We start from the raw sequence: 72,089 nt of genomic DNA, 5'->3' as shown, positions 1-72,089 counted from the left end.
ATACAGATGCGAAGCCAGGTCCGATGCAAGTATAGAGGGGCTATTTATACAGAAAGCCAAGAGTGTTCTAGAAGAGCACGTGTCGCAAGTGGAGGCTTCCAGAGGAATCTGGGAAGATTCATATGTTACATACAAAAAGGCATGGTGTAACAAACAGCAGGTACAAACAGCAATTGACAAGTACAGCGGAACCCAAGTGCATGATGGTACATCCTAATGGTTAATAGTGGAAACTGATCTATCCCAACAGAGCACATGATGTTTGGAGGTGCAAACTAGATGGAACTTGTATAGCAACACAACAAGACGTTCAATGGTTCAGGGAGGGAGGAGTCCTGGAGCTTTTGAAACGGAATGATGCCACAATAGTAGGAAAGTCATGAGGCCAGCGGGTAATACCCACTGAGGATAAGGCACAAGATTGAGTTGTGACATTGGCACATTTTGCTACAGACTGAAGAAAGCTATTGGGTCGTGGTGATTCTTCTTAGGCCCTATTGAGAGAGACTGTATATTGTTTTGCCAACTGTCAATACCTTTGCAAGGATGACACCCAATGACACCTTAACTTTTGTTATTGCAAATATATGCCTTCCAAGTTTAGAAGGCAGCATGTTTTGTTATTTCTACTTATTTTACATTTATCTTTAATAATTATTATTTATTTATCTTACATAAGTTGTTGAGTTTGCCTGTGTTTTTTGCAATTGTGTCAGAGGGTGAATTGAAGGTTGAGGCAGTGGATTGATGAATGGATGCAAGTGTGCACAAATGAGTGACAGAGTCCATGTCTGATGACATATTGAATGTCTATACCCATCAGTAACACACAAGGAACTTTTTTCACATGCCAGACTTATTGGTCCTGCCAGTGCTTGATTCTTTTTTGTGTCACATTTTCCTCTGGTTAAACCTGTAGAGATGAGAATTGAAAAAAAAAAATATATATTAAATTATTTTTTATGGTGCAAGGAGGTGTAGTTGAGTTTGAGGGGTGCTTTTACCATGAGGCATATTTTTCGTTGACTTGTTGGATGCCATTCTTTTTCTATCTGTCTAGTGTTTATTTTCCTATTTCAATGCTATCTAGAAGGCTTGATTTATGTGAAAGATGCTGTATTTTGTTCCTTTCTTTTAGTGTTTTCAGAAAACAATATATATTTGTAATTGTATCCATATTTTTTCAAAAATCTGTTTATTGGTTTTGAAGAGGTAACATAAATAGACCACTTGTGTCTGCAATAAACAGTATAATGCATTGTTTCATTTTATCCATATGCTTATACTCTAATGCTAATGCACTGATAAAAGTGCCTTACCTGTGAGATGTAGATTGTGCCAATGTGCTCCTCACAGGAGCTGTGTCAGTTGCCGGGTCCTATTTGCTACTTACTCACAGGAGTGAGCTTCATGACAACGAATAATGTTTTTTTATATTGATGTCTTAAATGTGTAAGCTTTTTGGTTTTGAAAATATAGTTGTTCATGTTTTCAAGGCGGGATTCTTTTTTTAAATAATCGTTTTGTTGTAACTTGGTGGTTTACACAGTTAACTTCAGTGTCACATCCATTTGTTATAGATCGTTATTGATTCAAGTTCAATGCTTTTAAACGATCCCGGCAAACTATGTTGATTTTAGTGTTTGCACATGAACTGCCCCATCCAACCTATATATATGCATAGAGGCATTATACACACTACTTAAGGTGAATGAGGTATCCACCACTTGTTGATGGATATCTTGTATCAGCCAAACTCTAAATACGTCTTTAAGGGCCAGATGTAGCAAGAAACCAAATTGTGCCTTGCAATTTGCGAGTCCGTGAGAATCGCAAATTACAAGTCGCAATTTGGTATGCAGAAAGGTGTCTCAGACACCTTCTGCAACTCGCAATGGTGTCGCAAAGACCCATCTCATTAATATTAATGAGGTGGGTCGCAGTTTGCGACCCCATTGCGAGTATGGGCACTCACGGGGATGGTGGCCTGCTGGAGGCAGCAGACCACCATGTCCGTGACTGCTTTTTAATAAAGCTGTTTTTTTTGTTTTCCATCTGCAGCCCGTTTTCCTTAAAGGAAAACGAGCTGCACTTGGAAAAAAAACCAAAACCTTTAGTTTCGGTTTTTTTCAGGGCAGGCAGTGGTCCATTGGACCACTGCCTGCCCTGAAAAAATATATATTTTTTCCAATCACAAAGGGGAAGGGGTCCCATGGGGACCCCTTCCCGTTTGCGCCTGGGTTACCATCCACTTCAAGTGTATGGTAACTGCGATTTCATTTGCGACCGCGAAATTGCATTGCATTGTGAGTCGCAAATAGGAAGGGAACACCCCTTCCTATTTGCAAGTCGGAAATGCCTTATGCGAATCGGACCCGACTCGAAAAATGCATTTCTGCATAGCAAAGAGGCTTTTGCGCCTCTCAAACGGCGTTTTTCGCTGTTTGCGAGGCGCAAACACTTTGCTACATCTGACCCTAAGTGACTAAAAAAGAGAAGATGATGTAAAACTGTGGAAGTATTAGCAAATTAAACTGCAAGCATGCAATTATGATATAGTGATAGTCCATGGAGTGTCAACATTGTAGTGCCAATCGAAGCACCAGTTGACAATGCGGTAACATACAGTCCTCCTAATGCAGGACCCCTGCCCCATCAGTGAGTGAGACATGCATTTACATATGCAAGGTTCAGCCTTTTTCAGTTTGGAAATCGAGCTGACAACCAGGACAAGGGCGTAGCTTCAGGGAAGTGTTTGGGGTGATACACTTCTCTAATAAACTTATTTTCTGTTAAATAATTGGGTGTAGCTGCTCTCAGTCGGGTCTGGTGAGGTGTTGCCAGATTTCGCAAGACATTTTTCCATACACACGGAAAAAACACATATACAGCCACTCCCTTTCTGTTTTGAAAGACTTAAAAAATGTTGGCTATTTTACCAAATACTGTATTTTCTCTCACTTAGTACCCCCACCAGTCCGTGTTCTTCTCACTTTCCACTTTCCCTAATGCCTCTCTCATGGGCCCTGCTTGTCTATATTGTATGTTAACAAAATAGCCCAAATCGATTGTTGGGAAATCTAATGCTCACCACCTCATCCCCAATCTGAGTGAACAAGCTACGGACCCTGAATCTGAATGTTAGGCTGCCAGTTCCCACAGAAATGCTGACCACACTACACCACACGTAGTCTGGCCCTCTGTCAACAGGTGGAGTCAGGCCCAGATATTTGGCTCCACTGAAGACTTTTGAGGCAGGCACATGAAGGTTATTAAGGAGTAGAAGTTGATGTTTGATGACCGAGGAACAGGAATTGAAGAGGAAAGAGCAATTAATGAGGAGCATAAGAGGAGGAGAAAGACCTGCGGTGTAACAAAGGCCCCCGCAGCCCCCTTGGTGCATGGGGCCACACGCTCGAAGGGCCCCTCAACACAGTACACTGTGTACAGGTGGGAGACCCCTGACTGGGACAAGGGTGGATTGGGCTCCCTCAAGATATTTTGCAGTGGGGGGCTCAAGTTTCATTACTCCACTGCGAGAGGCACAAAGTAGACTATCAGGGCACAGAGGTGAGGAGTAAAACGGTGTCAGAAAAAGACGAGAGGAGAAGAGCAGGTTTTGGGGTGGGAGCTGCAGAGAGGCAAGCAGAGAAGAGCAAGGCAGGAGGAAGAGAAGACGAGTTTGGAAGTGTGTGCAGCCTGTGGTAAAGGAAAGGAGAGTAGATGGGAGGGAATATCTAAGAGGCAAACATTAAGAATGCAATAGGTCTTGCATATTTCGAACAAGATAACTGTCATCTTTTGATGACAGCACCCACGAGCACAATCAAAAGAAAACAGGCAACGAAACTGAGAAAAGACAACTTGGCAAAATAAACAAGTTAGCTTTAAAAAGTAAAATTTTGCAATTTTGTTTGTCCTGCTAGGCACGTTTTTGCCAGTCACAAGCCTGTTTGCAGGGCACTAGAAGTTAAAAAGAACAAATAGTACCACGATCACATCGGGAGCAGTGGACGGGCACTAATTACATTGAATCAATTAGTGCTTGATCCCTGCTCCACAGAGAGAAAGGCAAATGATGCCAGGCATGCCTTAATGAATTTCAAGGCTGTAAAGAAGAGTGCCACACAAACCATCAAATGATGAGCGACTGGCGGGCTCCAAGCCCTTTACTGAACACAACAGAGTCTTGCAAGCGAGAGGCATGTGCTGACGCATGCACTCCCAGGCTCGACCCTAAAGCCTCACCTGAGAAGCCCAACATCCATCTTAGTTTTATTTATTTCGTTTTTTTAATAAAACCCACTGTCACTCATTTACAGAGGCTCCATGTGCTGTAATGCCACCGAAAGAATAAAAGTGCTGCCAGCTTTCAGTGTATAAGGTACAAACCCAAGTTTTAATGAATTTGCAATCAGGAGACAGTGGCATAACAAAACTGGAGGGGACCCTGTGCAGTGGTTGCTGGGGCCTTTGTTACGCCACTGGCTGAGTCCCTAGTTGGAATGACTGTGGGAGAGGTTTTGGTTCAAGGTGAATATTCTCTAAGGGACGAGGAAACATAAAAGAAAGAATAAGAATGCGAGAAAATACAGAAGCAGTCGAGCACACGAGACACTGAGGCCTATATTTATACTTTTTTTTGCGCCGCATTTCCGTCGTTTTTTGACGCAAAATCGGTGCAAACTTACAAAATACAATTGTATTTTGTAAGTTTGCGCTGCTTTTGCGTCAAAAAATGACACAACTGCGGCGCTAAAAAAGTATAAATATGGGCCTGAGTGTTTTTGGATGGTGATATCTCTGTGTTGAAGATATTTGGTGCACTAATGTTCCCCTTCTTTTTTCTTTTAAATATTTTTTACTACATTTTACATAGTAATTAGTCTGAATCTTAACGGTGACTACATGATTTGTGCAAATCATTATTTCACGAAGGTATATAACAAAAGGTCTTTACAATTCATCCGTAAACAAATTGATTATGTCCTTTACTGTATCAGTGTCCTTTGACTGCAATATGTTTTGTGGAGTGGTGAGTTGGTCATATCAGATTCTCATTTTTTTTTTACAAAACGGGTCTTTAATTATTAACGAATACAATACACGTGTTGGCTAATAAATATATCATTCTTCTTACCTGGTCTCCATTGCTTTTTCCCCTAGCTTATATCACGACCATAGTTTCTGCACTTAAAATTCGTCCTTGAGAATGTACTCAATAAATATGAGTATGTTCTGTGTTTTGTTTCGAGTGTTCAAATGCCGTTCGTTAGCAGTTCATTCCAGATTTCTGCTATCGTATGCTTTCAAATGCTATGCATTCCTTCTTTTTCAGTATTAGATTTTCACTTTTGTCTCATTTACATACCTTAATGCCAGTGCTGTTTACACCTTCCAATTCATGGTGATGCACCACTTAGCCAAAGTGAAAGCTAGATCAATACATCTGTTACTGTCTCTATTTGCTTTAGGTTTGGGAAATAGTCCTAGAAGGCATGCCTCGGGAAGGCACAGAACATCTGTACTCAGCACTACTGTATATTCAGGGGCATATTTACAAGAAACTGGTGCATCTGTGCTGATGTGCCAGTTTTCTTGTGTTACCCCTACCCCACCTAACGACACCATGGTTCACCGTATTTGCAATACCGTGTACAATGGCAGTTGTTAGGATAATAGCGTCAGAATTTATTATGCCATTGTGGTGCTTTGCTGCACTAGTATAACAAATTTGAGCAGGTGTTAAAAATGATTTCACTGTGCCATTTTTGCGGGCCTCCTAGCGCCCGAATGCCCCTTTTGCATACATTAGGCCTGGTGCATGCATAATGTGACGCAACAGGGTGCAAAGTGGCGCAATGGAAGCATTGCACCACTTTGTAAATGCGGTGTAGCAAAAACGTCTTCCTAACGCCACATTGGCGTAAAAAAAATGACACTAATGTGACACAGGAAGACGTTTGTAAAAATTCCCCATAGTGTGAAGATAATTAAGTTTGGTGTATTTTAATCTTGTGTTCCTAGAAACCCTCTGAGTATATTGCTTTACTGTCCCATTGCCTGTTTGTAAGCTCTCTATCAAGTCAGTTTCCCAGTGGCCACATGTTAATAGTAGTCAGGGGAATAAGTGACTTATAAAACCAAGAAACTAATATACCCATGTTGAAAAGGAGTTGCAATAGTTTGGGTCTTTGAGTTTCTTCTTTACCAGTTTCCCCCAGTATATTTTAGTATACTTTTAAATTGACCATATGTGATGAACTGCCTGAGGGGATGGTACCAGTTCTTCTACTGTTTCCTCCATTGTAAGTATTATTCCCCCTCTATATGACTCGCCTATAATCAGTAGACCAGCCTTGTCACAATTACATAGACAATTCACATGTACCAGGCTATATCATCTCATTTATTGGGATAGCGGGGACGTAGGTGGGACTAGTCTTGGTTCTGAAAACATTTATATCAACACCTTATAGCTACTCTTGTGAATCTGGGCACTTGGATTTCCTTCACTTTGCAGCTTTGCGCCTCTGATAAGAAGGACAGAAGGTCACTAATGTGACTGATACCTGCCAAAGTATCTGTGGCAAGGAGATTGCTCACTACCAAACATTGTGACAGCTACAGCAGTTTAGAGGCTAAATATTAAGCTTTATAATTAGGTGTCCTCAGTCCTTCCTCCGCAGTGGACACCTTCAAGATAGCTATGTTAACTATGTGTTTCTCTGCACCCCATAAAAAGTCACATAAAATTATTTCCAAATTTCTGAGCCAACAGGTGCAAACCCAGAAAAGTAAATTAATGTAGTAAAATAGAAGCCTTGGCAGCATTATCATTTTTGACAAAGCTTTCTGGCCACTTGCTATCATCAACTTTTGCTGTAGTATACAGTCTTGCAAGGTGGGGAGCAAGTAAGTTCAAGGATGTGAGCTAAAACACCAATGTTTCCATCCCATAGTGTATGGCTGTCACAGGGTTTATGTGCTTTGTTATCCATCACTTATCAGTTCACTCTCAACATCATGCACTCCATCCACTCTCGCTCTCTCTCCGACCCCTTCCCCCACCACATCTTCAACAAAGCAAGCACCACCATCGCACCCAAACTCCGACATATCATCAACCGCTTCTTCAAAACCGCCACCTTCCCAGAAATCTGGAAACACAATGAAATCAAGCCCTTACTGAAGAAACCCACCACAGACCTAGACGACCTCAAGAACTTCCGGCCCATCTCTCTACTTCCCTTCCCAGCTAAAGTCATTGAAAAAGCTGTCAACAGACAACTCACCAAACACATCGAACTCAACAACATCCCGGACCTCTTACAGTCAGACTTCTGGAGAAACCACAGCCTCCTTGCCACCACAGACATTCGCATCTTCCTAGACAGCAGTGAGACCACGGCTCTCATCCTCCTCGACTTGTCCACTGCCTTCAACACCATCTCCCACCGCACTCTACGTACTCATACCCATGACGCCGGCATCCACGACAAGGCACTAGAATGGATCACCCCCTTCCTCTCTGACAGGACCCAAAAAGTCAGACTCCCCCCTTCTACTCAGAGGCCACCAAGATCATCTGCGGCATCCCGCAAGGCTCCTCTCTGAGCCAGACACCACACACTCAACATCATCTCATACTCCAATGACACTCAGCTAATCATCTCCCTCACCAATGACCCGCACACAGCCAAAGCCAGCTTCCACAACGGAATGAAGTTGGTCGCCGCCTGGATGAAGGAGAGCTGCCTCAAGCTAAATACTGAAAAGACAGAAGACCTCATCATCGGCAACAACCCCTCAGCCTGGGACATTTCCTGGTGGCCTACTGCCCTCAGAAGCTTTCCGGCCCTAACCGACCACACACGCAATCTCGGCTTCATCCTGGACTCAGCACTCTCGATGAACCGTCAAGTCAGCGCAGTCTCCTTCTCCTGTTTCAACACCATGTGCATGTTCCGGAAGATCTTCAAATGGATCCCAACCGAATCCAAAAGAATAGTCACCCAGGTCCTCTTCAGCAGCTGCCTGGACTATGGCAACGCACTCTACGCTGGAACCACCACCAAGGTACCGAAATGACTGCAACGCATCCAGAACGCCTCTGCCCGTCTCATTAAGAATGCCCCCAAACACAGCTACACCTCCGCCCTACTGAGGGACCTGCACTGGCTCAAGAGAATTACATTCAAACTTCTCAAGCACGTCTACAAAGCCTTTCACAACAACGGACCAGAATACCTCAACCGCAGACTCCACTTCTACACGCCCACCAGACAGCTCCGCTCCACTGACCTCGCCGCTGTCCCACGTGTCCGGAAGGCCACAGCTGGAGAAAGATCCTTCTCCCACTACGCCGCCAAAACTAGGAACTCCCTTCCCATCCACCTCAGATCTCCCACTCTATTGCATTTGAGAAAAGACCTCAAAACTTGGCTCTTCGTCTGATCCCCTCTGTTCATTGACGACTACTCACTTACTGCCCCCCTCCCCGCAGGGCTTTGAGACACTAGCGGGTGACTAGCCGTACTTTACGAGTACAGTGATTGATTTATTGATGGACTTATGAAACCCAAACCCTAATACTCACCTTCCCTTTTCAGTGTTTCCAAATTATGACTTACCTAGGGTGTTGATGCAGTCCCATGCGAAGCAGAACGTATGACCATGATCCGAACCGTACCCATTCAGCTTTTGGCTACGTTCAGTGTCAACCTGTTTCTGAATACCCTTGCGAATATAATAAGAATAAGAAATTGTGTTCTGCTCCCTTCATTACACCTTTGTACCCCTATTTATGGTTTTACTGAGCACTTGATTTTGCCAAGTAAACAGAGATTAGCTATGGATAAATGTGTGCATTAAGTTAACAGGGATTTTTTTTTATGTGTCAACGCACTTATGAGGGATATTTGTGGACATATCAGCCAGTGCTGCAAATGCTCTCAAGTAACCATTGCTGGACTAGTTTCTGTGTTCCATTAGACATTAGCTACTTTCCGAGCTTGGCACCACTTATTCAGTCAATGGTGATGGAAATTCCAAAGCACTTTTTTATCTAGCTGTATAGTAATCTTGATTAGGTAGCCAACACCTTTGATGTTCTTAGAATCATAAACCACGAGTGTCAGAGCAGGTTTCAAGGAACATCGGCCCTGAAAAGACACCAGTTGTTACACCTCCGCTTTTGCTTTGAGTTCACACTCGCCATTCGGATGCACATTTTTGTTTATTTTCGCTCCATTTCTGCCTAGATACAGATTTGGCTGTCTCATCAGTCTTAGGCAATCTAAAAAACATACATACAGTGATTAATGCATAGAGCTTATTTGGTTTAGTCCTTTTATCCTTTGGTATGTTCAAGTGTTGTTTACATTTTGCTTCCACCTACCACAGTATACAGCATGGGGCTATGAGTCTGCCCACTTCAGCTATTGCCTCTCTTGCACTGCATTTTTCCTCATCACATGTGCACTTTCACTTAAAAAGAAATTCACTTTATTGCTAGGGTTGATGGGCCAGCACATTATTTTGTCAATGTTTTTACTTATTTGCCATTATTTACTCCTTTTTAGTTATTTTTGTCTTCTTAAACTATGAACTCAAGGTATATTAATTCCAGACCCGTTAGAACCTTTTTTGCTTTATCAGTAAGATTCATTGACCCAAATTTACAATAATCTGGTGCATCAGTATTGATGCGCCATATTTCTTGTGCCCCCCCACACAACCTACCGACACCGTGGGCGCGCCGTATTTGCAATATGGTGCATGTTGCGTCAACATTGTTGCTGCTATTGTGACGTTTAACTTTTTCGCTAGTGCAGCAAAGAGCAAGGAGGACAACGGGTGTGTCTGTTTAAGGCCTGCTTTGAGCAGGCGTTAGAAATGGCGCCAAAAATAGCACAATGAAATCTTGCAGATTTAATTGAACCATTTTTTGTGGGCCTCCTAACGCCGGAACGCCCCCTCCGTACATTATGCCTGATGCAAGTGGTGCAATGCATGCATTGCATCACTCTGTAAATGTGCGCGGTGATTTTTGCCTCGTTGAACCACGGAAAAATAATGACGCTAATGTGACGCAAGGAGGTACTAGGGCCTTGTAAACCTGGCCCACATTTTCCTGTGATGTGTATTTAAAGTAAATAAAAGTAAATGAAGAGATGTACCCAGGAGGTTGAGCTTTCTGGAGGTAATCCCTCAAAGTTTCAGTTGGCGGAGTTTATCCAGTATGTGATTCATTAGACCTGGCTCATTCAGTTTGGAGCTGGAAGGCAGAGTAGCATGATTTCACATGATCTTTAGGGGCATATTTACATAAATGATGCACCACTTTTCTTTCGTCCCATTGCGCCCCCCCTAATGACACCTTGGTTGCGCCATATTTACAATACGGTGCACCATGGCGCACATTAGGCCAATAGTGTCAAAAATGTTGACGGTGTTATGGTGCTTTGGTAGATTAGTGACAAAAATGCCAATTCAAGGGAGGCCCATTGCATACAATGGGAGCATCACTTTTAAGCTTGCCTAAGGCAGGCTTTAAAAATGATGCTAAAAATGGTTCAGTGAAATCTTGTAGATTTCACTGCAACATTTTTCTGGGCCTTCTAAAGGGGGAACGCCCCCTTGCATACATTATGCCTGGCGCAGGCATAATGTGGCGCAAGGGATTACAAAGTGGCGCAGTGCTTGCATTGCACCACTTTGTAAATATGGCGCAACAGAAATGTCTCCTTAACGCCACATTAGCATAACAAAATGATGCTCAGTGTCCCCAATTTCATCTTCTCTCCCCAGCAACTGGTATGTCGGTTAATCTGCCTGACCTTTCCAAATTGCTGTGGGTCCTTTATACACATTTTGTGTATTACGGTCTATGGAGTAAATAGGGACCTTTCACATTCCGATGCTTTAATCGTTACACAGAAAAAGTGAGAAAATGCCCCTTTTTGTTTTGTCGCCCCTTTTTTGCTGAACTTTGTAGCTGGTTTTTAGACTGCACAGAGGGACACTTCTGCCCAGAGCCCAATGCATGTGTTCTCACACTAAAAACGTGTAGAAATGGACTAATCCTGATTCTCATATTTAGCGCTCCTGTAAGGACATAGTATGTGGTGTAGAAACCACACAAATAGCATAGAAAGTTACATTTCACCCGTGGACTGCAGCACGTATTGTGCCCTCCACTAGCGCCAGAAAGAAAACATGGCTTCAGGCCTTAAAGTGTAGCCTTATTGCTGCAGGTTAAATCTCGGCCTGACCTGTCAAAGTAATCCTTTTGACAGGGGAAAAATCTTCCTTTTAAATAATAATAAGTCATTCTTATGTAGGTCGTGTTTTCCACAAGGTAAGGTGCAGGGTAATTAAAAATGGGACATGTCGAAAATTGATGTTTTTTATGTTACAGTATTATGAAATTGACAAAGCCTCAAAAGCTATTTGCACAGTGGTAGCCCTTGGTTGCCTTAATGAGAAAACAGAATACAGATTCAAGTATTAATTCTGCTATCTTGAGTCTGAGACCATCTTGGCAAATAACTCAACCACTCTATTTAATATTTATTAACAGCTCAATTCAACTGTAAAGGTACATCTGTAATAAATAATTAGAAAATGTAAAACTTTATAAAGTTACCTTCTCCCGGTTGGAATCTCTTGCAGGCTAATCTCCATTAGCTTTCCATCAGCTGTCAAATGTTTTACCCTAATTCCTCCTAGAAGCTACATTATAGACTACTTTGATTTACAGTTTGACCTGAATGGTCAGGGATGACTACTCTGGGTTTTGCTGGACCTTCATTGTGGAGGTTACTGCTTTCCTGTTGGCACACCAGTGTCAGATTCTGCCTGACAGGTTTGTTTGAGGCACATGCAAAACGTTCTCACCCTTCAATTGGATAAAAGAAAACCATCACACAATTCACATGTTTTCCATATCTGGTTGCTTAACAATTCTGCTTTTGTCCAACCACACTTGTGTCTCTGGTTTTGTTGTGGGTCCAGAGCCTGCATCAAACTGGTTTTTAGTGTTAGATATGGGAGGTTACTGGTAATTTTCATAGTCCCCTCCCATTCACAGCTCTCAGAGCTAAAGTTCAGTGTGGCTGAAGACCTTGGCCATCTGGACATTACCCTGGCATTTTTGGCATCTTCACATTAACCGGCAGTTCCACACTGTCAGATTTCAACTTTGTTCTGCTCAAAGGTACCCGCACTTGCAAAAAATGACTAGGTCCCATTTTCAGTTGGGACTTTTTTTAACATCTTTAATTTTCAATTTACAAATAAATAACATGCATAGGCTCAGCTGGCATAAGTGTGATCTTGTTAGGTGCAGTCCAAAGGTATAAAATTCATGAACGCAGTCGTCTACACAAGAGGGTGACAGATGCAAGGTCATACACACTCCACCAGATTAAATCACCACTCCCTGTCCCACTAGGCCCCCTTTGATCTATCTGTGTTCTCCCACAGTGTTTCCTGGAGATGTATCTGAATAATGGTCTTCATCCAACTGATTCAAGCCATGCAACATCTCAACCCACATCCAGCAATCATCTACCTTTTTCATCCATCCTGACCTCTTGCATGTGCTTGTTCTCTACAAGAGCCTACTCTACTAGATCTCTAGTCCAATGTTACAATTTGGGCCATATGGGGCAAAACTATTTTATGCCATTCGCCTCTTCGGAAGAACCAACCTCAGCAGTGTCATCCTATATTCAATTTTTTGTTTTTTGGGGCATGCAAAGAGATTTAGGATACAGTGCCTTCGGCTGTGTTCAAGTTGCATTTGGGTGACTCCCTGAAGACTATTCACTACCGCTTTCCAGTACGATTCCAGCATGATTCCATATGTGTGCAGCACCATATCATGATTATGAAATCCATCCCCTTATGCTGCATCTGGGACAGTTGTCTGATCTGTCTGCATATATACCCCTTAATCTCACAAGTGAGAGGTATGCGCAGTGCCATACATAAAAGTGTGCTGGTTTGAAGTGGGCATTGCTGGATACTCCCTGAACCACTGAATAAGTCGTACACCACCTCTTGTCTTTTAACAGCCCCACTATGCCATACTTCCATGATTGGTGCGCAGGGAGCTCTGTACTCTGTTTATTTTGCTTAAGGGCCATTAACAGGCAGGATACCAAGAATCTGGGAGATCCCATATCCAATAGTACATCTAGTGTGTGCAAGGTATTTGGTATGTTGGGGACGTCTGTCCACATTTCATGGGCTGTCTTTGTTAGTTTAGCAAACTGCAAAACCTGGCTCAAGCCTACTGAAAAACACTCATGAGTTTCCTGAAATGTAATGCAATCATCTCACAGATATAAGTCTCTGAGTATGCAAAACCCTCTCATCATGTTCATGTTCTTGTCAATAACCATAAAAGGTCTCAGCCACCATAGCAACAGCTATCCAGAAAAGTGAGGTCCACACATCACTACTGTTATCACCTTCTCCCATGCCCGCACCTCAGTCCGGACCACATGTAAGCTACATGTGTCCAGCTCTAAGTATGCCAGCAGACATTTTGGCAAATGCTTCATTTCTGGAGTACTTACCAGTAAGCGCCTCTCCTAGTTATCACCCTCTAGGCACCAACTGGATCTACGTTGTAGATGTGCTGCCGGATAGTAGAGCTACAGGTCAGGAAGTTCCAGTCCCCTGCCTGCCATATCCCTCTTAAGTCCTACCCTACTTCTCTTACCAGCCCATATGAAAGTGATTAGCAGGCTGTCTAGCTGCTTAAATGTACTCCTTAGTTTTTCAAATTGCATGATTTGTAGTGCATGCAGGCACCTAGGTCTGACCACCATTGTTGCAATTGTGATTCCACCAACAATGGCAGTTTATGCTAAAGGTTCACCAAATTCTGCAGACCTTTTAGCAACCGCCCCATGTTATATGTATAGTGTTTCTCTGCTGTACATGCAATTTGTATCCCCAGATAGCGTAACCTGTTCATTTCCCATCGCAGCCCAATAGGTAGTAGTGCCTCGAGTGACTTCTTGCTCTGTCCAGCTAGGGGGAACGCTAGAGATTTCTCAGAGTTCACTGTCATGCCCAAAACCTTCTCCAACTTCCTCAGTTTGTGTAGCATCTATGACACTGCCACCTCTGGCTGCAGTAAATACAAGAGCACATTGCCCATTTATAATGAAACGGTATGCACCATGGCACCAACACAAATCCCCATTCTTGTAGTGTGGCACGCAGATGTGTTGCCAAGAGCTCCATGATGTGAGGGGGGCAATTTGAGGACTGCCCACATGTATGCCCAACTAACCATATCAAATAATTTTTCAGTGTCCAAAGCTACCAGTGCCACATCTGTTGTAGAGTCCTGAACAGAGTGAAATGCATTTGTGAGTCTGCAGATTCATAGGAATATTCCTGGAGGGGCTAAACCGACACTGATCCTCAGGTATCAGGAAGCCAATAACTCCTTGCAGACTCTTAGTACATCTAGTATGTGTGAGGTGTTTGGTGTGTTCGGGAAGTCTGTAAAGATTTCCCTTGCTGTCTTTGTTATTTTAGCAAACTGCAAAGCCTGTCCCAGGCCTACTGAAAAAACACCCTTGAGCTCCCTGGAACATACTGCAGTGATCTCCCGGATGTAGCTCTCCGAGTGTGTCACACCCTCCCTATTACCATGCTGCCATGTTAATTTTCTTGTCAATATCCAGAAAAGATCTCAGCCACCACAGCGATAGCTTTGAAAAAAAGTGGGGTCCACGCATCACTACTTTTATCGTCCTCTCCCATGCATATGCTTCCAACCAGACCACGTGTATGCTTCACTTGTCTAGCTGTTAGCGTGCCATCAGATATTTTGGCAAATGTTCTATTCTCAGAGTATCTTCCAGTAAGAGCTTCTCCCAGTTAATACCTTTTGTACAACAACTGGACGTATATTGTAGATGTGATCTGTGTTGTAACAAAGACCCCCACAGCACCTGTTGTGATGGGGGGCTGAGCTCCGGGGGGGGAGGGCCCTCCACACAATACCCTGGCAAGAGAGCTCCTGAGTGAGTCTGGAGGAGGGGTCCCTCCATGCACTTTGCAAGAGGCCCCCCTCAAGGTTCATTACGCCACTGGATGGGCTGCCAGATAGTAGAGCTTCAGGTCAGGAAGTCCCAGTACTCCTTCTGCCATATCCCTTTTAAGAACATGAAGTCCTACCCTACTTCTCTTACTGGCCCATATAACAGTGATTAGCAGGTTATCTACTCCTTGGTATCTCAAATTGTGTGTTTTGTAGTGCATTCAGGTACCTATGCATGACACCATTTTCATAATTGCGATTCTACTAACATGGCAGTTTATTCCAAAAAGTCACCAAATTCTGCAGACCCGTTAGCATCCATCCCATGTTATAGGTGTATTGTTTCTCTGCTGAACTCACATATTGTATTCCCAGATACCTGAACCTGCCCAGTTCCCATCGCAGGCCTATATTTTGTAGGATTTTAGCCAACACCTTCACGTCCATGTTTATCATAGACAGTGAACCGTATCACCCTAGTTTTATAAGTTCTCAATACAGTTTAGAGAACATCATTAAGATTGCTTCATGCATAGACTGTGAGAATTTCCCCTTGTCTTTAGCCTCTTTAAATATATCTGTAATTTATCTGCCGGTATTCCCATATATGAGTAGTAAAATTCAGATGGCAAACTATCTGAGTTTGGTGTTTTATTCTGAGACATGTCTGTCATCACTGTGAGCAGCTCCTCCCTTGTCCAATCTTTTTCTAGATCTGCTAACTGTGTGTTGGAAACTTTGGAAGCTGCAGTGTGTTTAGAAATACCCCCAAAATCACGGTGTTAATCACTGATTGAGTTTTTACTTGCTCGCCCACCTCATCTTCCAGCATCATGATCAAAAACATTGTTCACTCCTGGCACTACAACCAGGCCAATAATGACCCTGACTTGTCCCCTTCCGTATGAAGCAGCTGCCTGTATTTAGAGATAGTGAATTTGCCAAGCCTGTCAGAAATCTCTCCAACCCAGGGTCTCATCTCTATCAAGTCTCTAGCTATAGCATGATCTGCCTTGTCACATTGGAGCCACTAGCTTCACATCCTGCAAATGGAGCTCCCTGTGAAGTTACCATGCTCTACTGTATGTTTTATTCATACAATCCCCTTTTATGACTACCTTGAGAGCCTCACACATTTTTGCTCTTGTGGAAGTGGCCTCCTGTTCTGTGTGGGTCAATCACCTAAATTCCAGGTGTTCCGATGGGGCGATGACAATTCCCCAATCTTGGTGAGGACTAACATGACTGCAATTAAAGGTACATTGCCCTCTTGCAAGTCCTCAAGGGGAAGGAGAATTTGGGAAGAGAAAAAGAGAAAATACCAGCTGGACCCTGGACTGCGTGTTGTGTTGGGTGTCAGGATTTCTGATTGGGTTCTTTGTTTTTAGGATTCTGGGCTGCAAAAGAATTACTTCATTAATATATTGGATTTGCATAAACTATTGCAAAATGTCAGTTTTTCACACATTGTGGATACTTTTCTATAAGGCTGAAGAAGTCTCTTCCTCTTTTTACAATACTTTCCGAGTCTCTGAAGCAATGTCCAAACTAAAAAACAATCAACTTGATGAAAGGGCTTATTTGAGCACTGCCGTAATCTCTTGCTAATAATAATTCTGATAAATTAACTCTATTTCCAATCTCCTAATTCTCAGGGGAGAGCTTGTTACAGGAAATACGTCTTTTCTTAATGTCTGTTTAGCAGTATCTTGGATTCCCACTCAAATGATAAATCCCGCTAGTTCTTATTGTCCTAAATCATTTAAAAGACAGATTTAAGCGATTAATCTTTCTTTACCTGGAAATGAAGTTACTTGCTTGAAAATTTCAGAAGAACCCAAACTGGGCTTTTCACCTTTCTTATTTTATCTCTTTTATAAGAAATACGGGATCGTAGGCAGAAGACGGAAGAGGAGAGCCAGGACTCTGCAGGAAGCCAACCGGAGGGCAAGGATCACTGGAACTCAACTGTAGGCTGTTCGGAGGACGAGAAATGCTGGAACTTGACTGGAAGCTAGTCGAAGAACAAGGAACACTGGAACACGACTGGAGGCAGGCTGGAGGACAAAGAACTTGACTTGCCCTGGAACCCCTGGAACATATTTAGAGACCCAACCAAGAAGGGGAAAACTTCCACAGAAAAACGTTTTTTTGCTAGAAAAACCCTCACACACCATGGTTACCCATTGGTGGCATGCTTCATCATTGGGTTTCTTCCGATTCTGTTGCAGAATGAGGCGTGCTGCGACCGACAGAATACGTGGGAGCACTGCTGGTATCAGCGATGTGGATGCTAGAAAAGGATAGGAGTGGTGGGGTCTTGGTAAGTTAAAAATACCCCCTCTGGATAATATTACTAGTTTAATATGTCTCACAGGGGTGGAATGCTTAAAAAGGGGTGTTAGAAGGGTAGGTATATTATGTACCTGTCCTCCTTAGTGGTCTACATTTTTTCGGAGTTTACCCCTAAACTCCTCTTCAGGACCAAAGTGGTGTTATTCAGGCCACAGTGAGGTGATGAGTAGGTTTTTGGCGGGAGTGTCGCTTTGAGGAACGTGTGACTATAAGCACATCCCCTTCCCGGAGGACCTATGATGCAATTAGCATAAACACTGAAAATTTGCCCAGCAGAGCATTGACACTGATGGGCAGTATTTAATTCAATTTAAGTTTTAAGTGATAGATATCACCTTACCACAGTAAATAGTTAGAGTACTTCCACTAGTGGTAGGCGCTAGAGGAGTGATACTAGGGAGATCACTTTGGTGAATGATGAAGCATGCCACCAAGGTGTAACTACCATTCTTAAATAAGCAAATGTGCATGTGTGCTTTTTGACAGTTGATTGCCTGTTAAGAAAATGAGCAGTTATCCTCCTGATTATGACACATGTTCAATACAGATCACATTGTGAAGGGCACATGTTTTGGCAGTTACAGTTGGCACATGTTTAGCAGATGGAAAACAATGTGTATAATCAACAAGCATTGGTTATAATAAGTGAGACATTTAACAAGCATTGGTTATTGCAAAAGTGATATTCGAGGATGTCATGAATATTCCCAAATAAGTCTGAATGTTGCAAGCAACAGCACCTTACTGTAATCGAGCTCTTGCATGTGCTAGTGTACCCACAACAGTTCTTCCATCTAAAGGCCGGCATGTTGGGCATGGTTTCATAGGATTTAACAGATTACATTGTTGCCCAAACGAGGGGCATGAACCAAAGATGCGGGTTCCCAAGAACGCTCAGAAGGATCATATCCGTTCCAGTCTATCAGATATTGCATTGGACCATTGATTCACTCAGCGTCAAAAATGCGACGTACCTCATATTCTTGATGCCCATTGACAATGACTGGAGGGGATGGCGAGTCTGGTCTTGTGATAGGGTTTTAAAAAAATACATGAAATATTGGGTGTATTGTATATTCGGGAGGTAGTTGCAGCTTCATCATAACTGGCCCTAAGACTTGTGTGATCGTGAATGGTGCTACATAACATGGTTGCAGTTTTCTTTGACCTGCTAGGCTAATGTTACAAGAAGAGAGCCATAATAAATCTCCAATTTGGTACGTGGGTTCAGAGCTTCTGTGTTTGTTAGCTTGTAATTTCATTTGGGTCTTGTGTTTAGCTAGCTTGTTTTTTTGTTTTCCATTGGATGTCCTGTAAAATCTTTATTGTTGAGTGACCGAGAAGACTGAGGCCCTCATTACAACTTTGACGGTAACTGCGGCCTACCTCCATGGCGATGGCTGCCAAAATACCGCCGCTGTGGCTACCAGCCGCCCACCCGCATTATGACCGTAGACAGAATTCCACCAGAAGGCTGGCGGAATACCGTCGACGGTCATGGCGGCGGACGGCAGTAAGGTGGCGCTGTTGCCAGTAGCAGCGCCACATACAGCGCCACATCAGCAAAACACCGCCGACCCAATCATGAGCAATGATATGGCCTGGTGGTGTTTTGCTGCTGGACGCTGCTGCTGGCAGCAGTGCCACATCCCGTCTCCTGCCAGGGGACCCCCTGCAAGCAGGTAAGTTGGGTTTTCTGACAGGAGAGGGGGTGGTGTGTGTGTGCATGGGGGTGGTGTGTCTGTTGTTGTATGCATGCATGCGGATGTGAGTCGCATTGAATGCATGCATGAATGACTGAATGTGAGTGTACGCGTATGTTGAGTGTTGTGAATGCGTGTGTGCAACAATGTATGTTGGTGTGTGTTGTGGTGTGTGGGTATGTTTGTGTGCATGCGTGGGTTGATGTGGGTATGCGTGTGTGTATGATTGTGTATGTGTGCGCGTGTGGGTGTGTAAATGTGCGGGGGCATCAGAGGGGGGATGGAGGAGGACTCTGGTGAGGGGGAGGGGGAGACCCCTATCAGTGCCAGGGAAGGAATTCCCTGGCACTGATAGGGCCTACCGCCATGGTTTTCATGGCGGTATGCTTCCCACAAAAACCATGTCTTAATTTGGGGAAAGGTACCGCCAGCCTGTTGGCAGTCCCTTACCCCAAATTACCTCCGACTGCCAGGGTCGTAATGGGGGCCTGAAGGGGTTAAGTCTGGCAGGGTTATCAGGAGATTACTGGGATGGGTGCCGGTGAGAAAATAAACCGTGAGCACCATAACCCAGAGTGGAACGAGTTATTATAGGTGAATTCTGCCACTGGTAGGTCTTGGTTCCAAATACCTGTTAGTGAGGACAGGAGGCACCTGAGTGTTTTTCTAATGTGTGGTTAACTTTCTCCAGTTGGCTATCCGTTTGAAGGTGGTAAGCAGTGGATAGGGCTATTTCTATACCAAGTGAAGAACAAAAAGCCTTCCAGAATCTTGATGTGAGTTGACTTCCATGATCGGAGATCATTTTTGTGGTCAAGCTATGGAGTTTGACTATATGGTGTAAGAACAGAGGGCTAAGTGCAGCAGCCGTTGGTAATTTCTTGAGTGGCACGAAATGTACCATTATTGGCAAGAAGTCTACTACAACTAACATGGTAGTTTGTTCGTTAGATTCTGGTAAGTCTGTAATACAAACCAAACTGACTTTATGCCATGGTTTAGGGAGGATTGGCTAGCGGAGAAGACCAGTGGGAGCAAGGTGTTAGGATTTATTCCGAGCACAGGTTGAGCATGTATTTACATGGCCATAGACATATTGGTGCATGGTTTTCCTCCAACATTTTTGTGACCAGTTTTCTAAAGTCTTTTGTATACCTGGGTGTCCAGCCAGAGTGGAATCATGACTTCAGACTAGTACTTGATGTTGCCATTCCTGCGCTGGAATTTACCATTTCCCTGATTGTAAGTAATTGTCCTGTTTGATTGTATTATATGGTTTTCTGAGCAACTGATGAGGGGGGAGGTCATGAGATTCCTTCTTGACATTATCCATGAATGTATCTATTGTGGCTGGAGTTAGTACTTTGTCTGCAGGTATTATACTGGGAGGGTTACAAGAACTAGCATCCTCTGGGTGCCCTGTATGTGGCAAGATATCTGACTGAAGTTGTTTGGCCCCTTTGTATGTGATAATAAAATCAAAATCGCTGAAGAAGTGACTCCAGCACATTTGTCTAGGGGTCAAAGCCTTAAATGAACTAAAAAATTGCAAATTATTATGATCGGAGTAGATGGTGACAGTGTGCTTTACTCCCAGCAAATGATGCCGCCACTCAGTAAATGCTGTTTTAATAGCTAATAGTTCTCTTTTAGCAATGGTATAATTTTGCTCAGCTGGAAGGACTTTTTTTTAGAATAAAAGGCTACAGGGTGGAGATGCCCTATTTGTGGATCTTTTTGCGATAGCACTTCCCAGAGCGAATTGAGAAGCATCAGCTTCAACATAAAATGCTGCTCAGGATCTTGGTGGCGTAAAATGGGAGCAGAGGTGAAACTTCTTTTGAGAGTTGTGAAAGTCTGCTCCGTTGCTCGAGACCAGATAAATGGTTGTCCCTTCTGTAATAAGGAGATTATAGGGACCACTATTTACGAGAATTGTGGGATGAAGTGCCTATGAAAACTGTCAAAACCAAGAATCTTTTGGCCATCCTTAACAGATGTAGGGGTTGGCCATGAAAGAATAGTGTCTACTTTTTTTGGGTCCTTAGTAATGCCACTGGGTGATAAGTGATATCCAAGGAACTCCTTGAGTTAGTGTTAAAGGTACACTTTTCTAATTTGGCATACAGGGAGTGTTTTTTCATAGACGTTGCAGAATGGCCCTAATGTGCTAAGTGTGTTCCTCCTTATTTTAAGAGAATATCAAGATGTCATCTATACAGACAATAGCGCAGACATCTAGGAACCCATGTAATACATCATTGATGAAGTATTGGAATGCTGCCTAGGTGTTGCAAAGCCCAAAGCACATCATGGTGTATTAGAACAAACCAAACAGCTTGTTAAACGAATACATATTTCAATCATTTGACAGACTCCATTCTTGTATTTGTTCTAAGGGTGTTTGTTTAGGTGCTAATAAGTGGAGGGGGTTTTGCAATTGGCTGGGTTGCTGATGAAGTATAGTCGAGGGTAGAGTCCAGTCTATTGGTATCACAGGTGCATTGTCCAAGGGGGCATAGGAAATGGAGCAATGGCAGTTCAAGGTGGACAGGGTGACAGAGTGGGATACGAGGGTGACATTCCGGAGAGTCTTATTTCCTGGTGGGGGTCTTGGCAATGTTCTCTGGCTTCTGCCTGGATCGCAGGGACCGTTTGTGGGGTGGTTCTCCTTCTGCAGGGGGAGGGATGCTGGTGGCCTGTTGTTCCTGTGGCGGGGCATCGTGTCGACTAGCAGCAGCAGAGGTGGAAGGCTTTTCATCATTTTGGCTAGTGTCAGGGTCCTGTTGGTGTGCCACTGCCTCCCTCAGCGCCACATCCCATCTCCTGCCAGAGTACCCCCTGCAAGCAGGTAAGTCGGGTTCTGTGACAGGAGAGGGGGTGGTGTGTGCGTGTGTGGGGGGGTGGTGTGTCTGTTATTGTATGCGTGCATGCGGGTGTGAGTCGCGTTGAATGCGTGCACGAATGACTGAATGTGAGTGTACATGTATGCTGTGTGTTGTGAATGCGTGTGTGCAACAATGTATGTTGGTGTGTGGGTATGTTTGTGTGCATACGTGGGTGGATGTGGGTATGCGTGTGTGTATGATTGTGTATGTGTGCGCGTGTGGGTGAGTAAATGTGCGGTGGGCAGCGGGGGGGTTGGAGGAGGACTCTGAGGAGGGGGAGGGGAAGACCGCTATCCCTGCCAGGTAAAGAATTCCCTGGCACTGATAGGGCCCACCACCATGGTTTTCGTGGCGGTATGCTTGCCACAAAACCCATGGCGGTAGGCGGGGTCATAATCCCTAGGGTGGGATTGTGACGGCCGCCTGGCTGGAGATCAAAGTCTACAGCCTAGCAGCTGTTATCACCCTGGTGGCCGGAGTGGTACATTGGCGGTTTGGAAATGTCTTAATTTGGGGAAAGGTACCGCCAGCCTGTTGGCAGTACCTTACCCCAAATTACCTCAGACTGCCAGGGTCATAATGAGGGCCTGAAGGGGTTAAGTCTGGAAGGGTTATCAGGAGATTACTGGGATGGGTGCCGGTGGGAAAATAAAACGGTGAGAATCCTAACCCAGAGTGGATTGAGTTATTATATGTGAATTCTGCCACTGGTAGGGCTTGGTCCCAAGTCCCTGTTAGTGAGGACAGGAGGCACCTGAGTGTTTTTCCAATGTGTGGTTAACTTTTTCCATTTGGCCATCTGTTTGAAGGTGGTAAGCAGTGGATAGGGCTATTTCTATACCAAGTGAAGAACAAAAAGCCTTCCAGAATCTTGATGTGAGTTGACTTCCATGATCGGAGATAATTTTTGTGGTCAAGCCATGGAGTTTGACTATATGGTGTAAGAACAGAGGGCTAAGCTCAGCAGCCGTTGGTAATTTCTTGAGTGGCACAAAATGTGCCATTTTTGACATGAAGACTACTACAACTAACATGGTAGTATGTTCGTTAGATTCTGGTAAGTCTGTAATAAAATCCAAACTGACTGTGTACCATGGTTTAGGGAGGATTGGCTAGCGTTGAAGAAGACCAGTGGGAGCGAGGTGTTAGGATTTATTCCAAGCACAGGTTGGGCATGTATTTACATGGCCATAGACGTATTGGTGCATGGTTTTCCACCAACATTTTTGTGACCAGTTTATGAAAGTCTTTTGTATACCTAGGTGTCGAGCCAGAGCGGAATCATGACTCCAGACTAGTACTTGATGTTGCCATTCCTGCGTTGGAATGTACAATTTCTCTGAATGTAAGTAATTGTCCTGTTTGATTGTACTGTATGGTTTTCTGAGCAACTGTTCAGGGGGGAGGTCATGAGATTCCTTCTTGACATTATCCATGAATGTATCTATTGTGGTTGGAGCTAGTACTTTGTCTGCAGGTATTATACTGGGAGGGTTACAAGAACTAGCATCCTCTGGGTGCCCTGTATGTGGCAAGATATTTGACATTGTTTGGCCCCTTTGTATGTGATAATAAAATCAAAATCGCTGAAGAAGTGAATCCAGCGTATTTGTCTAGGGGTCAATGCCTTAACTAAACTTAAAAATTGCAATTTTTTATGATCGGTGTAGATAGTGACAGTGTGCTTTACTCCCAGCAAATGATGCCGCCACTCAGTAAATGCTGTTTTAATAGCTAATAGTTCTCTTTTAGCAATGGTATAATTTTGTTCAGCTGGAGGGGCTTTTTTTTAGAATAAAAGGCTACAGGGTGGAGATGCCCTGTTTGTGGATCTTTTTGCGTTAGCACACTTCCAAGAGCGAATTGAGAAGCATCAGCTTCAACATAAAATGGCTGCTCAGGATCTTGGTGGTGTAAAATGGGAGCAGAGGTGAAACTTCTTTTGAGATTTTCAGTTGGTGTGACACTGCCTCCCTCATGGTGTTGGCCATGTCTGCCAGCACCCCTGCAATGGTGACCAGGGTGGTGCTGCAGCCGCTGCATCTCCTGCAACTTGTCCAGTATCTGGCCCATCGTCACCTGGGAATGGTGGTATGCTCCCAGGTTTTTGGGGAATGCCTTCTGGATAGTCGGTTTCCAGGGCCCGTCCTCCCCCTGTCGCACAGCAGTCCTCCCAACTTCCCAGTTGTCCTGTGCCTCTGTCCCCTGAACTGTGTGCCCACTGCCACTGACCCTCTGTCCCTGATCATCCTGTGTTTGTGGGATGGCTTGGGGTCCCTGTAGTGGTGGATACACTGCTGATTGACGTGTCCTGGGGACACTGGTATGGGCCCGCTGGGTGGGTGCTGTGGTGGTGTTTCCTGAGGGGGAGGCTCTGTGGTGGATGGGACTGTGCCTGGGTTACCGACTGTCAGGAGGTCCCTGATGGGCCAGGTTGATCATCCAGATCCAGGCGTCCAGAGCTGCTGTCATCACTGTGGGCCTCTTCTTGGAGGGGGATTGGATGTTGCTGGCACCTCCTCTCCCTTGACGTTGGATGGGGGACCTGTGGGGATGTAAATGCAGTGTTATTGTTTCTGTGTGTGCCGTCTTGTCCATCGGTGTGTTGCCCTTTATTGTTATTATTGCCCTGGCAGCTTAGCCTTGTGTGAGTAGTGATTTGGTGGGCTAGGTGATTGTCTCTAGTGTGCATGCTTTAGTGATGTGTGTCCATGCAGGTTTGTGATGGGGGTCCGTGCATTGGTGTTACGTGCAGGGCTTGGCATTGGGATGAGTGGGTTGTGATGGTGGTGTGTATGTGAGGTGGTAGGGAGATGGGGGTGAGGGCAGGTGTGGGGGTATGTGATGGCATGCAGGTAGGGGGATGATAGTAATAGAGAGGTGACTTACCAGAGTCCAGTCCTCCTGCTACTCCTGCCAGGCCCTCAGGATGCATGATTGCCAAGACTTGCTCCTCCCATGTTGTTAGTTGTGGGGAGGAGGTTGTGGGTGTGTGGGTGTGGTGTGTGTATGTGTGTCAGGTGTGTGTAGTTTGAATTGTCCAATGTGGTGTTGTTTTGTTTGTGTGTGTATATTCTGAGCGCTGCTTTAAGTACCGTCAATGGTGGAGCACCATTGAATGTCCGCCTCGGTGATTCGTAGGTCATAATGCTGTGGGCGTAGTTCTTTTGGCGTAACGGTGTGGGTTTTGGTACCGCCAATTTATCACTGACCTTTGGGCTGGTGGGCTGGTGTGTGCGTTGGTATAGTGACGGATTGGTATGTGTGTGTCATAATGTGGGTAGCGGTAATTTGCTGCAGCACCGGTATGTTGCCGGCGGTCGGCATGGCGGTAAGTGGGACTTACCGCCAATATCATAATTGTCTATTTTGAGGGGATAGAAGGAGGGTTGGAGAGGCGATCTCAGTTCTCTCCGAAAGCAATTGATTTCCTGATGCAAGTTAGGAATACTCAAACTAGCGACAGATTTATTTCTTTGAGGTTTAACTGTGCAGTGTGTGTGAAGTGACCAAACTTATGGCACTGTTCCTTCTCTTCAATAGATAAAGGACCTCTAATTCACCCACTTTGAATCGGATCTGGGCCCTGTGCTTTTCCTTCAATTTCTTTTTCATCTGTTTTTAAAACAACTAGCCTGAGTTCACTCCGAGGACATTCAAATTTCATTTCTCCTAACTGAAGATCTAGGGGCATATTTATACTCCGTTTGCGCCGAAATTGCGTAGTTTTTTTCGACGCAATTTCGACGCAAAACTAACTCCATATTTATACTTTGGCGTTAGACGCGTCTAGCGCCAAAGTCCATGGAGTTAGCGTAATTTTTTAGCGTGGACACCTACTTTGCGTTAATTATATGCAAGGTAGGCATTCCCGTCTAAAAAATCGACTCCGAGGCATGTGCGTGGGATTTATACTCCCGGGCAAAAATCACGCCCGGGAGTGGGCGGGTCTAAAAAACCCGCTTTAGCGCCGGATTTTAACGCCTGGGTCAGGGCAGGCGTTAAGGAACCTGTGGGCTCAGAATGAGCCCAGAGGTGCCCTCCCCTACCCCCAGGGACACCCCCTGCCACCCTTGCCCACCCCCCCAGGAGGACACCCAAGGATGGAGGGACCCACCCCAGGGACATTAAGGTAAGTTCAGGTAAGTATTTTTTTTTTATTTTTTTTGTGGCATAGGGGGGCCTGATTTGTGCCCCCCTACATGCCACTATGCCCAATGACCATGCCCAGGGGACATAAGTCCCCTGGGCATGGCCATTGGGCAAGGGGGCATGACTCCTGTCTTTGCTAAGACAGGAGTCATTTCAATGGGGGTTGGGAGTGAAAGAAAAATGGCGCAAATCGGGTTGAGGCGATTTTTTTGCCTCAGCCTGACTTGCACCATTTGTGGACGCCCATACGCCATTTTCCCCCCACGCCGGCGCTGCCTGGTGTACGTGTTTTTTTTTAACGCACACCAGACAGCGCCGGCGGCTAACGCCGGCTAACGTCATTCTATAAATACGGCGCCCGCATGGTGCTTCAGAATGGCGTTAGCCGGCGCTAATTTTTTTTACGCAAAACTGCGTTGGAGCAGTTTTGCGTCAACAAGTATAAATATGGGCCCTAGTCTCACTATGAAATCAATGAGTTCAGCACAATCCTCTTGTAATTCAGTGACATGGAATGAACTATTTTCTAAATCATTCCTCAGGCCTCTGTAAAAAAGTGAGGTATGTTTTTCTTTCAGCTATCTTGTCTCAGTAATTAACTGGTTCAAAGTAGTAATGTAAGTGAGGAGGTCCTTGGACCCTTGTCGTAAATTTAATGATTTATTTTCACAAGACTGGATAATAACATGTGTCACAAACAATTGCGTTAGGGATGGCTTAAAGGCGCCAAATTTATATAGGATGAGATCATTTTTTTCAGTAATTGGAATAGACCAATTGGTGGCAACACCCCTCAAAATAGGAAACTACAAAACCTACTTAAGCAGCATCAGATATTTGAGGTTTACACAAAAAATGTAATTGACATTGGCTCATGAAAGCAGCAAAGCGAGAACTATCCCCAGTTAATTTTTCATGGTTGGCCAACGGCACAGATGTTAGAGTGGTCACTGTTACATGTAGATTCTGGTCAGATGGATTAGCAGGAGTGAAAGTGGAGGGTTGAGTACCAAATATTGGGGGATTAACAATGGGCCGTGGACCTGAGGGATCCCTCCATTGCGTGAAGGATGTGGAGCATGTTAGAGTCTCACTTAGCTCTCAAATCTCATTCATTATTTCAGGATATGTTCCTGTAAATTTTGTACGAGAACTGCCAACTGCTCAGTAGGAGGTTCAATGATCTGAATCAGTTATAGACTCTTGATCCATCATGACTTCGCTCCAAGGGAACTGTAATGTTGTTGCTTGCCTTTCTGTTCTGTGTGAGCCACTCACCTGAATTCCAGGTGTTCCGATGGGTCAATGACAATTCCTCAATCCCAGTGAGGATTAATGTGACTGTGATGAAGAGTACACTGCCCTCTTGCAAGTCCTCAAGGGGAAGGGGAGTTTGGGAAGAGAAAAAGAGAAAATACCAGCTTCTACTTTGTAGATTGCAGAACCTCACTGCTGGACCCTGGACTGTGTGTCATGTTGGGTGTCTGGACTTCTGATTTCTCAAAATACTGGTTTCTCGGTTTTTAGGATTGTGGGCTGCGAAAAATGTCATTAATACATTGAATTTGCCTACACTATTGCAAAATGTCAGTTATTGTTCACACATTGTGCATATGTTTCTATAAAGCTGAACAAGTCTCTTCCTCTTTTTCACAATACTTTCAGAGTTTCTGAAGCAATGTTCAAAATCAAAAACAATCAACTTGACTAAAGGGCTTCTTTGTGCTCTGGCGTAATCTCTTGCCAATAATAGTTTTGATAAACTTGCTCTATCTCTGAACTCCTAATTCATAGGGGACAAGTCTTTCCTTAATGTCTGTTTAGTGGTACCTTGAACACCCAAACGATAAATCCCGCTAGTTCTTATTGTCATAAATTATGTAAAAGATAGACCTTTATTTTGTTTCATATAAGTGATTAATCTTTCTTCACCATGAAATGAAGTTACGTGCTTGAAAATTTCAGAAGAACCCAAACAGTTTTTTTTCCATTTTTATTATTTTCTCTCTTTTACAGAAAATACGGGATTGTAGGCAGAAGACAGAAGAGGAGAGCTGGAACTCTGCAGGAAGCCGATCGGAGGGTGAGGATCACCACAACTCGACTGAAGGCTGTCCAGAGGATGAGACATGCTGAAACTTTACTGAAAGCTGGTTGGAGAACAAGGAACACTGGAACTCGACTGGAGGCAGGCTGGAGGACAAGGAGCTTGACTTGACTGGAAACAGGTGAGCAGAGCAATAGGTACAAAGCCAAGCAAGGCTTAAGACTCACAACCATCCTTAAGTAAGCAAATGTGCACATGTGCTTTTTGACAGTTGATTGGTGGTTAAGGAATTAACAATTATCCTCCTAATTGTGACACATGTTCAATACAAATCACATTGTGAAGAGCACATGTTTTGGCAGTTACAGTTGCCACAAGTTTAGCAGGTGGAATAGAATGTGTATAATCAACAAGCATTGGTTATAATAAATGAGACATTTAACAAGCATTGGTTATTGCAAACTTGATCTTCAAGGATATAATGAATATATCCAAATAAGTCTGAATGTTGCAAGCAATAGCACCTTACTGTAATCATGCTCTTGGATGTGCTAGTGTACCCACAACACCTCCAAATTCATCTCCAAATATTGTTCCAATGCAGTGCATATGTCAGTGAAAAAAACGGGGTTCCTTTAGAGCCTCAGATGTAAGCTGTTTTAAACGAATATGAGAGGGGCTCTAGAGAACAGGTGTACTTCATCAGAGTCAGTGAGTGGTCCAATAGATACCTGCCAAAATTCTCCACCTTTCTCAGATGCCCTCTCGCTGAGCTGGGAACTAAAGGCCAGCCCAGCTTTCTATACATGTTGTGGATGGACAAATGAAAGGTGCATTCATGGCTCGGTGGGTGGAAGGCTCTCCACGCATTCACATAACCCAGTTGTGCCATCACTTCCGTCAAGGTGCTCAGTATATATGTCTTGGTTTTGGACGATGGTGGTGACCTATCCAGTGCACCATCCTATAATATGCAATTAAATTCACCTGCCCAGAAGAAAGGATTTTCTGTCTGCGCTACAGATACCCCAGCATGGACCAGATGACATTTTTATTGTCACAATTGGGAGTATATGCACTTAGGAGATGGGACCCCATATGTACGAATTTCTGATTTCACAATTCCCAAATAGCAAATCCATAGAAATCGCTATTTGGGAATCGCAAAACATAATGTATGTAAATTGTGATTCCCTAATAGCGATTCCTATGGAGTCGCATTTGCTATTACGAAATCGCAATTTAGGAAAATGCTAAATTGCGATTTCCTGAAGGGAAGTCACAGAGTTTACACATATGGGCCAAAGTGAAGCTAAGAAAAAGTAATGAACTCCATCAAGGGGAATGAGTTTTCTTTCTTCAGAGATGCACGTGTTGTAGCGCCACTGATGATTATATTTTAGGCTGTAATTCCAGTAGGGCTCTTTCTCTTCCTAAATTATGCAAAGAACATTTTGTTTTACCATCTTTATTCCTGCTATTGCTTAATAGAAAACCTGTAGTGAAATCCACATGGTTGAGAGTGTACCTTAGACCCTTTTAGCAGCTAGCAACTAAAATGACAACAAAAAATGCATCTCGACTTGCTTCATTTGTGCTTGTTTAACATGGAATGTCCACAGTCACAATGCCAAAAACCCATCTGTCACTAAGCCAGTAAATGTCATAAATGCTTTATTCCTAGAGTATTCAATACATAACTTAGCTTTCTAATTACTATGAAATTTGAGGAGGAGTGATTAAACTGTAGAACGACTGTACGACTCTAAGCCTCAAAGACACTTAAATCCTCTAGGAGGAGAACAATAAAAACACTCATTTGTGTATGCTGCAGGCAATGCTCGTGGTAATATTGTGGAACTCAACAGTAAAAGCAAGCATTGCCAATGCCAAAAGGTCTGGATTTACAAAAATGTTGTATTGCAATGTAAAGAGTTACAAATAAATACCATGGAAACATGTATGTATTTTATTTGTGGAAGCAAATAACTTTAGAATAATATTGGTGTAGGTTAAAAGGTCAGTTGACATGTGCTGAAGGTGCACCAAAGTCAAGCCTGTCTGCACCCGTCTATACCTGGACCAAGCCCAGCACCAGGAACCCTGGCCTTCAGACCACCCACAGGTACTCTGCCGTGGACCCTAGATGCCGCCACAACTGGATCCTTGCTTCTCCTTGCTTAACGGCAAGGCTGTTCACTTGCCAGTGCTGTCTCTTCACCTGCAACTTATGACTTCTCACCTTCACAGATACCTGTGCCACTCCCACTTCACCAACCGCAACCCCACTGGAACCTCTACGATGGCTCCTGCTCAATGCCCAGTCTCTCAGCAAACATGCTACCAAAGTGTGGGACACCATCACCACCCTCGCCTCTGGCACTATTGTCTTCACAGAAACAGGGCTCAACTCCTCCTCTGCCCCCAACATTGCCACCACAATGCTGCATGGTGATAAGATCACACCCCAAAACTGTACCAGCAAACACAGTAGAGGCATTGCCATCATCCACATAGAAACAATCTGATATACCACCACTGAGAATGACATCACACTGACCATAGAAAACCTCCATATCCAATTCCAGATCAACAACAGAACGACTATCAGAGGCACCCTCACCTATAAACCCCCAAGACTACACACAAGTTCTGTGAAGCCATCACTGACTTCACCACCCGACTAGCCATGAAGTCAAAGCACTACATCTTCCTTGGAGACCTCAACTTCCACCTGGATGATCCCATGGACACTAACAACACCAACCTCCTGGAACACATAAACAATACTGGCCTGACTCAGCTGGTCACTGACCCCACACATAGAGCAGTATACACACTGTAACCGATTTTCACGGCCAGCACAGAGTCATATACAACCATGTCACAGAGCGCACCTGGACTTACCACTCCATCGTCCACTTCACAGCCCGATCATCATGCAGTGCCACCAGATGCTCAATGCTCCCTTTTGCAGCTGGAACAAAGTAACACAGACCCAATGGATGGACGCCCTCAACAACACCCAGCACGACCCCCCATTCAACCTGGAACAAGCAGTCCAAAACCTCACCACCTGGATCTCCAACAGTGTCGACCAAGTTGCCCCCAGCAAACATGCTAGGACCAGCAGAGCCACCAAACAAGCCAGCTGGTACATGCCAGAACTCAGGACAGTGAAACACAGCTGCAAACTACTGGAGAGAAGATAGTGCACTTGTGGAGACACCACAGACTGAGCCACTGTCAAGTTCCCCCTAACCAAATGCCACTGGCCACTCAAACCCTGACAAACTGCTTTGAAGAAAGTGTCAAACACACCAAGGTACTCTTCAGCAGTGTCAGATTGGATGCAAGGTACTGCTTTGCTAGACAAATGGTGTGTTTTTAAATGTATACTTTTGTACAATGGAACCATGCCTACCATTACCATGCATGTCTTTACCACGACTATGCATTTACCATGCATGCCTTTAAAATGAAAATGTAAGTTTCTTTACAGGTCAGTATATTTCCATAGAAAAGGTTTTGACGAATCTTAATGAAATTTTCCAAAAAAGTGTCTTATTGTGCATGGTAAGTTTTAGGGTGATCTATCAAGCAGGAGCCGAGAAAATGTGTGTGGGGGAGTCAAAAAGTGTGTTTTCCATAGTAATTTCAATAAGGTATTTAGACACGACTACAGCCCGAACCGCTGACTAAATTACACCACATTTGGCAGGAAGCTAGATCTTGGTGTGCAGAGTGTGCAATTTGTTATGTGGTGTACATCTGTTCAGTAGTTTTGGAGTTATTAAAGGTTAAACAATATATATCTAGCGACGCGGATCTTCTGCAGATCAAAACTGTCCCCCACTGATATCTGATTGGATTCCAACAGTTTAACCAGGAAGTGTTGGCAGCCATTTTGAGACTAGGCTTCAGAAAAGGGGGCAGGGTTGGAATACCCTAACCCCCCAGCCTTGGTCATGGAGACTTATTAAAGCCCCTGGGACCACCTCCTCCCTGGGCCTGAAGTTTATTACAAACATAATGGGGTGCCACATGGACCAACCCTCAGGGGCATCCACCTCCCCTAGTCAAATATAATAACATTGCTTTCTCTGGGCTCTCAACCCCATTGTGTGCATGCCTGCTGTCTGCCTGTCCCTCCTTCCCAATGGACATTTAGACACAACTACAGCCCAAACCGCTAGACAGAATTACATCAAATTTGGCAGAAAGCTAGCTTTCGGTATGCTGATTGTTCTTTCGCTTTTTTGGTGTAAATCCATCCATTAGTTCTGAACAAATTAAAGGGGAAATAAATTTGTATATCTCTGGCTGTAAATAAAGCGTGAATATTCACAAATTTATGCGAATGCTCACACAAATAAAAGCGCTGTAATTGGCTGGCCACAACCTGACTAGAAAGTTGCAGCCACCATTGTTATCGGAGAGGGTCCCCGGGCTGTAAATAGAAATGATAAGTGGTATAAAGGCTTAGGGCAGGGAGGAGGTACCCTGACCCTAGGAGCGTGATATAGGGGTGTTTTAGGGTCAATCTATGAGCTTAGAATGTTTTATATTCATCATGCACAATATCTTTGAAAGCCTCGAATATTTGAGGATATTCAGTATGCAAAAAAAAAAGCCCAATGAAAGAAGTGTGTAAAACACTTAGGCCCAAATTAAATACAAGGGACACACAAATTCGCTAGCGCGGATGTGCATCTAAAAAATTAAAGCTGCATAACGACATTCCTTAGCACCATCCGTGCACCATATTTTAAAAAACAGCACACCTTGGCACTAAGGAAAGGTTAGTGTAAAAAAAATGACGCTGACCATTACGACAAGTTCGTAAAGAAAAATTATGCTAATGCTGATTAGCGGCACGTTTTCTGACACTAATCATATATGCGCCAATTTTGCGTCGAAAGCAAACAAAAAAAGCCAGCGAGAATGCAAAAAAAGGCCACAATGACCCAAGATGGAGAATGCAGGACAGGAGAGACCCCAGACAGACCCCAATCAGCCATGTACAAGCCAGGATAGACAAACAACATCACAGGAGAAGGTGAAAAGGAAGAGGAAGTTTTGCTTCAGTGAGGAGGAGAATGCCATCTTAGAGAGGTGATAGAGCACCAACACCGGCTCTTTGTCACCTCAAAATCGCTGATAGGTAGGAAAGAGGCGATATGACAATCCATAGTCAATAAAGTCAAAAGAGGGCTGTCACCGATTGTAGGAAGCACTGGCATGATTGCAAGCATAGAACTAAAGAGAAATTATCAAGGAACAGAAAGGCAGCACTGCAGACTGGAGTTGGAAGTCCCGTACCCCAGGAGGACCTGGATGAGCTGGAGCAGATGGTGGCTGCGGTTATCCCAGAGGATCTGGTGACCAGAGTCTCAGGACAGGACAGTGGAGACTTCCAAGACCTACCACAAATGCAGGGTAAGTTGCAGTGGGGGTCAATCTGGAAACTAACAAATGGCAGAAGGGAGAGGCACATAGGACACACTGAATGCATGCAAGAGGCTTGCATGGGGACACAAGAATGGCCAAACACTTCTAAGGCACTCACACCTTCCCCCCTATGCACAGACCATTTATCAACCCTCACATCAATACCTTCCCTGTTGCTAATGAACAACCTGGTGATGTGTAACACTTATTGGGCAACATGTACTACGCTTGGTGCACAGGGTGGGCCAGCAAGAACTGTGATACTCATCCATGCACCATTGGGAATGGTCACAAAAGTGATCATTCACAACATATGGAGCATGTCTGTGATTATCATCTGTACTGCTGTACAAGTAGCTTCCATGTCACCATATAGCAAAGTTGCCTGTGTAGTGGGGGTGGTTGGTGTCGTGTACAACACCAGCTACAAGAGGTCTCACTAGGGGCCCATATTTACAAGCCCTTACTGCAACATTATCATCAGACCCATTGATGCCAATGTGGACTCAAGGCCTTGTGCTATATTAACAAAGTTACACAATGTATGCATAGATCCACTTTGTACATCCTTGCACCACAATATGCTTGTGCCAGATATGATGTATGCAAGGGAAAATTATTTTGCAGGGAGGGAAGAACAAATGGGGCAAACAATCCATAAAGATTCCACTGTGCCATCTGTTAACCTTATCTGTGAGGCCTGCCAAAGGTAGATGGTAAAGTGACACAAGCATTGTAAGCAATTGACCTCCCTGTGCTTTGCTGCACTTCGGCCATCAATTATGGTGCCAATGAAGCAAAGCACCACAATAGTGCCAAAACTCATGAGGCTACTGTGGAAATGCCCACCTTGGTGACCATTAAAGTAAATAAGGTGCTTCCATGGTGTCATTGGCTGGGGCAAGGGGCCTGCAATGGCAATGGTGGCTTAGAATCAATGTACCATATACATAAAAATGTGCCCTATGTGTGATGCACAATGCAACACACAATGAATCAACCGTTCCTTCAAGACTGCAACCTTCCCAGAGAGCTGGAAACATGGCAAGATCAACGCCCTCCTCAAGAAACCCAAGGCGGACCCAAAAGACCTCAAGAACGTCCCGCCCATCTCCCTGCTCTCCTTCCTGGCAAAAGTCATCTAGAAAATTGTCAGAAAACAACTGACCCATTTCCTCGAGGAGAACAACACTCTGGACCCATCCCAATCCGGATTCCGCAGCAACCGCAGCTTCGAAACCGCCCTCATCGCCGCCACCGACAATATCAGGACCATACATGACAACGGGAAAGCCATGGCCCTCATCCTCCTGGACCTCTCAGCCGTGTTCAACACCATCTGCCACCACACCCTATGCACACACCTCAATGATGCAGGAATCTGCGACAGAGCCCTGGACTGGATCACCTCTTTCCTTACCGGCAGAACTCAGAGAGTCCGCCTCCCTCCATTCCAGACTGAAGCCACCAAAATCATCTGCTGCGTACCCCAGGGATCGTCCCTCAGCCCGACCCTCTTTAACGTCCACATGGCTCCCCTCACTAACATCACCCAATCTTACAACCTCAACATCATCTCATATGCCGATGATACCCAGCTGATCCTCTCTTTCGCCAAGGACATCGCCAAGACCAACCTCCACAAAGGAATGAAGGCCAACACTGAATGGATGAAGAACAGCTGCCTGAAACTAAATTCTGACAAGACTGAGGTCCTCATCTTCAGCTCCACCCCCTCCGCATGGGATGACCCCTGGTGGCCTGCCACACTGGGACCTGCACCGACACCCACCGACCACGCACGCAGCCTGGGATTTATCCCACACTCATCACTATCAATGACCCAGCAGGTCAAAGCCATCTCTTCCTCCTGCTTCAACACCCTACGCATTCTTCGGAAGATCTACAAATGGATCCCCACTGAAACCAGAAGGATGGTCACCCAAGCCCCTGTAAGCAGCAAATTGGACTAGGGCAATGCCCTCTACGCAGGAAACATAGCCAAGCTCCAGAAAAGACTGCAAAGCACACAGAATGTCTCTGCACACCTCATCCTGGACAGCCCCCACCACTGCCATATCACAGCCCACCTGATAGACCTACACTGGCTCCCTGTCAACAAGAGAATCACGTTCAAACTCCTCACCCACGCTCACAAGGCACTGCGCAACACCCGACCGGAATACCTCAACAGGCCGCTCTCTTTCTACACCCCGACCTGACACCTTGCCCTCGCCAGTGTCCCACGCATCCACAGATGGTGGCAGATTGTTCGCCCACCTCGCCGCCAAGACGTGGAACACTCTTCCCACCCACCTCTGTCAGACACAGGACCTCCCTACCTTCAGGAGACATCTCAAGACATGGCTGTTTGAGCAGTAGCAACCCCCCCTCCCTTCAGTGCCTTGAGACCCTCACTGGTGAGTAGTGCGCTTTACAAATACTCTGATTGATTGAATAAACAACTACATTCTTTGAAATACAAACTTGTCACACATCCACTTGTCACTCCCACACCACTCTTGAGTTCTTGGACTACCCTTGACCAAAGCAAGAACAGTTTATTTTTGAAGGCAACAGAAGCTGGGTGGGTCACACATGTGTTGCATGGGAAGATCCCAACTATACACATGGAATGCAAACTTCACAGTGTCAGGGGTGAGAGGGACATATGAGAACTATGCCAGGATAAGGTATGCAAGGTACCTTACCTGGGCATGGTACGTATGAGCTACTACTTTCCACCACTTGAGTGTCAGGTTTAAAAAATATGCATTGGTCGAGCACTACGATGTCTGTGTCTGGGTACTGTGGCACATATTTACCCATTTATAATGAAAGATGCAGAGCAACAGCTCAGCTTACTGCACTGTGCATCATCATCACAGTACCATGTCACTAAGCCACCAGTAGAAAATAAATGATGACTCATTTCAACAGCCATTGCAGTCCAAGATTTACATTTTACTATCCCATTGCAGAGGATGATGCCTTACCTCCTGCGGGGCTGCCTGTCCTGGATTTCTCTGATGATTTGGATAACCAGCTGCCGAGCATCAATGCTGACACTCTCTAGGATGCCCTGGGTCCAGACACCATCTCCAGTCACAGGGAGGAAGCACAGCATTATTGATTCTCCACATAAACCACCTAACAACCAACACACAGCACCAACCAGTACAGCCACAGCCCTGGACTCTGAGGATGCAGACATTAACTTTCAGAAGACAGAGGTAAGAGTCCAGCAGGAGCTGGCACAACAGCTGCGGCTGGAGATGGAGACCATGGCGGGCAGCCTAAAGGGAGTGCAGAGATGCCTCAGTCCGAATAAGGACAACCCATCTGCCATCAGAGGCACCCACTCTACGCTACTTGAAATCCAGTAGTCCCTGGTCAACACAGCTGCTGTCCTGAGGCAAAGGCTAGAACAATTTCCCTCCCAAAGTGGCAGCAACATGACTGACCACAGACTGGGGCCTATCCAAAATGTCCTGGAGTCCATGCAGCGGAATCTGGCCTCCCTCCTTGAAAACATGGCTGCCTACCACTCTGATGTAGCTGCTGTGTTGCGAAACCAGCAGTTCCTCCTTGCTGCAGTGATGCCTTTTGCTTTCCCACAAATGGCAGCTGCTGGGACCTTTGATTCCATGTCTCTATCCCCTGATGTGTTTGTGTCCCCCTCAACTTCAACACCAGCACCATCCATGGTACAGGAGGCAGAGGATGAAGATATGGAAGGAACATCATTCACCAGAAAAACTACCCCCTAGCTACAGTTTGTGCTACATGGACAGTATCCCTTTAGTTCTGTGCTTACGATCATGTCAGTGTAGTAACATCTGGCAACATGCCCTTTTCACTCCACCACTGTTGGCTTATCATGCATGGATTGTCATAGTCTCAATTCCTAACTGTAAGAAATGGGTCTTTGGTTGGCAGTCAAGTTACCCCCTGTCTAAGCAAGGACCCTCACTCAAGTCAGGGTAAAGGAGAATCACCCTCGGTTAACCCCCGCTCACCCCCTTGGTAGCTTGGCACAAGCAGAAAGGCTTAACTTCAGAGTCTAGGTGTAAAGTATTTGTACCAACACACAGTAACAGTGATAACACTACAAAATGACACAACAAAGGTTTAGAAAAATAGGTAATATGTATCTAAACAAAACAAGACCAAAATGACAAAAATCAACCATATACAAGTCAAGTTATGAATTAAAGAGCAAAAAGAGTCTTAAATCCTTATAAAACAGTGCTGACACTGTTACCTGAAAAAGTACCTAGGTTGCATCAAAATAACACAGGCAGAGGCGATTTCTCACTCGCAAGCGAGAACGTATGTCGTTCCTCCTCTGGTAGGGTCGGTGTGTGTCATCTTTCCTCTCCGCAGCAGGGCGATGCGTCGATCTGGACAGGCACCTAGGGTCTGGGCAGGCTTTGCATTGTTTTTCCATGCCAAGCGAGGTTTGCGTCGAAAATCCGGTTGCACGGTATCATAAAACCATGTTATGTGGGGTTTCAACGTTGACAGCCCCTGTCAGCTGGTATTGCGGATCGTTTCTCTAGCCGCGTGCGTCGATCTTCCTACCGCAATGCAGATGGAGCGTAGATTCCAGCCGCAAAGCTGGCGCCGCGTTGTTTCTCAGTTGCGTCCCTAAAAAGTGCGTTGAAAATGTCCTCGCACAGCGGTCTGTGCGTGGATTTTCAGTCTTGGTCTGCCAGCTTTACCTTTCAAGGCCCCAGGAACTGGATAGGGCACCATTTGGCAGGGCAGAGACTTCAACCACAGGAGGCAAGCTCAGGTCAAGCCCTTGGAGATTTCTTCACAAGCAGGAATACAGAACAAAGTCGAGTCTTTGTCCCCTTTCACAGGCAGATGCAGCAACTGCAGTATAGCTCCACAAAGTACAGTCACGGGCAGGGCAGCACTTCTCCTCAGCTCTTCAGCTCTTCTGGCAGAGGTTCCTCTTGATTTCCAGGAGTGATCTAATTTTCAGGGGTTTGGGTGCTCTTCTTATACCCATTTTGGCCTTTGAAGTAGGCCTACTTCATAGGAAAGCAAGTCTCTCTTGTTTGTGAGATCCTGCCTTGCCCAGGTCAGGCCCCAGACACACACCAGGGGGTTGGAGACTGCATTGTTCGAGGGCAGGCACAGCCCTTTCAGGTGTAAGTGACCACTCCTCCCCACCCTCCTAGCACAGATGGCTCATCAGGATATGCAGGCTACACCCCAGCTCCCTTTGTGTCACTGTCTAGAGAAAGGTGCAAACAGCTCAACTGTCAAACTGACCCAGACAGGGAATCCACAAACAGACAGAGTCACAGAATGGTTTAAGCAGGAAAATGCCTACTTTCTAAAAGTGGCATTTTCAAACACACAATCTCAAAACCAAATTCACTAAAAAGATGTATTTCTAAATTGTGAGTTCAGAGACCCCAAACTCCACATGTTTATTTGCTCCCAAAGGGAATCTACACTTTAATAATATTTAAAGGTAGCCCCCATGTTAACCTATGAGAGAGATAGGCCTTGCAAAGTTAAAACCGAATGTGGCAGTATTTTACTGTCAGGACATATAAAACACATTAGTATATGTCCTACCTTAAACATACACTGCACCCTGCCCATGGGGCTACCTAGGGCCAATCTTAGGAGTGTTTTACATGTAAGAAAAGAGAAGGTTTAGGCCTGGCAAGTGGGTACCCTTGCCAAGGCGAATTGGCAGTTTAAAACCACACACAGACACTGGTGTGGCAGGTCTTGGCAATATTTACAGGGCTACTAATGTGAGCGGCAAAACCAGTTATGTAGGCCCACTAGTAGCATTTGATTTATAGGCCCTGGGCACCTCTAGTGCACTGTACTAGGGACTTACCAGTAAATCAAATATGCCACTCATGGAAATCCAATTACACATACATTTTAGATAGGAGCACTTGCGCTTTAGCACTGGATAGCAATGCTAAAGTGCCTAGAGTAACAAAAACAGAAAAAACAAAGTCCAGCACACATCAACAACCTGGGAAACAGAGTCAAAAAGTTAGGGGAGACCACGCCAAGGATGCCAAGTCTGACACTAACTATTGTAAATGTTGACACCTCCTTACTGATGCACACCTCTCCCACACATGTCTCATGACATGTCCCTCCCTCTTGGACTCTGACTGGACATTCAATGAATCTCTCATGGGGTCAATGTACTATACATTGTACATCATCTGAAACAAAACTTGCACATGTAGAGGAAATGCCTGCTAGACCGCACTGCTTTTACAAGTTTTTTTAGTGCCTAGCCATCCTGTGGTACCCTTGCTGATCCTCACAGATGTGCCGGTATCTCTCTGTCCTTTTCTGAAATGCACGCTTCGTTACTGGAGTCAGTGCACAATTCTGTTACATCTCCTAAGTAAACTCACCATGCACATCTCATACACACTTGATGTGACCATCCTCGCTCACACTCCTCATGATGGGTAGATCATATAGGTCCCTTTGCACACATGTTTGATTCAATCCGTAGACATGTACCACACTCTTCAGAACAAGAGCTGAAATCTCAAAGTGGACTCAACAAACTGTTGGCCTTTTCAAAATGCTCCTAGCGTGGCCGCTGCATCACTTCATTTCTGAAGAGAAGTGAAGCACAGGTAGGGCATCTTTCTCATTGAGACCTCGTCACATGGTCATTAATTGTACGATGTCCAGAGTTACATTGTGCTATGTGTGGTAGACAGTGCAGTAACATGTACTGTAAAAAATATGTTGCCAACATCCATACATTTCTGAAACCCACCTCCCCTGCCACATATCTTGACTGACATCACTGTGTTTGTGTGCATATTTTTCCTTTAGCATAGACTCACAAGTGCATCATTTTGTTGTATTCCACATCCTCAACATGACATCAGATATACTGCCAATACTCAAGGATGGATTATGGTGTCTTAATTGACACACATGCCATTTTAACATGGCATTGCACACATCAAACTACCTCACACACAACTCTTACTTTTCACATTTGACTTACAAGGTAACACTTACTGGCTGCATCAGGGTCTTCAAATCGTGTAACCTCTCCTATGGTATAGGCTGCAGGTCCACCTGCAAGACATGACAGGAAAACACAGCTTTGTGAATGTTGAACAAAGAAAAGCATGGACAACTGTCACACATTCCACTTGTTTACCTGATTGACCTAGTTAACGTAGGTGTAGGAATGACCATCTGGCATCTATTACATGTCAAATAGACAAACAATGTTAGCCCACAAATACACGTACAGATATGGGATTCACCCATACATACATGCCTCAAATACCTAAGTAACAATTTCTTGGGGACAGGACACTGTCAATTGTCTGAAGCTTAAGAATAATGAAAATCTATGTGAAAATGGAGCATCAAATCAGATGCTCCACTTTTTATGCGGCCCACTACCATCACCTAACTCCACCATATGTGTGCTGTATGTGACATATGGTGCACCATGGCACATGTTCGCTGCACACTAGCATTGTAAACAATGACATTATTGTGGCACTTTCCATGCTTTCCACAATACATGAAGGTGCCAAACCTGCTAAGTGAACTTAGGCACATTGGAAACAATGGGAGTTTCATTTTAACAACTTTTAACAACCTGTCCTAGGCACACATTCAATTTAACTCCAAAAAAGGTGCAGTGGAACCAAATAGATTGTACTGCTAGATTTTTGTGTGCCTCCTCCCGCCGGAACATACCCTTGCATACATCATGGCTGGCGCAGGCAATATCTGGCGCCAGGGTTTAAAAGTGTCACAATGCTTGCATTGCTCAACTTTTTACATATGGTGCAGCAATACTTGCCTCTATTTATGATGCTAATGTTGCAGTATGAGCCACTAAGCCCTTCTTACATTTAGGCCCACATTGTGTCACTCTGCACATTCATGACTCAAGGAACACGCACATACATGACTATCTATACTCCAGCATCATGTTTGTCATGACTTGAACATTACATTGCAAATTTTCACATTCATCATCCCCATGATGGACATGGACAGTTGTGCCTGGAAAACATGCACCATTACACATGTGTGTTTAGTATTCTGCCATTAAATTTGCGTATGCGTTACACAAGGTACAAAGAGATGAATGTGTTAATTGTCTGCACCCGATGCATTGCTGACCTCTTATGAATGCAGGTTGGCTGAGACACAGAAATTGCTGGCCTCACCTTTGTCATGACATGCTGAAGTAATCCTTATGTCCTACTGTCATACTCATGCAAATAAGGATGTAGCTACGTTTAAGGGGTACTTACCAACAGTTCCCCCGACCTGAATCACCAGGTGGTCCAGGAGATCCCATTCACCGGAGATGAGGTCTGCCCCTGGTGCTTCAACTGGTGGTTTGAGAAGATGCGCGTTAGATGAGACAGCACCTTGGCAAATCCAGTAACCCATTATCACACAGCCACCCATGGCCACCATGTTAGGGAGGTAGTGGCAGACCAACCAGATGAAGCCTCCAAGCTCATTTCCAGTCATCCACCTTGTCCTTCCCTTCCCTGACATGCTGCAGTATCCCTCCACTGCAAACTAAATACCCCCAAAAAATGATTATGGCACCCCCCAACTAACCCAAACTACCCCAACAAACTTACCTATCCCTCAGACAATCACCTGACAATACAGACACAAAAACAACACAAATATTATTAATAAATGAACAAGACACAGACAACGCACAAAAGCCTCCAAATCCACCACTCTTCTCACCAGCACAAGCACCACACAACCTCTCCAAGCACAGACTACAATACTGTAAAGAAAAAGTGAAAGTAAGTTCACATTTCCATGTATGCAGCAAGCAAGTCCTGTTACATCACGTCCTGGGCATATGCGTCATGTTTTCTGATATGCCTCATTTTCTTTTGATGCATGATTGCCAATGTGTAACATTTTGTATGAAGGTTGACAAGGCATAATGTTTCAGTTTAGACACGCAGGTGCAAGGTGTCAATTTTAGTATTTGCCATGTTTGAAACACTACCGTATGCACCATTTTTTGGGCGCATGATGGCCATGGGTGGATTTTAGAGGGAAGGCTGACAGGGCACCCATAATCACATTACAAATTACAGGTGCTATGCACCTTTATTGTTTGTATGTTAGGGCAACATATGTATGCATGCGTATTCTCTGAGTACCGGTAACATAGGAATGTGTGTTAATTCGCCACATTAGCGTCATTATTTTTTACGCTAATGTAAGCAATAGTGTGGCAGTGTGAGTTCTGTTGAGTAAGGCTGTGTCATGATCAGGTGACCCATAACAATGTAAGTGCAAGTGTATGTCACACTCTGGTATGTTCTAAGGGCCAGACTTCATGATGCAATGCAACATGTGTAAGGTATAGTTCCCCATGCGTGCTAATCCTTGAAGCTGGTGTGTCATGGTTGTTACGTATGTGACAGTTTTGTGTGTGAAAAGATATTTATCATGTGTGATAAGTAATATTTACTACAGCCATGTGTTTAGGGATATGACAAATAGCAATTCTCTATTCCAGCACGAAAACATGTAGATCAGTGGTTCCCAACCTTTTGATTTCTGTGGACCCCCACTTTAACATTAATGGAACCCAGGGACCCCCACTCAATTATCATGGGAATCCGGGGACCCCCTTCCTGAATCATTACTGGAAGCTGGGGACCTAATTTGTCAATATTTGTTATTATGGGTGAATTTTCTAGGCTCTAGATCAGTCATCAGCATGGCAATGCACAGTCACCCGCAGACATACACCTGCTCAATTGTGGTCCCATGGCCAACTATGTTTTATTGATTTTGAGGTTGTTGATGGCAGGCTTGCCCTATTAATTACTAAAGACTTACAGCTTGTTTATGTTGGGCATGTCTTATCATTTGCTAGGGTTTGACATGACTTGGCATACATAGGTGACATTATCCCTATGATGCTTGGTTAGGCCATTAATCGATTATGGAACTGGGTGATATTTGCAGACCCAGTGCACAGATACTTTCATTTGTCACTCGCTTCTGTCACACTTGTTTCTGATGACCAAGCACATAGTTTTAGTTGTTGCCAATGTGAATATGTGTCTGGTGTTAGATGGAAGCATTGTTGTGTTGTACTGTGAGTATTAGTCTATGTGTGTTCTTTCACACATATTTTGACAGGTATGCTTTGTTCCACATTGCTGACATACTTTCTGCAGATTACCCTTAGAATCCGTCTTCGTCATCAACATTGTCCCTTCATTCATGCGCAGCATAATAAGTCAGACTTGTAAACTTTGTAGATGGATATAATTTCTTCTACTGGCTCTGCAATATTTGCCCTCACATTTCCTGGCTTTGCAAGATCACATGACTGACCCCTACACATCACTGACCACCAGCCACAGCACTTGTGTAGTGTCTGAGTGACCTCCACATATTGGATCTCAAAGTAAATTAAGGGAGTGTCTCAGCTGTCGTTCCACATAATTTATTTGAGATGGGCACTCACGCTCATTGCATTCTACAACCTTTGTCACATTCACTGTGAATGTATTTAGATTGTGTGATTTATCATGACAGCTATGAGTAGAGAAGATATGACATTCAACATATCTGTGTCCTTCATCACACGTATAAATTGGAAAAGGTTTCTGACTTGTTTAAACATTGTTTGACTTACATGCACATTCCAAACGGGATTGAGTGTGACAGACCTAGACATGTAGGTGTTTCAGTCTCTGTATTTCACTCTCTCTTGCTCATACATGTGAGTGCCACTGAGGAGTAGGTTTTCAGTTGTCACCTGTGATAGTGACATTCAGACATTGCTTGGGTATATAGCAGGCACAAACCTAGCATTGTAGGCCCATACTACTCTCTTCCTACCTGGGTCAGACATAGGTACAGCAGTCTTCACGTGCATTTCCTGAATCGCTGCAGGCATGTGTCAAGCCAGCACACTTGTGTGATATGTGTGTGACAATGTAATTTGTTAGTGCTACAGACTATGCCTACATTTCAGCCACACATTTATGTAGTAATGCATTGTTTGTACTTTTTTTGTTCCTGACTTTGTTCCTAAATTATTTACATCTTCTGTGGTCCAGTCATGCTCTTTGATAAGTGGGTGAGTTAAATAGGTATGTGATGGTGAAAAGAAGTACTCCATGAGAAATCAGAGTTAAAGTGATTTATTTACACATTTGTATTTTAAAAGGTTTTGCACAATATGGTCTCTTCTGTGTGCTCCAACAGTAGAGTTTGGTTGTTCCCCATCCTCCTGTTGTGCAGCATTGTCCTCCTCATCCTCACTGGGGACATCTACCTGTTCGTCCCATGGGACATTGGTGCAAACGCAAATGTGCAAAATTGCACAGGCTAGTATTTATTTGCACAAAAGGGGGGGGGGACATATAACAGGCTTCCTCTTGTTAGACCTAGGCACCTGAACCTGGATTTCAGGCATGCCAAATGTCCTCTCCACCACATTTCTGGCTCTTCTGTGTGCTTCATTGTAAGCCCTCTCAGCATCAGTTAGTCGGTTTCCATATGGGGTCAAAACCCATGACTGGATGCCATAACTTTGGTCAACTGAAATCGAATGTGAGAAAAAGTGTGAGACGGGCATATTTGTTTTTTGCTATATGCCATGACACATTTTTGTTTTCAGTAGAGTGGTGATTCAGACTTGCAACTTGTATTGTGTATGTTCCTGTTTGAATGCATGGTTGTATTGGTGTGTGGTGGTGCACTTCCCTGTCATGGGTTGTGCTTCAGGGGCCTGGTGATTGTTGATTATTTTCTGGTCTGAAAGTTCACCCATGCAGAATATGTGTGGTGCTTTCTATATTTGTACTTGAGTGCCATTACTTTAGACCTACAGAAGAGTGATGTTTGATAAATTTGTACCTGTTTTGTGGGTTTGTGCCATGAGACAGGTACTGATCCCAGTGTGTTGCATGTGAATTGCACCCCCTTGGAATACCTCCCTTGCACAAAGTGTTGTTGTTGCCAATTGCTGGCTGCTAGCATGTGTATGTGTACGTGGTTCACATGCACAGTGTGGCACAGGTATATGGGATGTATTGAAATGTATGCAGCAAGTTTGAAGACACCTGTGGGACTGGACAGGGCATAAGGTGCTTCTCTGCATTGCTCTGCATCACTAGTCCAGCCAAAGTCCCATGACTCCTTAATATTATGTGTTTCTGGCCTCTACCGGTGCACTGGCAGTAGTTCAGCTGCCACAATCCATTGTAGGCACACTTGTATCATGGTAGAGAGAAGTGGGATTTAAGGCTATGATTGTTGGTGTGCTGTGAGGTGTCCATTCCTATGCATGACCTATCAATGAAGGCGATGTCCTATTTCAATGTGTGTTGCACTATGCACCACACATGGGAAGGGTGAACACCATAAGAATATCAGGTATTTTTGATGACATATGTGGGAAAACAGGGCTGATTTCAGAGGCCCCCTGACTTTTTTCCCCCATTCGTCACTTTTTGCTGGTGTTTTCCTGACTCTGATGGTGTCCTGGGTACTGCTAACCAGTCCCAGGGTCTGTGCTCTGTATAAAATGAGTATGCAGATCAGGCTAATTATAATTGGCTAAGTCACCCTACCTATAAGTCCCTAGTGTATGGCAGGGCATGTAGGTTTAGGGACCCCAGCATAGATGGTGCCCCCAAAGGTGTACTGCTGAGGTACCCAGTGTCATTTTAAAGGCAGGCCTGCCTTGCTGGCTGCTTTTAAATTAAATTTACATGCAGATTCAACTTTGTAATTAAAAGTAGTTTCAAAGTCTTAAACTACCTTATTTTTACATATACATCACCCCTAAGGTGTGCCCTGTGAGCCAATAGGGTTGGGTGCCATGTTGTTATAAGCAGGGACCTTATAAAATAGATTTATAAGGCCTGGTGAGGTAAAACAACCAAATTTGTTTTCCTTTATTGTAGTGAATGGCCTCCATAGGCTAGAATGGGGTGACTTTATTTTAATTTTAAAAGTCCCCTTAAGTAACAGATACCTCAGGGTGAAATCAAATTAATTGTTATAATACATCCCACAACTTCCAGTTGTGGGATTTAATATAACTTGTTCAGGTAAAGAGTTTTAAACTTTACCTGAAAAATTGCCAATTTCAGCCCTGCAGTGTTTTTGCTGCTTCGTTCCAATTGGCCAGCCTCTGGCAGCCAAGCCTGGCTGCCTTGATGAGGTGTGAAGTGACCTGGCTCAACACAAAGAGATGCGCCTCGGGGAGGAGATCTTCCCTCAGCAGATGGACAGGCAGGAAAGGGGAGGGATGCCAAACTGGTCTTCAAAGGCAGGGAAGGATATTTGGAGCAAGCCAGCACCTCCCTCACATCCTGCAAACCCAGACAATTAGGTGCCCCCTGACCAGATTAGAAGAGGGCAGGAGAAGGGTGTGTTTAAGTTTTTTTGCCACACCAGTGGGTGGGCTCAGCCAGATGTAACCTCCAAAAATCATTTTCAACCATGATGTATTTTTAAGGAATGTTGCTTCCTGCGATTGATTTTTGCCACACTTCCCAGGAAGTGGTCATCACCGGGTGAAGGACCCTGCACCTGATTGGAGAACCAGGACCCCCTGTTTTTGACCCAGGAGCAATGATACAACTGGCAGACCTGAACCCACACCTCAGACCCCTACCAGATTCCAACAAGGAAGAACTACAGAAGAAGAAGGACTGCCCTGCTGGACCCCTGACCTGCACCTGGACACTGCACTCTGGAGGACTGCACCAGCTGCACATGTGGGCTTAACCACAAGAAGGACCTGGATTCAACTGGTTCAAGGAGGGACTCCCTGTTTGCTACAGGTGTAGAATTGCAAACCAGAGTCCCCTGCACCAACTCCTGAAGAAACTGACCAGCTGACCACTGTCCAGTAGAGTTTGCACCAGGTGCATTCTGGGAGTTGTAGTCAGCTCCCTCAAGGAGCATCTCAGATCTTCTGGAACCTTGGGGTGAGCTGTGGGCCTCCAAAGAACCTCAAAGCAACATCTGGAAGAAGAACCAGAAGTTTGGAGAACTTTTGGAAAAAAAGCTCCATAAAGAGACCGACCAGCCACGGCAACTCTAGCCTTCTTGCCTCAACCACGACCCGGCCTGACTTGCAGGTTCGTCCCAGTGAAGAAAGTCTCTGAAAAAGTGACTAAGTCCGAACATAGGAAGTTGACCGGAACCTCCCAGGCAGTGTATACAAAGAGGGCTCCAGGGATGTCAGATCAAGATTCAGTTTTGCCCCGGTCGAAGAATTTTCATCTTGAAAAAACGACTAAGTCCAAAGATAAAAATCTCCACCGATGGGCTACCGCGACTCGCATCCGAGGAGGAGTTCCAGGAGGTCGGATTGGACTGGTGACTTAGTCCGCTGAAGAAAATCTTCAAGAAAACGACTAAGTCCGAAGGTAAACTTCTGACCGAGGCCTCCCATGAGCTGTAGCCGAGCAGGCTCCATCGCGGTCGGCCTCAAACTTTGACTTTGCCCTGGTCAAGGTGCGACTAGAATACCAGATTGGCCCTATTCGTTTCTAAGCGCTAAAAAGCATTCATTTTTAAAAAAATAATATCTCCAATTCCCCTTATCCGATTTTAATTGTTTTGGTTTCATTTTAAAGATAAAAGTTTAATCTATTTTTATAAATTGGTGTTGTGTTTTTATTGTGTTTTGTGTTTTACTTATTTACTGTTTTGTGATTTTAAATGCTTTACCCATATGTCTCCTAAGTTAAGCCTTGTCGCTCATTGCCAAACTACCAAGGGTTGAGCTGGGTTTAATTTATTGAGACCTAACTGGACTTAAGTGGAGGTTAGTGGCCTATTGCCAAGTGTAGGTACTTACCTTCCCTTACCAATAACCAATTTTCCAACAATATATAAATGGTGATGCCAGCACTAGTGTGGCTTTAATTGTCGGTGCAGCCTAAGGTTTCTACAGCATGGTAAATGTGGGGCAGAGCCAATATGTGAGTTGTTTGATGGTGACATGGCCAATACAATACACATAGCTGAGCTGTTCCATGTTAAGTGTTATGTGTGAAGGATCCGTATAGTGTAATAAACATGTGGACACATTTAGTGGCTTCACTCCAGCTTTTGAATACAGAGGGGCCATTGGTCCACCAGTGCATCATTAAAAGTGTCAGGTGGTTCTAAGAACTTATACATATGGGCGTATGTGAGGGTGATGTGTACTAAATGCAGTGTAGTGGAGCCTATGGCATATGTGTTGTTGTCCAAACATCTGTGCTTGCCTGTCCATGTGTGTGTAGTGTGGTATATGTATTGTTTGTCCCACATGTTTAGTGCGTTGTCTGTGTTATGAAGTATATGCTGGCTTACTTGTGAGTAGGTCATTGGCATATTGTCCATCCTGAAAACGTTGGTTAATTATTGATTGTTGGAAGATGTAGGCATCATGGACTCTGTCCAGATATTTGGTGAGGATGTTAGTGAATATCCTGTGATGGTCCACAATGCCCTGCCCATTATTATTGTGTGTTTCCTGTTCCTGAAGATGTGTTCCGTGGCAGCAGGAATGACACGTTGGACATGTGCACAGTCCATTGCACCCAGCACATGCGGGAACTCAGTAATTTGGTAGAATCCTTGTTTGATCTCCTGCTGGGGTTGCTGGGTGATGGGGAACTGGATGTGGTGGGGTGTGAGGCAGATGATGGTGTCGAGGACCATAGGGAGGAAGGCAGAGAAGGATGGTAGTGAGATATCACTCACTCATGCTGCAGTGGTCTGAAATGATCCCAAGGCCAGCACGTGGAGGATGGCCAGTAGTTTGTTCATGAGTGGTATGGTTGTAGTACTTTCCACTCTCGCTGTGATGCCAGGAGCAATGTGGTGGAGCAGCAGTACGATGGACCACCGCTTAAGGCGATACAGTCTAATGTCCTCTTTGTCCCTGAGGCCTAGGATGGATGCACGTGTGTGGAATATTCTCACCCTCCGTCTGCACTGCCTTTGTGGCTGCAGTGGTGGTGGTTGTAGTTGCTGCGGTAGTGTTGGTGGCGCTTGGCATCATCGCTGTCTTCTCCCTGTGCCAATCTGTAGCAGTAATAGGTCCATGTTGTTCAGTTGTTTGCCAGGGTTCCTTATGTATGTTCCTTATGTAGTTGTAGCTGGCCTCGTTTTAATGTCTGGTCTGACCGGGTGCTAAATTTTTGATGCTAATCAGAATTAGTGTCATGTTTTCGGCCCAATCCTAGGTGTGGTCTATTTTTCCGACAGCTTATAGATTTGGCACTTGCAGGCTACTGTCACTTTTTGGAGGGAACGTCTACCTTTCATATCATTGTCATAAAACAACACAAGCCACTTCTGAAAAATAATGCTAACTCCTGAAAAGTGTCTAAAAATGGTGCAGGGTTAGCGCACCTTTTGTGGAAAAATAAAAAAAAGGTCACAAAGCAGGTGCTAACTTTACCTAAACCTGGACCTTCAATGTTTGTTTTCTTGCTGTTTTATATAGCACAGACTTGACCCGAAAGGATTTCAGTGCTTTACATGAACATCAGTTACATTACATACATACCCTTTCATTTTGGTTTAAGGCATGTGGAGATGAAGAGCCAGATGTATCAAAGTTCCATTTTGCATTACCTAGCAAATTTTAGGTAATTGCTCTTTAGGTAATGCAAAATGGAATGTAACAAAATACCTCTTCTCCTATTGCGATTAGTTAAAATTTGCAATCGCTATTAGGGAATCATTACTGTTAGGGACAAAAAATACAAGGGTAGTGCGTGGTAAGAAAGCCGCACTTCCGTTCCGTTACAGTTCTTGTTTGAGCAACAAAGTGAGTCCGATAAGAGAAAGAAGGTGCCACTCGGTCAGGTGCCCCACTACCCTGTTGGGCACAAAGAGTTGTGTACCAGGGTACACAATGACAATGAATACAGATAGACCAAGGCACACAGAGAGGTAAAAGTTCTTCGATGTTTCTGGGACACAAGTAAAGCCCAAGTATTGTAAATCCAGAGGTGAAGAGTAAAAGCGATGAATCCAAGTTGTTGATATATTAGAGTCTTTATTCGCAGGTATAGGTTTGTGTCGTCTTACAGGAAACAGCCAACACGTGTTTCGTCACGCAAGTGACTTTATCAAGGCTGGGCCCGTCCGGCCAGGTGCAGAAGACAGCAGTGAGTTCAGAAAGGCAAAAAATACAATGGTAACATTCAGTAAGGTAGCGTCCAGTCCATCACGCGAGACTCGCGTGATGGACTGGACGCTACCTTACTGAATTTCAGGATCAATACTTCGGGCTTATCAGGGCCTCGTTAGCACCAGCCTTTTGACTACTGGGATCACCGCACACCCGCGGCAGTCCCACCCGGGACTGACCATCGTATTTTTTGCCTTTCTGAACTCACTGCTGTCTTCTGCACCTGGCCGGACGGGCCCAGCCTTGATAAAGTCACTTGCGTGACGAAACACGTGTTGGCTGTTTCCTGTAAGACGACACAAACCTATACCTGCGAATAAAGACTCTAATATATCAACAACTTGGATTCATCGCTTTTACTCTTCACCTCTGGATTTACAATACTTGGGCTTTACTTGTGTCCCAGAAACATCGAAGAACTTTTACCTCTCTGTGTGCCTTGGTCTATCTGTATTCATTACTATTAGGGAATGAGACTCCATTCATTCCTATGGCCCTTGCAAATGGTTTTACATTTTCTAATTTTCCTTTTAGGAATTCGCAAATTAGGAAATGCAAAACCAAGGGTGCTGAGATCCTAAGGCCCCCTTTGATGCACCCCCGAAACAAATTGTGCACATGTAAAAAGCACACATGCCCCGGGGCACGTGTTCGCTACATGGCACTTTAAAAAATGCATTTTGAATAGTATGGCCAGGTCCTCCATCCAACCTTTATTGCAACCCCACCCCACATTGCACAGGCCTTCAGCCGTGCACAGCAGGAGTTAGCTTCAGGGCCAACCCTTATAAATATCCAGCCCCATGGGCAGCAGGGCTTGGCAAGATCCTGCAGCCAATGCCTGATAACCACCCAAGCCAGTGCTGTACACGGCCTTTGATGTGCATTGTAGGGGTTGGTCACAGGGCCTGGTCCTGCAGCCAACTCACATAATCATCCAAATCTGCACCATGCACAGCTGGACTGTCTGTCTCGCTTTGTGTGTGAATAGGTGTGAGAAGGTGTCTCTGAGTGTGAAAGTGTCTGAGTGTGAAAGTTGGTGTGTGAGGGTTCTGTGAGTGTGTGCATGAAGCTCTGAGGGGTCTGTCAGTGGATGCACCAGTGTCTGAGTGGGTCTGTGAGTGTGCGTATGAGGGTCTGAGTGTGTCTGTGAGTGGGTGCATGAGGGTCTAAGTTTGGCTGTTAGTGGGTGCATGAAAGTTGGTGTGTGAGGGTTCTGTGAGTGTGTGCATGAAGGTCTGAGGGGGTGTGTGAGGGTCTGAGTGGGTCTGTGAGTGGGTGTGTCAGTGTCTGAGTGGGTCTGTGAGTGGGTGCATCAGTGTCTGAGCGGGTCTGTGAGTGTGTGCATGAGTGTCTGAGTGGTTCTCTGAGTGGGTGAATGAGGGTCTGAGTTGGTCTGTAAGTGAGTGCGTTAGTGCCTGAGTGGGTCTGTGAGTGGGTGCATGAGGATCTGTGTGGGTCTGTGAGTGGGTGCGTCAGTGTCTGAGTGAGTCTGTGAGTGGGTGCATGAGGATCTGAGTGGGTCTGAAAGTGGGTGTCTGAGTATGAGTGGGTGCATGAGTGTCTGAGTGGATGTGTGAGTGGGTGCATGAGTCTGTATGTGCATGTATGAGTGAATGAATTAGTGTATGAATGAGTCTGTGATTTTTTTCATTTTTTTTGCGTATTCGTGATTAATCTTGATTAATCGCGAATATCACGCATGGTGATAAAAATAATTTTAAACCCATGATTTGACCCTCTATCACCCCTAAATTACACTCCTGGGGTCAGGGTACCTCCACCCTGACCCCTTATGCTACTTTTCGTTTTGTTTTTCAGCCCCAGGGGCCCATCTCCCATAATATAAAATGCAGCCGCAACTTTCTGTTCAGGTTGACGCCAGCCAATTATAGCACTTCTATTCGCACACGCATTCACCAAAATTCACGAATATTCACTATTTATTCGCAGCCAGAGATATACAAATTTACATTTTCCTAAATTTCTTGTGAACGGCTGAACGGATTTACACCAAAAAAGTGAAAGCACAATCTGAATACCGAAACCTTGCTTTCTGCCAAAATTTTGTGTTACTATGTCCAGAAGTCAGGGCTGTAGCCTTGTTCGAAGGTCTTATGGTATTGGAAAAACTACTTTTTGACCCCCCCCCCTTTTTCTCGGTCCTGCTTGATGGATCATCCCAAAACTTTCCGTGCACAACAAGAATCACTGGGGCAATCTTTATGAAAAATTTCATGACGATTCGTTAAACTGTGCCAAAGCTATAGACAAGTCAAAAAACGCTTTTTTTATGGAAACATGGTCCTAAATGTAACTACCTAGTGGCAACTGCCACATGGTAATATATATATATATATATATATATATATATATATATATATATATATATATATATATATATATTTTATCCAAATAGTCAGTCATTTTCCTGAAGGGTCACTCAGCTGGCGGTGCCGGTAACAAAGACCACCTTTGAAAGATATTTTGTGTCTAAAAATTAATTTACTGCACTCCAAAGTTCCTGTAGGCAGATTTATTGAGAAGAATAGCAACCACCAATGCGTGGTTTGGACACAATATATATATATATATTTTAAATAGCGTTTATTCTTACTTGTAAAATACTTACATTATCATAGTTTTTCGTTGTAAAGGCATGCATGATGAAGGTATATATTAAATGTATATATTTGTATCCTCAAAAACAGACTGTGCACTCCAGACAATTTGCTCAATATTAAGTAGTATTGGCCTACAGGAAGAAAAATAGCTTTGACAAATACTTTTTAGCAACCACCTTTCTCACAGTCATAAGGCTGACTATATAGCAGTCATTAAATAATCAAAATACTATTATGGGGGTCATTCCTACATTGGCGGGTGGCGGTCGCCGCCCGCCAATCGGTAACCGACGAATGACCGCACCGCGGTCAAAAGACCGCGGCGGCCATTCTGGCTTTCCCGCTGGGCCGGCGGGCGACCGCAAAAGGCCTCCAGCCGGCCCAGCGGGAAACCCCCTTCTACGATGAAGCCGGCTCTGAATGGAGCCGGCGGAGTCGAAGGGGTGCGACGGGTGCAGTGGCACCCATCGCGATTTTCAGTGTCTGCAAAGCAGACACTGAAAATCTTTATGGGGCCCCCAGGGGCCCCACGACACCCGTTACCGCCATCCTGTTCATGGCGGTAAAAACCGCCAGGAACAGGATGGCGGTAAGGGGGTCGGAATCCCCCCTGGGCCAGGGGTAAACCGGCGGGAAACCGCTGGTTGCCCTTTTCTGACCGCGGCTTTACCGCCGCGGTCAGAATGGCCCAGGAAGCACCGCCAGCCTGTCATTTTAGCCCTGGCGGTCGCCGACCGCCAGGCTTAGAATGACCCCCTTAGTTTGCAAATTAATAATGCAGCATGATTCCAAGCATCTTAGTTTCAGTATACAAGCTCCACCTCGTTCATCTTTGGGGACTTTATCCAGACAGAAGAAATGTAACAGGTTTCTGTTACTAGCATGTGTCATCTGAAAATAATGGACAAAGGGGTATGTAAGGTCAACTCTCACTATAGCACGCTTGCGCTCCACTACTCAATTCTTCACCCGCTTAATGGTACTCACAACATATTTCAAATTGCGAGGGCAAATAAGTCAATATACCACATAGTCTGAATGACAATTCAACAATTTAGTAATGGATTTCTTCCTATTGTTCCCTGGGAGTTCAAACTCCCTCACTTTTGTACTGTACTTGCATGCCTTGCAACGCATGCAAAGAAAAAAGCCAGTTACTACAAAAATCTGAGTAGTGACTATATACTAGCATGTCACTATGCGTGTTCTTTCTATATGTCACCAGTGGGGCCTGTGATGTAGCTGCACCAATGATATTATCTGTTAATCTAATTCCCTAGTGTACCTCATAGCCACGCGCCATCAAACTTAAAGTCTGTAATCATCCTTATTGAGTCTATGCCCTGCTTTTTTCTATGTGAAGAATGTAACAGTAACTCATGTCAATTATGCATCCTAGCTGTCCCTTCAGCGTTTGTCAAAATAGATTTAGAATACCCTCATGCCAGATACCGTGATACCGTTTCCTGTGCCACCTGCACATATCCATATCATGATATGGATTATATGCGTGTGGCATACGCACAGGAGCTCCACAAATGGAATACTCCTAATCAAACTAGAGGGGAGGCTAATTTATGGCAAGTCTCACTCTGCAAAGACCCATGAATCTAAGAACAATACACCCACAGCACTTATCTCAGTAGAGAAATGCAAATTCTGGCAGTTGTTTATTTATTCTTCAGCCATTTCCCGAGATCCTATCCATATCCAAAATAGGTCATCAATATACCTGACCCACAAAACAACATTTCCCATCCTAGGGTTGTTGTCCTCTGACCAGGCCACGTGCCACGTGCAGCCAATTAATACATTTGCATATCTGGGTGTGAAGCAAGTGACCATCATAGTTTCCTGTATTTGACAATATAGTTGATCTGAAAAAGGAAAATGTTGTTATTCAGACAGAGTCTTACAAATTCCAACAGCATCATATTGTGTTCCATAAATCTCAGTGGCCTTCCCTTTAGATAATACTCTACTGCTTTCACACCCTGTTTATGGTCAATTTAAGTATATAAACTTTGTATGTCCAATGTCACAAACAAAAAGTTTTCCCACTGTACATTTTCAACAATTCACATAAAGTCAGTGGATCATCGAATGTAAAAAACTCAAATCTTTGACAAATGGAAAAAAAAACCGATCCACATAGATAGACCTATACTCCAAAAGACTGCCTTGTGATGATACTATGGGACGGTGCAGTGGTTTCAGAGCAGCTTTATGTATTTTTGGCAAGAGGTAGAATGTTGGAACTCATTTATGTCCCACTTTAAGAAATTGAAATTACTCACAATCTAAAGTTCCACGTATTTGCCATTTGTCCGATAGATCATACCACTCCTGCACACTGTTTTGTATTGCTCCCCAGTGGTAGGTTGATAACATGCGCGATCGTCCAGTTGTCTTAGTGCTTCCTTTACATATTGATCTCTGGTCTCAAGTACAATATTGCCTCCCTTGTCTGCAGGTTTGATGATTATGTTGGCATCATCCTTAAAGCTAAATATTGCTTGCCATTGTTCCCTCGTTATAATATATCTTACTTTCATGTGATCATGTTTAAAAAACGGTCCAAGCCTTTAATTACTGCTTTGGTAATTATAATATATGTATTATGTGGATATATATTATATAGTTATCTATAATATATATAAATATATATATATATATATATATATATATATATATATAGTGTTGTCTTCTTACACTTTTCTTGAATAGAAGCAATAAAACTCTCCTGGAGTGCATACGAATCAATTGTTTTGCAATTGTTGGTGTTGGAGATATATATGTATATATATACATATATATATATATATATATATATATATATACACACACACACATGTCTATATATATAGAAATAGAGATATAGATATATATCACATATATTATATATTCACTTAAAAAAACAAAGATTACAGCAACGTCGTAGATAGGCTCACGTTTTACACGTACAAATCCATGGAAACTCATTTGGTATAGTTAGAGTTCTCTTAAGTAACTATACCTCGTGCGCTAAGGTAACTGTCCCGCAGCCAGACCCTGTGGCCAACCCTCATACCACCCAACCCCATGCTGCGCATGGCCAAAGGCTGTGCGGAGCAGGGATTGGCTGCAGGGCCTGGCCTGCAGCCATACCCTTGAGTCAACCCTATAACCACCCAACCTTCTGCTGCGCATGGCCTGCTGCAAAACCCTCCAACAACCCTACCCTGCATGGACCCCCCAGGCCAATCTCAACCCCAGGGACACCATCCCCAGTGCCCAGCATAAATATTTAATTTATTGGGGGGGTGAGGGGAGCTGTGTGACCACCTCATACCGATCTTGACCCCGGGACCCCATCCCCTAGGCCTGTCCTATTTTTCAGGGGGTGGAGAAGGGGATATAGGCCCTGGGGTCCCTATTCCCTGTGGTCAGTCTAATTATTCATTTATTTTGAAGAATGGGACCATGTGGCCCCCTTCCTATGGCCAATCTTGGCCCCAGGGATCCCATCCCCTGGAGTCCCACCATGTGACCTAGGTGCCCTCCCAGGGCACCCAGTGGCAATGTTGGGGACTTTGGGGGGAGCCGGAAGGCTTGTGGCCAAGCCATGCAGCCAACCCCTATAACAACCCAACATTTATAACCACCTAACCACGTGCTGGGCACGGCCGAGGGCATGTGGCCAGCCTCTGCAGCCAACCCCCATAACAACCCAACCCTGCACAACCCCCTCCCCAGGCTGATCTTGGCCCTGGAGACCCAATCACAATGTTGGGGACCGTGGGGGGTAGCATAAAGGCCAGCACGATCCCAACTGGCTTCCCGCCTTCTGCGGGAGCAAGCATTGCTGTCACAGAGAGGGAGAAGCTAGAGCAGCACCCTCTCTGTGAGAATAATTAATTTCTCTGCCTGCCTGCGTCAGTTCCATTGGGAAACCGTGCTACCCTGTAAAACATACATTTGGTCTGTTGCAAATATTGGGGCATATTTCGTAAATGGATGTATTTGTTTACTTTGCTAACCATAATGTCCAGAAACCTGTGACAAAACCTAGAAAATGCACTTTGTGACACTCCTCCTGCCACTGATATGGCTCCTTGGTGACTGCCTGTAGCCAAAAGGTGTAGACAACACTATACCTGCACATGTGACGGGAATGCATTGCTTCTAACTGTTGGGGTCTGTAGTTGAGGCTGTGACTCAGAAATGAATTCCAAAATTCCTTCACAAATGAGTCTGTACTTCTCATATATCTCCCCCTCAGTCTGTTGAAAAAGGGGGACCCACACCCTAAATATCCTCCTCTGTCTTTGCCTCCTTCTCTGCTTACCAGCCAATATCCTCATCCTCCTCTCTAATACAAAGAAAGCTGTCGTTCCGAATGAGGCAGATTTTGTTCGCTTGCACCTGGTTACCACCAGATCCACATTGAAAGCAATTGCATTTCCTAAATGTCCATTTTGCGACTATTCACAATTAGGAATTCCTTTAAACATGGTGTTAACAATTTGCTATTTGCATATCCCAATTTGGAAATCGTAATTTGGGATTTGCCATGTTTGCATGGCACACTTGTGTCTCCAATAAATTCACAGCCTATAAAATGTGGTAACTCACAAAGAACCCTCTAAGTGAGATGCAATGTCTTGGTACCAGCAATTGAGAAGTATACTACTTGGGAAGAATATTTGCCAACATATACCATCATGCATGGAATTCCTCTATAGCAATTTTACTGGGAGTTCTGAATCAAATTCGGAATTACTTCATTCACACTAAACAACTACTCTTGACCATAAGCCAGCATCTTGCAACTGGGGCACCCAATCATTAAAAACACCCATTGTTTACAATAATATAAAAATGTATATCTCCATTGGTCATGATACCTGAGGTACTCAGCTAACAAAAATGCAATTCAAGGAGATGGTAGAAATAGAACGTCAAAAGATAAAGGACTAGACTTTAAGAAGAAAGGAGAGGACAGGCAGAAAATTACCACCTTGGCAAGAGTCTGGATAAATTTATCATTTGACAGACAATAGAACATTGAAACAGCCTGATCACTATAATGATGACTGTCCTTTATGTTTTTCCCAGGAAACTGGGGATATCAGATGCTCAGATAACTGTTGCAAAGAAGGCGGGATTGACAGACCTGATTAACGCTGCAAAGAGAGCTCCAGGGAGAAAGCTAACAAAGGGCAGTATAACAACAGAACAGAGATTATAATGGTAAGAAGAAGGACAATTCTGTTCAAAATGTTCATTTTAAAAAGAACTGGCCAGGACTAAAAAGAAACAGTATGCTCCATTTGAGACCACAATAGTTTGCCAAACTCTCCAGGAGCATTTGGTCAATATTCCTACATTCATAAGTCAGTCAAATACCAAGAGGGCTCAGGAGGTAATGTGAGGGAGATAAACCACTGGACAATTATTCAAAAACTGTGGTAAAGAGAACCATTCTGTAATGGTGTGCAAGACAAAGGAAAAAGTAAGTGTGTCATGGCGAGAAGACAACATGGCTGACCGAACGTCCCATAAGCGACTCTTGATGTACACCCACAAAGCCAAGTGACAATATCAGTTGCAACAAATCAACACCAACCAAAGTCAATCGTCATCTAAATCATCGCCGAAAAGTTTGTCAGTGTCAGTATCAAGTGAATGTGAAGAAGATGATTGCGCATTGTCGATGTTTCCCTCAGAAAAATGCAGACATTGCTGGACTGGCCACCTGTGAAGAAAAATACCAGTCAAAGAAAAGTCAGCATGAAAAAGCACATAAGTAATTCAAACATTGTCCGAAGATTACGCTCAGGATACATTTGCTGCTCATTAAATTACCAGTGGCGTGTCGATAAAAATTATGCCTGAGGAGAAATATGATGAACTATCTCCATTTTCATGATTGATGCCATTGAAAACCAAAGCCTAGACATGGGCTGCATCGACACCCTTGAAAAGTAAAGGTTAATTTGTAGTGACTATGAGACACAAGAAAACAAAAGTGCATTCATGTACTTGAAGGTACAGTGTCAAGGACCTGTTTACTCAATTTCAGCACAGCTGCTGATATGGGACTGATTGCAGCGAGCTGCATTATGAATGCTCATCACAAAAGAGTAAGTCAGTTCCCTGCATTGTTCCATGGATTAAGAAAATTTAAGACTATGAAAGTACAATTGCATTTTATTGAGGATGTCTGTTCTGTTGCTCAAAGTCACAGAATAATTGTGTTTAATTTACAAAAAGAGGTTGATAAGGAACTCAAATCATTCCTTAAGCATGATATAATTGAGCATTTTACTGGTCCGACGCCATGGATTTCTCCCATAGCGGTGGCACCCAAAAAGGACAGTGAAGGAGCTGTACACAGTTGCGTGGACATGCATCAAGCAAACAAGGCAATTAATAAAGAACGACTTCCAGATCTGCACATTGCTGACATGATAACACAATTGAATGATGCTAAAGTCTACTCTTTACTTGATTTAAATAAAGGATTTAATCAGTTACAGCTTGAGGAGAATTGCAGGTACACATATTGGTCTGTTTCAATACAAAACTCTTAGACTAAGGGCCTGATTTAGAGTTTGACAGATGGTATTACTCCATCAGAAACATGACGGATATCCCCTCCGCCCTACTACTATTCCATTATAGCCTATGGTAGTCGTAATACAGCGGACGGGATGCCCATGGACCTGGGGGCCTCATATCTGTGTCAGAAGGAAGAGGGGGCTCTCAGCACTTCAGAGAGCCCTCAGAGCACCAGATAGCACCCACAGGAGTATCAGGACACGGGAATAAAGGAGGTGCAAAATGAGGTTGGTGCAGCACTACAAAGGAAGTTCCCACGCCGCCAGAGAACAACTTTAGTGCAGAAACCCTGCACTGCCTCACAAAACTTAGGACAGCAGCCCTGCCCTAGTGTGGAGCTCATAGGACAGAATCCCTGCCCTGCTCCAACTCAAGAGAAACAGCATCCCTGTTCTCTCTTACAGCCGCATGGACAACATTTTTGCCCAGCTATGGCTTTACTGAGACAAGCATCCCTGTCTGGCATTCTCATCACTAGAAATAGGTCCAGTGGACAATTCCCACTCTTCTAAACTAAAACTTACTGATAGGAACTCTGAAAATATATCTTCACATTGTTGGTGAGCTAAAAAACTTCAAACAGGGTGGTTTACATCCCCACAGGGAAGGTACCATATAGTGGATGATAAAGGGAGTAACCAGTCTATTGCAGAGCTACTCTCCACTTATCACCACTTAGACAATAAAGTCTCAACTGGCCAAGGTTAGTCTTATTGTCCTTCATTTGGGGGGGGGTTGTGTGAGAAAGTAGCCTCTTTCTAGCCTTGTTACCCCCACTTTTGGCCTGTTTGTGAGTATATGTCAGGGTGTTTTCACTGTCTCACTGGGATCCTGCTAGCCAGGGCCCAATGCTCATAGTGAAAACCCTATGTAGTCAGTATGTTTGTTATGTGTCACTGGAACCCTGCTAGCCAGGACCCCAGTGCTTATAAGTTTGTGGCCTATATGTATGTGTTCCCTGTGTGATGCCTAACTGTCTCACTGAGGCTCTGCTAACCAGAACCTCAGTGGTTATGCTCTCTCTGCTTTCCAAATTGTCACTAACAGGCTAGTGACCAATTTCACCAATTCACATTGGCATACTGGTACACCCATATAATTCCTTAGTATATGGTACTGAGGTACCCAGGGTATTGGGGTTGCAGGAGATCCCTATGGGCTGCAGCATTTCTTTTGCCACCCATAGGGAGATCTGACAATTCTTACACAGGCCTGCCAGTGCAGCTTGAGTGAAATAACGTCCACATTATTTCACAGCCATTTACCACTGCACTTAAGTATCTTATAAGTCACCTATATGTCTAACCTTCACCTGGTGAAGGTTGGGTGCAAAGTTACTTAGTGTGTGGGCACCCTGGCACTAGCCAAGGTACCCCCACATTGTTCAGGGCAAATTCCCCGGACTTTGTGAGTGCGTGGACACCATTACACGCGTGCACTATACATAGGTCACTACCTACGTATAGCGTCACAATGGTAACTCCGAACATGGCCATGTAACATGTCTAAGATCATGGAATTGTCACCCCAATGCTATTCTGGCATTGGGGAGACAATTCCATGATCCCCCAGGTCTCTAGCACAGAACCCGGGTACTGCCAAACTGCCTTTCCGGGGTCTCCACTGCAGCTGCGGCTGCCAACCCCTCAGACAGGTTTCTGCCCTCCTGGGATCCAGGCAGCCCTGGCCCAGGAAGGCAGAACAAAGGATTTCCTCTGAGAGAGGGTGTGACACCCTCTCCCTTTGGAAATAGGTTTGATGGCTGGGGAGGAGTAGCCTCCCCCAGCCTCCGGAAATGCTTTGATGGGCACAGATGCTGCCCATCTCTGCATAAGCCAGTCTACACCAGTTCAGGGATCCCCCAGCCCTGCTCTGGCGCGAAACTGGACAAAGGAAAGGGGAGTGACCACTCCCCTGACCTGCACATCCCAGGGGAGGTGCCCAGAGCTCCTCCAGCATGCCCCAGACCTCTGCCATCTTGGATTCCGAGGTGTGCCGGCACACTGGACTGCTCTGAGTGGCCAGGGCCAGCAGGTGACGTCAGAGACTCCTTCTGATAGGCTCTTACCTTTCTTACTAGCCTATCCTCCTTCCTAGGTAGCCAAACCTGTTTTTCTGGCTATTTAGGGTCTCTGCTTTGGGGAATTCTTCAGATACCGAATGCAAGAGCTCATCAGAGTTCCTCTGCATCTCCCTCTTCACCTAATGCCAAAGGATCGACCGCTGACTGCTCAGGACGCCTGCAAAACCGCAAAAAAGTAGCAAAGACGACTACTGCAACCTTGTATCGCTTCATCCTGACGGCTTTCTCGACTGTTTCCTGGTGGTGCATGCTCTGGGGGTAGCCTACCTCCTTCTTGCACCAGGAGCTCTAAAGAAATCTCCTGTGGGTCGACGGAATCTTCCCCCTGCAACCGCAGGCAACAAAAGACTGCATCACCGGTCCTCTGGGTCCCCTCTCAGCACAACGAGCGTGGTCCCTGGAACTCAGCAACTCTGTCCAAGTGACTCCCACAGTCCAGTGACTCTTCAGTCCAAGTTTGGTGGAGGTAAGTCCTTGCCTCCCCTGGGTACCGCGTGATTTGCAGCTGCTCTGGCTTCTGTGCACTCTTCCAGGATTTCCTTTGTGCACAGCCAAGCCTGGGTCCCCGACACTCTAACTTGCAGTGCACAACCTTCTGAGTTGTCCTCCAGCATCGTGGGACCCCCTTTTGTGTCTTCGGGTGGACTCCGGTTCACTCCTCTTCCAAGTGCCTGTTCCGGTACTTCTGTGGGTGCTGCCTGCTTCTGTGAGGGCTCCCTGACTTGCTGGGTGCCCCCTCTGTCTCCTCATCCAAGTGGTGACATCCTGGTCCCTCCTGGGCCACAGCAGCAACCAAAAACCCTAACCATGACCCTTGCAGCTAGCAAGGCTTGTTTGCGGTCTTTCTGCATGGGAATACCTCTGCAAGCTTCTTCACGACGTGGGATATCCATCCTCCAAAGGGGGAGTTCCTAGTCCTCTTCTTTCTTGCAAAACACCAAGCTTCTCCCATCTGGTGGCAGCTTCCTTGCACCCTCAGCTGGCATTTCCTGGGCATCTGCCCACTCTCAACACTGTCGCGACTCTTGGACTTGGTCCCCTTCTCTTACAGGTACTCAGGTCTGGAAATCCACTGTTGTTGCTTTGCTGGTGTTGGTTTTCCTTGCAGAATTCCCCCATCACAACTTCTGTGCTCTCTGGGGGTTGTAGGTGCACTTTACACCTACCTTACAGGGTCTTGGGGTGGGCTATTTTTCTAACCCTCACTGTTTTCTTACAGCCCCAGCGACCCTCTACAAGCTCACATAGGTTTGGTGTCCATTCGTGGTTCGCATTCCACTTTTGGAGTATATGGTTTGTGTTGCCCCTATACCTATGTGCTCCTATTGCAATCTATTGTAACTTTACACTGCTTGCATTACTTCCTTTTGCTATTACTGCATATTTTTGGTATTGTGTACATATATCTTGTGTATATTTGGCATCCTCATACTGAGGGTACTCACTGAGATACTTTTGGCATATTGTCATAAAAATAAAGTACCTTTATTTTTAGTATATCTGTGTATTGTTTTTTCTTATGATATTGTGCATATGACACCAGTGGTATAGTAGGAGCTTTGCATGTCTCCTAGTTCAGCCTAAGCTGCTCTGCTATAGCTACCTTCTATCAGCCTAGAAACAGCCTAGAAACACCTCTTCTATACTAATAAGGGATAACTGGACTTGGTACAGAGTGTAAGTACCCCTTGGTACCCACTACAAGCCAGGCCAGCCTCCTACATCTGGAACTGAACGATGAATACCCCTCTCCAATGGCTAAACAAGACAACTCAAACCATCTATTTTTGGACTATAGAAACATGGACTGCGACACATGCACATCTGCATTGAACAGAGCCCACAGTATTGAACCTATGACAAATTTAGGGCCTTATTACACACTCGTGGTGGCAGTTTGGTCCACCGTCAGTGCGGCAGTCCGACTGCCACATTACAACCCTGGCAGTCGTTGCATCAGGGAACTTCCAGCTCTGCCTGGATCTTGGATCCCGGCAGTCTGGAGGATGGTGGTGGTCCTAATTCACCAGGGCAGCGCTGCATGCAGTGCTACCCTGGGGATTATGACCCCCTTCTCCGCCAGCGGTCACATGGCAGGAATGGGCAGTGCAGGGGCCCCCCTGGCCAGCACCCTCGTAATGGTCACTGTCCAATTTGCAAACAGTAAACATTGCGAGGGTGCTGGTGCCCCTGCAGGCTACAGCACTGCCGTCAGCTCGATTACGAGCCGGAAACAATTCTGTAGCCTGTTTCCCATGAGGCCAGCGGGCAGAAACTTAGGTTTCTGCCCCCCGACTTAGCAAGAAACTCATAATAGCTTGGGTGGGGAGGTCGCTGTGTAGGCAGTGTCCACCCTGTCGGGAATTTGTTGGATGGAGTTTTTCATCCGCCAAACTCATAAAAGAGCCCTTAGTGTGTGAAAAGTACAAAACAACGTTAAATATAGAGATAATATTTTCCAGTCAATATATAGCCCTGAACACAATACTTAACATCATTCACATTAGGCATTATCCAATACATTTATGCGTGTGAAAGAAACATTGTTCTGACCCCACTTGAAGTTGTTGAAATATATTTATTATGGAAAAAGGCACAATTTGGCAACATCACAGCTCAGTTATAGATATTCATGTGTTACCTAGAAATTGAGGCTCTAATACTAAACTTCTCCACATTTCTGCACCTTTTATACAGTTTCTTCCCATAGTCAGTTGAAGCAGCGTACATTGTACAGTAACTGAAATCTTATATAACAGCCCTCTAGATAACTGTACGATAATTTGCTTTGGTTTCTCATGAGAAGAACAAACAAGGACCTTTTTTTTTTCTTACGCCCATCTGCCCGAGAAGCCACCAACGACGCCAGGGAATTTTTAGTTTTTGTTCCCCTTTGTTTTTTTTTGTGCTGGGGGCGCCCCCTTTGGCAAGGGTCGCCCCCTCCAAAGGGGGCACAGAGCTGTTGGCCATTTCTGTCCCCCCTTGGGGGCAGATCGGCCTATTTTCTTTAGGCCCATCTGCCCCCAAGGGGGGCAGAATTCACTTAGGCATCAGGGATCTTGTGTGTGTGTGTACTGTGTGGGGGGGGTGGCTTCTTTTGCAAGGGTCATACCCAAAGGGAGCACATTACTGATGGCCATTTCCACCCCCCTTAGGGGCAGATCGACCTATTTTTTTTTTAGAACCATCTGGCCCCAAGGGGGGGCAGAAGCCACCAAGACGCCAGGGATTTATTTTCATTCCCCTTTGTTTTTTTTGTGCTGTGGCGCCCCCTTTGGCAAGGGTCGCCCCCTCCAAAGGGGGAACAGAGCTGTTGGCCATTTCTGCCCCGCTTGGGGGCAGATCGGCCTATTTTCTTTAGACCTATCTGCCCCCAAGGGGGGGCAGAATTCAGTTAGGCACCAGGGATCCTGTGTGTGTGTGTGTTTTGTGTGGGGGGGCTGGCTCCTTTTGCAAGGGTCATCCCCAAAGGGGGCACATTACTGTTGGCAATTTCTGCCCCCCTTGGGGGCAGTTCGGCCTAATTTTTTAGGCCCATCAGCCCCCATGGGGGGCAGAATTCACTTAGGCACCAGGGATCTTGTGTGTGTATGTTTTGTGTGGCCCCTTTGGCAAGGGTCGCCTCTTTGGCAAGAGTCGCCCCCCAAAGGGGGCACATTACTGATGGCCATTTCTGCAACCTTTGGGGGCAGATTAGCCTATTTTTTTGGGCCCATCCTCCCCCAAGGGGGCAGAATCCACTTAGGCACCCGGGAAAATCTTAAAATTCTTGGTGGCGAAGTATTTGTATTTGTGATTATAACAGTTTATTTCTTCTTTTTGTTCTAGTTCAAAACTTTTGCTTCCTTTGCTGTGGATCCTTGTGGCTTTGACAGTAGTTGACCTGCGGGTTGTGTAGATGCATGTTCTAGGTAAGTAAAGCAATTTACTCCAAAGGAGTATTGTTGACATGCTTGAATGAGATGTTTGTAGGTAGTGTACTAAATGCAAGAATGTGTGTGAAATTGTCCTTAGATTTGTGCACAATGATATTTGTGTTGTCTTATGTCTAATTCGTTTTTTTTTTCTTTTTAGTCGGATATCATTGGTGATTGCTGTGTCTGTGCAGAGTAGTTGATGGTGAGTCTAGCTTTTTCATGCAAGTGAGTGGTATAGTTTTTTAGTACATAACTCTTTGTGATGAAGAAACACTTCATTTATTACTTATTTTAGACAGTGCTGGTTGTTGTTGGTAATCCATTTGTTGTTAGAAAGGATCATAGCTAGCCACAGAGTGACCACTCAGCAGGTTGTTGGCATGCTTTTTGAATCGTCTTCTGGCCATGATTATGAGACTGACTCTGCATCTGAGGCAGAGGAGGAAGTGAGAGATTCCGGCAGTGATTTTTTTGTCCAAGAGGAATCTTCTGATGAGGAGGCCACTCTGTCTGTATTAGAGGAGGACACTGATATGCCAATAGTGCAGCAGCCTGGGGCTGAAAGGTTTCCCTTTGGAAGACCTGACACCTGGGTTGCCCCAAACATGGAGCAGCCACAGTTGCCTGCCTTTAATGGTCCCCTAGGGTGTAGAGTACATTCGGAAAACTTTTTGCCTGTCAATTTCTTTGAGATGTTTATGGACAATGTAGTTTTGGAAGAGATTTTTGAGTAGACTAACGCTGCCAGACTTTGACCTAAGTCTATAGCTACCCAGTGGGTTCCCACAAATCTGGAAGAGATGATACATTTCTTGGGTTTGACTTTTTTGATGGGGTTGATAAGGATACTGGCTTCTGGTTGGTCTACTAGTCCCTTGATGGCAACGGCTAAAGTTCCTGCAACCATGACTCATAATCACTATTTGCTTCTTCTTCGGATGCTGCATTTTGTTGACAATGCTTTAGCCTTGCCATGAGATCACCGTAATTGTGACAGTTTTTTTAAGATTAAGCCTGTCCTTGATCATTTTTTAGATCGTTTTTAAGAGGTGTATGTTCCAGGAAAAGAAATGAGTGTGGATGAGCCTTTGGTCCTGTTCAAGGGGCATTTGGTTTTTAAGCAGTACATTCCTAACAAGAGGGTATGGTATGGAATTAAATTGTATATGCTGTCAGAAAGTCGTACAGGATATGTGCATAATTTCTGGGTCTACACTGGTAGGGATTCCAGTATTGACCCCCCTGGTTGTCCACCCACTTTTGAAGTTAACGAGAAGATTGTGTTGGAATTTGGTAGATGACTGTTTCACCATTTGTATGTGGATAATTTCTACACTGGAGTGCAGTTGTTCAAGGATTTGTTCAGAGTGGACACTGTTGCTTGTGGCACAATTCGTTCTAACCGGTAAGGCTATCCAAGAGAGCTTGTCTGTAAAAAACTTGAGAGGGGACAGTGCAGTGCCTTGCGGAATGATGAGCTGCTAGCTCTGAAATTTTCGGACAGAAGGGTTGTGTACATGCTATCAATCAATCAATCAATCAAAGAAATTTATAGAGCGCGCTACTCACCCGTGAGGTCTCAAGGAGCTAGGGGAGGGTGGGGGTTGGGGGGGAAGGAGGGTGACTGTTCGGTTTTTCTGAAAAGCAGGAGGTCTTGGGTTTTGCTAAGGTTGCTGGGGAGGGAGTTCCAGGTCTTGGGGGTGAGGTAGGAGAAGGACCTGCCTCCAGTGGTGGTGCGTTGGATGCAGGGGATTGTAGCTTGTGCGAGTTCGGCAGATCGGAGGTGGCGTGTGGGAGTGTGGAAGTTCACTCTTTCGTTGAGGTTGGTTGGGCCGGTGTTGTGGAGGGATTTGTGTGCGTGGATGAGGATCTTGAAGGTGATCCTCTTGTCTATGGGGAGCCAGTAAAGGGATTTGAGCGGGGGAGGTTCAGGATGAGGCGTGCTGCTGTGTTCTGGATTCTCTGGAGTTTGCGTTTGAGTTTGAGTGTGGTGCCGGCGTAGAGGGTGTTACCGTAGTCTAGCCTGCTGCTGATGAGTGTGTGATTTTAGTGGTGTCTTTGTGCAGGATGGCAATGCCACCTCCTGGCTTGTTGAGGCGGTCTTTGCGTTGGAGTTTGTATCCCATAGGGGTGGCTGTGGCTATGTCAGGCTCTGAGGAGTGGTTCGTCCAGGTTTACATGAGGAAGACGATGTCCACTGAGTTTGATGTGATGAGATCCCAGAGGTCTATGGCATGTTTGTGTAGGGAGTGGGTGTTTAGGAGCAGGCAGTTGAGATGGTTTTGGTTGGTGTTGTTGTTGTGTCGTAGGATGGTGTTGCTGTGGGTTGTGGTGTTCAGGTTGAGAGCTGTAATGTGGTGGGGTCGGTTGGTGGGCGCGGGGGCTGTGCGGGTGTTTATTGCGTGGAGGTATTTGTGTTTGGCGGAGGGGTGCTGGGGTTGGTGTGGGGTGTAGGGCAGGAGAAATGGCAGGTGTAGCAGGTGAAGGGGCCCTGTGTGTGTGTGGGGCTGGATTGGGTGCAGTTGGGGCGAGGTCCTGGGTTGAGGGAGTGGAGGGTGAGAGGGGAGTAGAGTTGTCTGGGGGGTCTTGGCTGGGGGGGCCAGGTGGACTGGCGCTGGGTGCGGGCCAGGCCCGGACGGGCGCAGATGGGCTTGCCTCTAACACGCCTCTGGCGCACCAGTGGCACGCAGCGGCCGACATTAAGAGGGTGAGGTGGGAGGGTGGAGCAGCTGGGAGGAGGGAGGGTGCAAATGGGTGTGCGTGGGGGGCAGGGCCACAGGGGAGGCAGCGGCAGGGGAGAAGGAGATCGTCCGTAGGGCAGAAAAACAGGCGAGAGAGAGAGAGAGAGAGAGGCGAGAGGTGAGCACAGGGGGCAGGGGGCAGAAAGCGCGGAGAGCGGAGCGCTCAGAGGAGAACGCAAACACACAGCAAACGAAAGAGTACAACTAAAGAGTCAAATATGGCATTTATAAACACATATGAAAAAGAATAGACAGGGTACTATGGAGCATAAAAGGCAAAAATGGAATGCAAGGAATTTCAGTAAAAAACACACAAGGATGACTTGCACGGTCGTCGGAGATCGGAGAAGCCTACCACTAGGCACCAGGGATGAGGCGCAGGTGGGAGCCTGCGGGTGGAGGAGGGCCTCGAACTGCTGTCGAGGCGGCAGTCAGATGGATCAGGGGCTCGGGGGCAGGCTGGTGGAGCCAAGTGAACTCCTGGCCAGAACCAGGTCATGGAGTCACACGGGGCTCTGTGCAGTGACTGCCATTAAGAGGGTGGGATGGGAGGGTTGTGCAGCTGGGAAGAGGGAGGGGGCCAGTGGGTGTGCCCAGGGGCGGGGCCGCTGGGGAGGCAGCGACAGGGGAGAAGGAGATCGTCCGGAGCCAGAGGGCAGAAAAACAGGCGAGAGAGAGAGAGAGCGAGGCGAGAAGTGAGCACAGGGGCAGGGGGGCAGAAAGCGCGGAGAGCGGAGCGCTGAGAGGAGAAGGCAAAAACGGGCAAAAACACAGCAAACTAAAGAGTAAAACTAAAGAGTAAAAAATTGCATTTATAAACACAAATGAAAAAGCATAGACAGGGTACTATGGAGCATAAAAGGCAAAAACGGAATGCAAGGAATTTCAGTAAAAAACACACAAGGATGATGGATCAGGGGCACGGGCAGGTTGTGGAGCCAAGTGGACTCCTGGCCAGAACCAGGTCACAGAGTCACACCCTGCTAACTACCATCCATGATGAGAGTACTTCCCCTGTTACTGTTTGGTGTCAGGTTGTCAAAGTGCACAAACCTGCATTTTGGACTACAATAAGCACATGGGAGGTGTTGATAGAGTAGATCAGAGGTTGTAACCTTACACTGCTCTTCGTAAGTCATACGTGTGGTATAAAATGTAGCCATCCATTTGTTTCATTTGGCAACGTTTAATGCTTTTATTGTGTTCAAGGATTGTTCCCCTGAGTCAAGGATGAAATTTGTTAAATTTCAGGAGTCAGTGATAGAGAGCCTTATTGTGGTGGAACAGGAAAGAGTTCCTAGAGTAGCAGTGGTGGATGATGTGGCTAGATTGAAAGATCACCACTTTCCTGATCACATTCCTCCCACTCCCAAAAAAGACTTGCCCACTAAGAAATGTAGTCTGTGCCCAAAGAGGTATCCAGAGGGAGAGCCGGATGTACTGCCCTGATTGCCCTTCAAAGCCTGGGTTGTGTGTGGCCGGCTGTTTCAGGAGTTACCACACCAAAAAGAAAATCCGGGAAATACTGTGAGCGTAAACTGCCTGTTTGTTATTTTCATATGTTCAGTTTCAAGGTTGGCATTTCTGTCATGTATTCAGTTAGAGCTTTTGTGTTTGTAGTTTTGTACTTATTTATAGTCAGTGATTTCATTGTTAATTAAAAACAAAAAAGTGATGGCGGTGTGCGTGGAGTGGTGCTTGGCTGTCGGTGTGCATGGAGTGAAGCTTGGCTGGCGGTGTGCATGGGATGGCACTTGGCTGGTAGTGTACGTGGAGTGGCTCTTGGCTGGTGGTATGCGTGAAGTGGTGCTTGGCTGGCGGTGCCAGCCAAACGCCAGTCTACACACTCCCGTCAGCTGGTCTGATTACTGTATCAGACATGTGGGCATATGTAAGTGATGGGCCCTTGAGTTGCGCTGTCTGTCGATGTAAGTGTTGTAATGTGCTGGGCCCGTGGCTGGCTGCGTGAATGCTCTTGTGCATGTCATGTATGAAAGGTGTGTGAATGGACTATAAAGCGGTTGGTGCCTTGTGGTGGCTTTACAGTTCATGAGTTGTGAGTCATTGGTTCAGTTTTTTGGCCTTTCAGTTATTAACAGCGCATATATTTTTTTTGAAAACTCTTGTTAATAAAATTTGATCTACTGAACCATCCTTGTGCCCAATCCAACCACACTGGGGTGGTAAAAAGGACAAAACCTGCTCCGCTGTAATCAGGCATTGCAGCACACTTGTGACACAAGTGGGACCCCGATGATGAAGCATGTAACCAACTTGGATGGTGGGTGAGGGGTCTTTTTGACATAACCCATATGCATTTCTTTTCACAATTTTAGTGTTTGGAACATCACAGAAGTACCTGGAGACATCAAAATGATATATTACAAAACTACCTGTTTTGGGGGAAGGGGCACCTATGTTTTTGGTCCCAGGTGCGGCCTTCATCTAGAGAAACCTACCAAACCCAGACATTGTTTTAAAATTAGACACCCTAAAGAGTCCATGGAGGTGTGGCTTGCGTGATCCCCCAACATCTTCTTACACAGACTCCTAAGCAAACCTCAAAATTTGCTTAAAAAAAGCATATTTTCTTCACTTTTCTTTGTAGGATCACCACTCAAGCACAAATATCCTACCACCCAGCATTCCCTTTAGTCTCCTAAGTAAGATAATACCTCACTTGTGTGGAACCCCGAAGCAGAGTCAGCCTAAAGATGTATAAAAGAAAAATATATGCTGATCAACTTGCTGTGCTATCCCCTCAATCTCCACAGATTTTTGGCCTTTTTCTGTTGCAGGTACCTGGGCCACCCACACAAGTGAGGTATCATTTTTATCGGGAGACTTGGGGGAATGCTGGGTGGAAGGACATTTGTGGCTCTTCTCAGGTTCCAGAACTTTCTGTCACTGAAATGTGAGGAAAAAGTGTTTTGTTGGCCAAATTATAAGGTTTGCTGAGGATTCTGGGTAAGAAAACACTGCAGGATCTACATAAGTCATACCTACCTGGACTCCCTCGGGTATATACTTTTCAGAAATGTTTGGGTTTGGTAGGTTTCCCTATATGGCTGCTTAGCCCAGGACCAAAAACGCAGGTGTCCCCCCTGCAAAAACAGGTAGTTTTGTATTTGTTAATTTTGATGTGTCCACATAGTGTTTTGGGGTATTTCCTTTCACAGGCACCAGGCCTACCCACACAAGTGAGGTACCATTTTTATCAAGAGACTTGGGGGAACG

Source organism: Pleurodeles waltl, chromosome 1_1, assembly GCF_031143425.1.
Source record: "Pleurodeles waltl isolate 20211129_DDA chromosome 1_1, aPleWal1.hap1.20221129, whole genome shotgun sequence".
Classification (NCBI taxonomy): Eukaryota; Metazoa; Chordata; class Amphibia; order Caudata; family Salamandridae; genus Pleurodeles; species Pleurodeles waltl.
Note: the sequence above shows the minus strand (reverse complement) of the source record.